Here is a 69,898-nt window from a genome sequence, read left to right as displayed (position 1 = left end):
GGCAGTAACGATACGGCCTGTTCTGTGTGGGAGGACTGACAAAACTGCCCCCCTCCTTCTCCCTCCAGCACTCCACCTCTCCCCATCACAAACGCAGTGTTTAGAAGGCAGAAACCAAGACTACACAAGTCTGACAAGTGACAGTAGTACTGCCTGTGTCACGCACTCAATGTATTCACAGATTAACACAGTAAGGCATATAACACAAACTTGGTCCTTTTGCAGAAGAATCAGTTTATCTCAGCACAGCAATTTTTAGTACTCACCTGTTTAGATTGTTGGGGCAGGGCAAACTGCTAGAAAACTTGACTTCTCCGGATAAGTCTTCTGAAACAACAATATCCAGCTCACTCTTCTGATGCACTTTTGTATGCCTAATGTAAGCGAGTACAATGGTGAAAAAATTGCCCGCCTTTCCCAGCCTGCATGCTAGTAGGCTCTTGAAAGCTACTCTTGACATATAATACAGATGCCACTTTGGTTTCTGTTACCTGCCCTGCGGGAGTCAGCCCTTATCACATAGAGCAAGGATCAGGAATGCTGAACTTGCTCAGGTGAGTCAAGCCCCCGTGAAAGGGGTCACTTTCCAAAAGGGCAAGAAACATGGGGATATTATCCTCAGAATCAAGGGACCACACTTCTGCTTCCTGTAAACAGGAAAGTCACATCATGCCCACTTACCACCCAGCCACGGTTCACTCACCATTGCACTGGCTGCCAGTTGGGTAGGAATGGTCGGAAGCCTGTAATGCACTCAAAGGAAGCATGCCAAAGCTCCAGGAATCCACTGTCACCCTATACTTCTGCTGTTCCAGCAGCTCTGGGGCCTGATACAGTTTACACGCATGAGACAAAGCCAGATGGCTTTGGCCAGAAAGCTCTCAGCTTTCTCTGTCCCTTAACATCTCATTAACATTTGTACAAATAATTAAAGACATTACTGAACACTGCCTCTCACGTGCTTTAAGACCCTCCTGGAGTGAGTAGCATAGGTTACTGGCACTCCTGCTTATTTATAACAGATGCAGGTAGCACAAAAGCCAGTCTCAGCAAAACCCAGTGTCAGCAAAAAAGCAGTCACCTTTGCTAGCTTCAGCACCACAAATGCACCCCATACCGTGCAAGTACCTAATCCCAGCCCAAAGCTTGGTAACAGTTAATTCTATCCCACTAGAAAGCAGTAGCTGCTCTTCTAGCTGAATTCCTTTCTTACCAAGTACTGCAGAGTCCCAACAAAGGATGTGCACAGGCTCCCCTGATCCAACTCCTTAGCATAACCAAGGTCAATGATTTTGTGTATTAACTGAAACACACAACAGAGAATAAGAATGCCAGACTGAAGTCCTGTTAAAAGCACATCATACAGCAGAAAGAAAAGGTCTGGCTCTTCAAAGCTATGCAGGAAAGGTGCCAGTGAAGAGATAGAAGCAGAAATGGGAGGCTACTGTAGATTTCTAAAACCACAATGAATTTGAAGGTGTTGTAGCACACTTAGCAGTTACGCCTCTAGCTCCTTCCGATCTTTGGTCAATCAGGACAGTCTGCTTCTTTCCTTAATAGTTGAAAGTCAAAATGTCAGGTGTTAACAGACGTCTAATACAACGTCTCACCTCAGCTGCACACAGAATACTATGTGACAGTGACCTGAGACGGGTGTTATCCTGGGCTGAGCGCTCTTGCAGAGGGACCATGTAACTGCATGAAGCACATGCAGGTTCCTTGTAAGTTTACTTGTCTGTGCAGGTAGAGACGACGGCTTCCTGCTTACCCTTTGCTCTCCTTGCTGCAGCACAATGTTCTCTGGCTTCAAGTCTCTATGGATGATCCTGTTCTCATGAAGGTATCTGAGAGCAGAAGCTGAGACAGAAAAAGCCAGTTGTTAGAGCTAAGTAACAGTACCTAGCATGAGCTCAGTAAGGATTCATCTACTCTATCTAGTAATAAGCATGGCTTTCACATCAGACCTTGTACAATCAAACATACAACGAAACGCTGAGTGTAAGGGGTAAAGTCAGCACCATAGAACTCTGGACACAAATTGAGTTCTCTCTCTGGATGTTCCCTCACATCCTTCCTGTAAACTGTAGTAATGCTGGCTAGCTTCCAGTAGGCAAGAACCTCCCCAGACTCCCAACACTTTTGGGAGATGATCAAGATCATAAAAGGTCAATCTGAAATGGAGTCACTAAGGTCACTACTGTATATTTGGAGAGTGGACTCAGGACTAAAAGGGTTTCCATAGTTCAGACAACTGAAGGTACTGCCACCACTTACCAATGTCAGATAACAAGATAAGAATAGCTTCTTCCCGCAAGCCACAGCAATTCTCCAGCTGGTTCAGGTACTGCAAGTAAGGAACACAGAATGTAGTCTTTCCCTTCTCTATCCCGAATGAACTCCAGAGTTCCACAAATTCTCAGGGATGCAAGAAGTTTCAGCAACAGCAATTAAATTCTCCAGAAGCACAAAACTCTATGGACTGTGACCTGCAGTAGCAGCAATTACAGCTTTGTGCCTTGGTTTGATTGCATGGGAAAGAAGATGAAAGAAGTCACTGTCATCCCGTTTTCATCCTCCTATTTGTTCCATCCCTCTTTGCCTGACACTATCAACTCCAATCTGAGGCCTAAGGTCTGTGTTTTAGCTATGGGCAGATTATAGCAAAGGTCAGAAAAGCCTTAGGATTAGAACTACCATGTGTTATCTCTTCCTATGACAGACAAGAGTTCATCACTTTCAGGAAGGGTACAGCCTACAGATGCACCTACCCTACAATGGTCTTGGCCATACTCAAATACTGTTGCACGTCCCCTACACTTGCCCTCATTCTCTGTGTGCAAACTCCTCACAGTGTCACTTGCACCTAAAAAAATACAAAGCACTTAAGTCTTCAAAAGCTGAACATAATACCAAGGACCAAGCCACCAACACTTGTTGATGCCATGACTAGAAATAGGAAACATCAGGGTATGAAAGCAAAGGTTTGAAGGGAAAACTTCAGTAGAAAACCTAGGATCAGATCAGAAGGTGATCCATTCCTAGGTTACCATCCTAGGGACCCCACCTTGCGGAGGTCTCCACCTTGGCAGTACTCCATGGCCAACAATGGCAAGTCATTTGGTGCGAGCTTCTGCATCTCTTCAGGGACATCGTGGGCAGCCACCACATTGGGATGGTTCAGTCTGTAGAACAAAAATTAGGCAAGTATACATGATGTTCTGAAACTGCTATACACTTTCATGTGCTCGTGGTCACCACGCAAAGCCCAACATGGTCACAAATGCTTTGAGAAATTGAGTTAGTGAATTCTAAAGGTTTCCATCTTTCACGGATCTAGACTCATTTTAACTCCTGGCACTTCATACGGAAGACAGTGTGTTTCTTCAACATGTATGCATTACAGATCTGTCTAGAAGGTACAGCAACGAGCCCTGCACAGGAGTGCAAGGGAGTCTGTTGCTACCGTCCAGAAAAGACCCAAACTGCAATGAGACTGCTGCAGCCGAAAATGTTAATCCAACACCCCAAGGGACTGCCGCAGCACAGACGTTAAGTCAGGCAAAGCGGCGGCTCTAGGTAGCAGCGTTGTTGTAGCGCTGAGGGCACGGCAGACGAGCCAAAGACGGCAGTGTGAGACCCAAGAGTAATAGGAATAGGAATAGAAAATAGAAACTTTTAGAGCCCCAAAATCCCCCACAATTCACCCAAAATGCCCCAAAAATGACCCCAAAAAATTCCCACTAAAAATCGAGATTTCAGAGCCCCAAAATCCCAAAAAATGACCCCAAAATCCCAACTGAAAACTGATATTTTTTAAGCCCCAAAATCCCTCAAAATCACCCCAAAATTCCCACCCAAAATTCCCACTAAAATTGAGATTTTTTAGAGCCCAAAAATCCCCAAAATTCACCCCAAAATTTCCTGCTGAAAGTGGAAATTTTTAAAGCCCCAAAATCCCCAAAATTCCCCCCAAAATTCCCACCTAAAATCCCTCAAAAAACCCCAAAATTCCCACTAAAAATTGGGATTTTTAGAGCCCCCAAAATCCCAAAAATTCACCCAAAAATTGGAATTTTTAAAGTCCCAAAATCCCCTAAATTCACCCCAAAATTTCCACCCAAAATCCCCTAAATTCACCCCAAAATTCCCACTAAAAATTGGAACTTTTAGAGCCCCAAAATCCCCCAAAATTCACCCAAAATGCCCCAAAAATGACCCCAAAAATTCCCATTAAAAATCGGGATTTCAGAGCCCCAAAATCCCAAAAATTGACCTAAAAATTCGCCCCAAAAATCAGGATTTCAGAGCCCCAAAATCCCCAAAAATGACCCCAAAGTTCTGATTGAAAAATGGGATTTTTGAAGCCCCAAAATTACCCAAATTCACCCCAAAATTCCCACCCAAAATCCCCCAAAATTCTCACTAAAATTGAGATTTTTGGAGGCCCCAAATCCCCAAAAATGACCCCAAAATTCCCACTAAAAATTGGAATTTTTAGGAGCCCCAAAATCCCCAAAATTCACCCAAAAATTGGAATTTTTGAAGTCCCAAAACCCCCAAAATTCACCCCAAAATTCCCACTAAAAATTTGGATTTTTAAAGCCCCCAAATCCCCCAAATTCACCCAAAATTCCGACTGAAAATTGGGATTTTTGATGCCCCAAAATCCCCAAAATTCTCCCCAAAAATCCCAAAAAACCCCCAAACCCCCTCCCAGTACAAACCAGTAAAGAAAAACCCCAAACCAGTATAAACCAGTACAAACCAGTCACCTCAAATCCCTTCCCAGTTCATCCCACTTCATCCCAGTGACCCCTAAACCCTGTCCCAGTACAAACCAGTAAGGAAAACCCCCAAACCAGTAGAAACCAGTATAACCCAGTACAAACCAGTAGAAACCAGTATAAACCAGTAACTCCCAGTATCCCCCAGCGCCGGGCCCTGGCCCTGAGCTGCTCCCTGGAGGCCACCGAGCATCGAGAGATCCCAGTTCAAACCAGTACGGACAGGTGAGGGCACTGGGACTGGGACTGGGGGTCACTGGTTTATACTGGGATGGACTGGGACTGGGTTTGGGGTCACTGGTTTATACTGGGATGGACTGGGAGTGGGTTTGGGGTCACTGGTTTATACTGGGATGGACTGGGAGTGGGTTTGGGGGTTACTGGTTTATTCTGGTTTAAACTGGTTTTAGGGTTTCTGGGCGTGGTGTAACCTTTGCCCCTCCCCCCACAGGTGAACGACCACGCCCTTTGTCAGGCCACGCCCCCTTCCCTTATATGGAGCGACAAGGGCGGGACAAACTGGGCGGGGCCTGGGGGTTACTGGGTTGTACTGGGAGGGAGTGGGAGGGGCCAACGCGGCTCTGACCCCGCCCACCGCGCCGAGATGCAAATTTATGTAAATGAGAGCACAAATAAACGCGAATGACATCACTTACCACAGGGACTGGGAGTTGCTGGTTTGTACTGGGAGGGGCCTGGGCGTGGCTCTGACCCCACCCACCTCACTGATGCGCCAGCCTTATGTAAATTTATGCAAATGAGAGGCGAAATAAATGCGGGTGACGTCAATTGTACACCGAGGAGCAAAGCGGCGCCGGGGGAATGATGGGATAAACCGAGGCACAGAGCGGCGCAGGGCATGACGGGATACACCGAGGCGCAAAGCGGCGCGGGGCATGACGGGATACACCGAGGCGCAAAGCGGCGCCGTGGGGAATGACGGGATACACCGAGGCCCAAAGCGCCGCCACAGGGCATGACGGGATACACCGAGGTGTAATTCGGCGCGGGGCATGACGGGATACACCGAGGCGCAAAGTGGCACCGCAGGGCATGACGGGATACACCGAGGCGCAAAGCGGCACCGCGGGGCACGATGGGATACACCGAGGCGCAAAGTGGCGCCGCAGGGCATGACGGGATACACCGAGGCGCAAAGGGGCACCACGGGGAATGACGGGATACACCGAGGCGCAAAGCGGCGTGGGGCATGAAGGGATACACCGAGGCCCCAAATGACCCCAAAATTGTCCCGAATTTCCCCCCCAAAAAATCCGCCCCAAATTTCCCCAAAAATCCCCAAAATTCCCCTCAAATTTCCCCAAAATGTAAAAAAATTCCCAAAATTTCCTCAAAAGTCACAAAATATTCCCAAAATTTCTTCAAAAATCCCCCAAAATTCTTCAAAATTCCACAAATATCTCCCCCAAAATTGTCCCCAAATCCCCCCAAAATCGACCAAAATTCTCCCGAAATTCCCCCCAAAAACAGCCCACAAAAATTCCGAAAATTTCCTCAAAAATTCCCCAAATTTTACCAAAATCCAAAAAAAATTCCCAAAATTTTGTCAAAAATCCCCCCAAATTCCCCAAAATTATCAAAATTTTTTTCAAAAATCCTCCAAATTCTCCCAAATTTCAACAAAATCTAAAAAAAATCCCAAAATTTCTGCAAAAATCCCCCCAAATTCCCAAAATTTCCCTCCCAAATCACCCAAAATTTCCCCCGATATGACCCAAAATGGTCCAAAAATTCCCAGGATTTCACCATTCCTTCTTTGAATTCCTCCGAATCCCCCGGATTTCCCCCTAAAATTCCCAAATTTTCCCAAAGTTCCCCCAAATAACCCCCAAATTTCCAGAAAAAAAAAACAAATTTCCCCCCAAAAGTCCCAAATTTTTTCCCAAATTCCTCCCAAAATCCCCCAAAATTTCCCCCCAAATCCCCTGAATTTTCCCAAAATCCCCAAAATTCCCCCAATTTTTTCCAAATTACCCAAATTTTCCCCCAAATTCTACCAAATTTCCCAAAAAATTCCCCCAAATTTGCCCCAAAATGACCCCAAATCATCAAAATTCTCCCAAAATTCCTTCAAAACTCTCCAAAATTCCCCCAAATTTTCCCAAAATCCGCCAAATTCTCTCCCTGCAGAGCGCCCACTGGTGGCCCTCGAGGTTGGAAAGTTTTGGGGGAAAAAACCCGAAATTTGGGGTGAAAATTCGAGAATTTGGGGGAAATTTGGGATTTTTGGGGTCGTTTTTAGGGGAATTCTGGGGGGAAAATGGAGGATTTGGAAAATCTGGGAGAATTTTGGGGAAATTTTGGGAGATTTGGGGTGAAAATTGGGAATTTGGGGATTTTGGGGGGAATTTTTAGGTGATTTTGGGGGAAAATCGGGAAAATTTTGGGATTTTTTGATGGTTTGGGGTCGTTTTTAAGGGGATTTTTGGGGAAAATTTGGGGGAAAGCCCCCAAAATTTGGGAAAATTGGGAAAAAAAATGGGAACATTTGGGGGGATTTGAAAGATTTGGGAATTTTTGCGGAAAATTTTGGCGAATTTTGGGGGAATTTTTTGAGGATTCTGTGGGAAACTTTCGGAATATTATAAAAAATTGGGAAAAATTGAGAAAAATGGGGAAAAATTGGGAAAAAATTGGGAAAAATGGGGAAAAATTGGGAAAAAATTGGGAAAAATGGGGAAAAATTGGGAAAAAATTGGGAAAAATAAGGGAAAATTTTGGGAATTTTTTCGAGGAAAAAAATTGGAATTTTTTGGGGGGCAAATTTGGAGTTTTTGGGAAATTTGGGGATTTTTGTGGGAATTTTGAGGGATCCCCGCTCTGCCCCATAGATCCCGAATCCCAAACCCCGCCCCACAGATCCCATCCCCGCCCCACAGATGGCTCCTGCCCCACAGATTGTCCCGCCCCCGTCTCTGCCCCACAGGAGCCGCTGGAGCCGCCCCACAGGATCCGGCGCCCCCGAGTGACCTCCTGAGCAACCCCTGCCACGGTGAGCCCCACGGCTGAGCCCTGACCCACAGATCCCGGACCCACAGATCCCTGCCCCACAGATCCCTGCCTTGCCAGGGGCCGGGGCTCAGGCCTTGGCCTTTTGGATTCATGGAACACATCCAGGTTTGCTCAGCACCAGAGACACCTTTGCCTTGTCTGTCCCCACCTGTCATCAGTGCCTGCAGTGATGGAACCTGGGGACACTTTCTCCATTGGGTCTCTCTGTGTGTCCCATTAAAACTGCAAAAAACTTCAGTGTTTTAATTTACCTTTGAGTTCTTGAGAAGTTTTTGGAACACTCTTTCAGGGACAGAGTTGAATGGAAACACCAAATCCACGGGAGGGTCGTTCAAGTCCTTGTGCTGTTTCTGTGCTGCTGAGCTGGGCCGGGCTCCTGGCACAGAGGCAGCTCCTGGCAACAAAGGAAACTTTTAGAAAGACATTTCCCCTGAGGAGAAATCCTCCTTCAGATGGGTCACCTGTATTATTTGAAATGTAGACTCAGAGTGAAAGTTTACAGTGGCATAACAACCTTTTCTGTTCCTTTCTCATTAATTGTTAACCCTCTCCTTTTTGTTTGCTTTGGTTAATTTTGCTTTTAACAGTAGAGAACATCATTCTTACATGGAATATTAGGTTTTGCACTTAGGCTAATTGATATCTACGCCTATAGAACCCATACCTATGGAATATTAAGTTTTAAATACAATACGTACGTTTCATGAGAAAAAAACCACGTTGAACTAAACAAGTGTCCCCCAGCTCCTCCAGGATCCCTAACTGTTCCCTCAGCGCCCATTCGCCCGCCCCCAAAGCGTCCCCGGATCCCTTGAACGCTCCGACCCCACAGATTCCCCTTAGAGCGACTTCAGGGAATTCATCTCCAATCATCCCCCCTGGCCTCGGAGCCCCTCGGAACACGGTTCTGCGCCTAAAAACTCCTGCCCCGCCCCGCGCCCTAGAGAGCTCGGTGACAGCTCCCCAAGCTCCCCGCAAGTGCTCCCGAGCCGTACACGTTCCCCCCGAGGACCTCAAACCGCGGCTCGGACACAAAAGTGTCCCCAAAGCGCCTTCCCGGAGCCCCAGACGCCGCGTTCGAGCCACTTCCGGGACTACAGCTCCCAGCATGCTCCGCGGCGCACTTGGAGCGCTACTCCAGCCGTGACTCCATCTCCCATCATGCCCCGCGCCCCGCCGACAGCCATTGGAGCTGCGCCTCCACCTCCCGTGATGCTCCGCGGCGCCGTTCAACCCTGTTCTACCCGCGCCTACAACTCCCATCATCCCCCGCGCCCCAGAGAGTCCCCTCAGAGCCCCCCAGGTGCCCGCCCGGACCCCGAAGGGCCCCGGATTCCCCTCCCTGACCTCCAAGTGCCCCCCTGGACCCCGAATTGTCCGACAGAATCCCTAAGTGCCCCTCCAAGTGTCCACCCGCTTCCCAAATGTGTCCTCCAGACCCTCAAGTTCTCTCCAAATTCCCTGCCCCAAATGTGCCCCAGAAATGTCTCCATGAACCCCAAAGTTGCCCCTTTTACCCTGTCTGAGAAAATGCTAAAGAAGATGACAAAAGGACTAAAAATAGAGCAAATCAGCATGAAGAAGAAGAAATCAATAGCCAGTAGTGGTCAATCAATTCATGAAGAGAAGTGTGTTACTTAGAACCAATGACCAATAACTTTCTTCGTTGCTAAAAATATATTGATTTTTTAATGTCAATATAAAAATTAGGTAATAAAATATAGAAAAATGTTACTATAAAACTGAAAAATAAATTTCTAATTTTATTATTTACATAAGTTTGTTTTTATAAAAAAATGCAGAATTTTCTTTTATGTTTTGGGAGCGCAGTCCACGGTGGGTGATGTCACACGTGGTGAGGCTGGGTGAGAAGCAGGTTGTCCAAACAGGGTCAGCCTGCAAGGGGCTCATTCTTCGCTGTGCTCAGAACTCCTAAGGAGACATTCAGCACCAAGATCACCTAAAGAACGCTTCAGTCAACTCTTCAATGAAATGAAAAATAAAAAAAATACTCCTGCAATTAAAAAACCAAAAATCACGAGGTGCGCTTTGATATCTTCCTCCTTAAGAGAATTCCGAACTGATTCCAAGCAGCTGCACAAGCCGTGGAGACTTGAAGACAACTGAAGGAAGACCAAGAGCTCCGCAGGGATTTCGGTGGTTTTTTATCCGGTGGATTTGGGGCTGAGTCCAGGAGCCCCGAGGAACAGACCCCTGAGGAACACCACTGGTGACCGGCTGCCAGCTGGATGCGGCGCCATTCCCCACCACCCTCTGCCTTTGCCTCCCCAGCAAAGAGTGCTCCTGTCCAAGCCGTGGGCCGCCAGCTTTTCCAGGAGTGTGCTGTGGGAGACAGTGTCAAAGGCCTTGCTGAAGTCCAAACAGACAACATCCAAAGCCTGTCCCACATCCACCACGCAGGTCACCTGTTCATAGAAGAGGCAGGTTGGTCAAACAACACCTGCCCCTCCTAAACCCGTGCTGGCTGGCTCTGATCCCCGGGCCGTCCTGTAGGTGCTGCATGATGACACTCAATATAAACTGCTCCGTGACCTTACCGGGTACTGAGGTCAGGCTAACTGGCCTCTAATTACCAGTTCCTCCTTCCCACCCTTTGTGTGAATGGCTGTCACATTGGCCAGTTTCCGGTCCTCCGGATCCTCACCAGTGAGCCAGGACTGTTGGTAAATGATGGAGAGCGGCTTCACAAGCTCATCTGCCAGCTCCCTCATCACCCTGTGGTGGATCCCACTTGGGCCCACAGATCTATGAACATCCATTTGGCTCAGCAGTTCTCTGGCTGCCTCCTCCTGGATAACAGGGGCACCATTCTATTCCCTGACACCATCTACCAGCCCAGGAGGGCAGCTGTCCTGAGGACAAGCCATATTCCCACTAAAGACTGAGGCAAAGAAGGCGTTAAGCACTTCTGCCATCTCCTCATCTGCAGTTCCTAAGTTCCCTCCCACATCCAGCAGAGAACAAAGGTCGGTTTTTAGCCTTCCTTTTGCCGTAATATATTTGTAAAACCATTTTTTATTTTCCTTCACAAACTTGCTGCCGTTGGTAGGACATTTAGTGACAGAAGCTGCAGCTCGTTCTCCAGGAAGGGTTCTTGGAAAGAGCAGACAGGACTGTGGAGAAGATTCTGGGAAAGCTGAAACAGCTTTTAAAAAATGAAACAAAAATGGAAAGAACCAATCCAAGATGGTTTTCTCTATTTATTTCTATGCTCCCCTTTTCCATTTTGCACTACTTCTCCATCCCATTAACTACAAATGGATCTCACCTCTAAGATCCATGACTTGGCAAGTTTTAGACGCTGTAAAACACCATGAGCTACACACAATTTGCCTACCCCCGTTTCTCTTGGAAAGCAATGCTGGAGACGCAAGTGCAGTGCTTGGGCCAGGTACGAATTCTGCATTCAAGGAATGTTCTCTGACAGTGTGTGACCCTCAGCAGGGACAATGCATAGCAGCAGCCAAGGGGATTGCTCTGCCACAGTGCAGGAGTCAAGGCTCTGGGTCTTGGCTCAACGGGGCAAAGTTCCCGTGTTTGGAAGGCTCAGGGGCTGCCCCCGGGGCGCGCGGGGCTCGGCGTGGCGCTGAGCGGGCAACGGACAAACGGCCCCGGGGAAAAACGGCCCCGGGGCTTCAGTTGCAGCGGCAGCAGCGGCAGCAGCGGCAGCAGCGGCAGCAGCGGCAGCAGCGGCAGCAGCAGCAGCAGCAGCAGCAGCAAAAAAAAAAAGCTCCTCTTGCGACTCCCTCCTGCTTCTCCTCTCCCTCTCCTGCAGTCCCACACCCGCTCCCAGTCTCCCTGTCCCGGTGCCCCCCTCCTCTCCCAGTGTCCCTCTCCCCTGCAGGGCCGGGCCATGCCCCCGGCCCGCCCCCGGCCCCGGGCGGGGCTGCCCCGTCCCCGCCCCCGGGCCTCCCACCGCGCTCTCGCCTCCGCCCGCCTCTGGCTGTCCTGGCGATGGCGGTGCTGGGCGGGGATCGGTGCCTGGGCCAGGGACAGTATCGCCGCGCTTTGCCTCCGCCTGTTCCGAGCCCGGCCCCGGCCCCTCCCGGGCCCCGCGGACACACGCGGCGCGGCCGCTCCCGCCGCCTGCGCTGCGCCTTCCCCGGCCCGAGCTCCGCCGCTGGCCAGCGCGGCCGCCGGCCCCGAGCCGCCAGTGTCGCCTTCCCAGGAGCGAACGCCTGGGGATGCCCGGCCTGGGGTGGTTGAGGGGCGCTCAGGGGCCGTTCCTGGCCCCAGGCCGAGCGCTGACAGCCGCGTCTCTCCGGCAGGGAAGGCGCAGCGGGGCCTCCAGGAGCAGTACCGGCTGGGTTCGCTGCTGGGGCGCGGCGACTTCGGAACTGTCTTCGCGGCGACGCGGCTTTCGGATGGCGCCCCGGTGAGCGGCGGGCGCAGGAGGAGGGGGTGCAGGAGGAGGAGGAGAAGGGCGGAGGAGGAGGAAGAGGATGGGGCTGGGCAGGGCGGGCGGTGAGCTCAGCCCGCTGCTCCCCTTGCCTTGCAGGTGGCCATCAAAAGGGTGCCACGGAACCGCGTCCGGCACTGGGGAGAGCTGGTGAGTGAGCGGGGGCCAGCGGGAGAAGCCGGGGCGTGCCGGGCGGGGACGAGCCGAGGCCCGGCAGGGTGGAATCCGCCAGGACGCCTCAAGGGAGAGCGGGCGTGCGGCCACTGGAGGGTGCAGAACATCCCGGGCAGGGTGAGCGCTTCCCCACCCCTGGCACGGCCTCAGCCCCACTGACGGCATCGTGGTCCTCCCACAGCCCAACGGCACCAGCGCACCGCTGGAGATCGTGCTGCTGGACAGGGTCTCCACTGGCTTCCCTGGTGTGGTCCAGCTGCTGGAGTGGGTGGAGCTCTCCAACGACATCGTGATGGTGCTGGAGCGCCCGGAGCGGTGTCAGGACCTCCAGCATTTCATTCGGGCACGGAGGTTCCTGTCCGAGGAGGTGGCGCGGGAGCTGTTCCGCCAGGTCCTGGAAGCTGTGCGGCACTGCACCAGCTGCGGGGTCCTGCACAGGGACATCAAACCCCAGAACATCTTGGTTGACCTGGCTACCGGGCAGGCCAAATTGATTGACTTTGGCTGTGGCACCTACCTGCAAAAGACAGCATACACTCAATTTGCAGGTGAGCCCACGCAGGGGTGTGCTCCCGGTCCCAGCATCTCATGGCCCAGCCTGGGTGTGGCAGCAGGGACTCTCCCTTTTGCTGCCAGACACGGCACTGAGTCTTCAGCCAGGTGGCTTTTGAGCAGGGGTGTGTGGGGGGCCAGCTTCCAGCCCTGCTGGCAGCCTTTGCCAGCCACTCTGCCCAGGACTGGTGCTGGGGTTGGGGCAGGCAGCTCGACAAAAACACCTGTGGGTGAGAGTAGCAGAGAAGCGGGGGCTAGAAGCAGTGCAGCAGCCAGTTTGGTGTGCAGGCAAGAATGGGCTTGGGCTGCTCTGCCTGCCTTATTTGCCCTGGCTTCATAATGTTTTTTGGGGCAATGCAGGCAGGGAGGATGAGGGCATGGTTTTTCCCCGGCGCCGAGTGGGTTTTTCCTTTGGATGTCATGGCCAGGCCTTGCCACGGCTTCCGCTGCCCCCTTCCGACACTAGTAGCTTTTTTTCCAACCCTGAGTTTGTAAACAAGTCACTGGTGCTGGTGAGAGAGCAGCAGGTCACCCCACGTGCCACTGGTGCAGCCCCCGCATGCCCAGGGATGCTGGGGCCAGGCTCTGGAAGCAGCAGCATCCCCCTGATGAACTCCATCTGTATTCCATAGGAACACCATCCTACAGCCCCCCGGAATGGACCCACTGTGGCTGGTACTATGGCGAGCCAGCTACCATCTGGTCCCTGGGCATCCTGCTGCACCAGATGGTCTGTGGAAGACACCCTTTCAGGAGGGGTCAGAAGATCAGCTGGGGCCATCAGCTCTCCCTGCCACAACGGCTCTCTCAAGGTGGATGCTCATCTCTGGGCACGGGGGGAATACCGGTGCTGGGAAACAGCAGTTGGCTTGTGAGCATCCTGCTTTGGCAGCTGCTGAGGAGGTGGCACATGTCCTGCTCTCCTGATCTCCTCCAAAACAGGGAATTGGTGGGAAAGTTTAGGCCCAGCTCTGAGCACATGCAGCATGGCCTGGGCATGGGAATAGTGGGACAGGAGCTTTCTCCAACTGACTGGCGGCTTCTGGTTTCTCTCCCCAGATTGCCAAGATCTGATCAGGTGGTGTTTATCAGTGCACTCCTTGGACAGGCCCTCATTAGAAGACCTGTTCTGTGATCCTTGGATGCAGGATACTCATCTGCCCTAGAAGAAGGGAGAGAGCCACAGGCACACTTTGATGCAGGGCCCTGGTAAGTTCCAGCTGCACACATGCCTTGGTGATCAGAAGCAGAGCAAGCCAGACTTTTTGTCCTGCCTGTGTCACTGCGCAGGGCTCATGGGATTGGCACAGGCAGCCCTCGTGCTGGAGCCGAGCTGCTCTGCCCAGCACTGGTGGCTGCCATCCAGGCTGGTTTTGCTTGTCCTGGTTCACTGACAGCTGGGGCCCTGGGCAGAGCCCTGAGAGCCTGGTCTCACCCCCAGGGAACGAGAAGGAGCCCCTGGAGAAGCTGGACAAGGTGGGGCTGCTGCTGCTGGAGACAGCGAGGACAACATCAAGGATGAAAACCTCTTCTGGGACCTGGCCACCACAAAGGTGAAGATGACTGACTTCGATTCTGGCACCTCCTTCAAAGCCAGGCTCCACAGCCAATTTGCAGATGAGTCCACGCACAGGGGGATGCTCCCAGATTTGGGCATTGCACGGCCTGTCCAGGAACCACAGGTTCCTCCCTTTGCTGGGGCAGGTCCAACTGATTGTTCAGTGGGCTGCCAAGCTGCTTTTTGGCAGGGCTGGGGGCACAGGCTGGGGTGGTTACGAAATGGGAGTTGGCTCCTGGCCCTGCCAACAGCCCCCACCACCCACCGTGCCCTGGGCTGGGGCTGGGGCAGCCAGCCCGACACAAACAAACCCCCCAGGTGGGAGCAGAGGTGGGACTCCAGAGCCTGTCCATGGGCTGCTTTGCTTTGCAGGCAAGGAAGGGCTTGGGCTGCTCCACTGCCCTTGTTTGCTTTGGGATCACCATTATTTTGGGGGGCAGTGCAGGGGGGAAGAGTGAAAGCATGGGCTTCCCTCACTGGTGGGTGGGTTTTTCCCAAGCATGTCGGAATTGGCCCTTCCTCAAGTCCCTGACAGAGATCACATCTTTTACCTTTTCCCTTGTATCCCCTTTTTGTCTGTTAATTTGTTGTTTGTTTTTCTAAAGGAAGTGTTCTAGGTGGTGTCCAGTCTGGATTGGGAAGTGCTTGGGACCAGCTGTGGCGTGGATGGGCCGCGCCCTAGGAGAAGGCTGAGGACGTGGTTTGGGAGCAGCTTTTCTTCCAGCGGCGGATGGCGTGAGGTGGGTCCCCGTCTTCTTGGCACGGGTGGGGTAAGAGCTTTTGGGAGATGGCAGCCAGCACAGGAGCATCTTGCTCTGGGCAGCTGCTGAGGGCTGGATGCGCCGTGGCTGGCTGCAGGCTGGGCACACGTCCTGCCAGCAATGATGGGCAGCTTTGGGCCCAGCCCTGAGCACGGCCAGCGTGGCCTGGGCACCGCGGGCGGCTGGGACAAGGGCACAGGAGCCTTCAGCTGACGGGCGGTTTCTGGTTTCTGTCCTTGCAGCCGGGCTCTGCGGGTGCTGAGGCTGCTCTGGGCTCTGCCAGGGCTCTGCTGGAGCTCAGCACCGGGCCGGAATCAGCCAAAGAAGAAACGATGTGCCCTGCAGCAGAGACTTGCCTTGAGCATTTTGGCAATGCAGCTCAAGTTTGCAGTGTACATCTCCAAGAGAAAACATGATACCGCCCAAAAAATAAACTTCTTCAATACCTTCTGAAATGAAATCAATCTGGGATGGCCCCAAATGACATTTTTAAGCTTGCTCAAGCTGTAGCTCAGCTCTTCTCTGAACAGTTCTGTCCTCCACCTGCCTTTTCCTTCACAATGCTCTCTATTTTTCCCCAGTGAGTTCCCAGCCCATGCCAGTCTCCATCACACTGTTGCCTTCCTTGGTGCCCCTCAGCATGAGGAAGACTGAGTCCCAGGCTTAGGGACTGGCACTGGCTGAAGAGTAGCAATGTCTCAGTGGCCCAGAGACATTTTAGTGTCATTCAGAGCTGCTCTCCAGCCCTCAGCTCTCCTCACTGCTGAGTTCCCACTCCCTTTTTGTCGTCCTTCCAGCAGGATGACCAAGGGGCTCTTGGATGTCTCTGTATCCATGCACAGAAGGCTCTGTCTGCGCCAGGGTTTCCATAATGTCTTTGTACCCATGGGTATGGAATGAACACAGAGAGGGAAAGTGTCAGGCATGGTGCTTGTGCACTCCTTCCTTTCTATACAAGACACATCCATGCACACCTCACATACAGATGTATTAAAAGGATAGGGATGGATAGAGATTTTCCACAGAGCTCTAACTTTGGCTCACTTGTGAGCCAGAAGCCAGGGGATTTTTTCCCAGCTTTGTGTGAGTAGGTGTCTAAGAGCTGAGGAGAGCAGCATTTAGAAGCAGTTTCAGGATTTCTAGGCAGGAAATGGAGCTGACAACCATCAGTGTAACTCGCTGTATTCATTGGGATGGGCTGCTGGTTCTTTAGGAATATGGCACAATGGAGAGACAAGACTTGGAACAATCCCAGCTCTCTGTGGATTTGTGCAAAGGGAGAGCAGCAGGAAAACTTTGTGTCTGCTTTGGGGGACACAAGGTCCACGGAGCTGGGGTGGCAGAGGGAAACGCGGGCTGGTGGCAGGTGAAGTCCTGTTTCATGACATCCCAGAGTGGCACAGGACAAAGCTAAAAGCACCCACCACCCCACTGATGAAATCCTTGGGCTGCTACACACAGTATAGGAAAAACTGCTGTCACACAATCCACTGGGATTTAAAACTTTCATTTGCAACACTTTTGCTCCAAGTTTCAAACTGCCAAATTTTTACACTCAAGATGCAGTCGTGCACAATCCGTCTTTCAATTTCCTATTGCTTTAAGTTTAAATTTACTTCATATTAGGAAATAATTCCAACATCTGCAAAAGAATGCAGCTGATGAATCCTTGCCACGAGCACATTTACAAAGCAACTGAGTTCTCATTTCAAAACATCACTTACATCTTTTTAATCCACACTTATGGAAGACTTTTAACTACACGGTTTTGGGGCAGTTTTTATCTTTTGTATTTTTTCCGGTTTTCTCTTTTCTCTTTTTTTTTTTTCTTTTTTTTTTTTTTTAACAGAAAACACATCCTAAAGAATGTGTTTCCTTTGTTTCCTGTTCCTGTATGGAGCAGCTCCCTTCCCGCTGGCCCTGCAGGGCTGAGGCTTTTCCCCGTTGCTGGGCACAGACTGATGGAGCAGCACTGCTGAACACGGGGACACACAGAGGGAGCAGAAGCAGCTGCCTGTGTCCACCTGCAGCTCCAAGGCCCAAATTGGTTCCCCCCTGTCCCAGCTGTTGGGGGGTCACACTTTTATTGGGGTCCCTCATCTATTCAGTCCCCACCCTCCCCGGGCTGCTGGGAGTCCCAGGAACCCAAAAAGCTCCCCCCTCTTCTGTCTCCCCACTTACGGGTACTGGGACTGACTGGGCTCATACTGGGACTGACCGGTGTTATAAATGCATATTATAAACTTGGCTTTTTGCAAGATGTGTTCTATATGGTTAAGAATATTGTGTAATGATATAAGTTTTTTTAGTTCTGCTATTAGTAAAGAAAATTAGGCATAGAGGTACTAGATGATATAGTATGCTTAAACTGTCTGTTTGGTCGGGATAACATCTAGTGAACATGTAAAGGAGACTCTGCTATTGAGATACCAACTATCAGCATCTACCATCTGAAGAAAGTATGGACCAAGGCCCAAGCTGGAGGTGATAATGAAGACACAGCCAAGAAACACGCATGCCCTAAAACGGCGGACCCAAGGAGGGACCATGCAAAACAGTTCCCGGAATATGGAAACTAGTTTATGGAAAAATATGAACATTCAACAGGTTGATACAATGGAAATGGTATTTAAAGAATGACTCTGATACAGCAGAGTGTGGACTTGGCTAAATGCCAAGTCAACCGGCCAAAAGTACTTAGCTTTTTTTTAATCTCCTAACTGACTCATTTTCTATTAAACCTGTTTCTGAAAATTTACATAGAAAGTGAACCTTGTTTTTCACAGACTGGGCTCATACTGGGACTGACCGGGCTCATACTGGGAGCAGCCACTGCCGGCACCGGGACCCCCCAAAAATACCTCCCGGGGAGCGCCCGATGTCCCCCCGAGGGGCATCTGCTGCTCGGCTTTGGAGCCCTGCGAGCTCCAAACATCCCCCCAACAAACCCCAAACCCAGGGACCCCCCGGGATATTTGGGGCGAGCTCCCCCTCCCCGGCCACCTGCGGGATGGGGGCGATGATCCCGGCGGTGCCGCCAGTTCAGGCAGCGCTGGAGCCGCCGCTCCCTCCGCTCGTCTTCTCCTCCCGCTCCTGCCGCCGCTGCGCCTCTTCCTCCCTCCCTCCTCCTCCTCCCCCGGGCCCGGGCCCGGCCTGGGAGGGCGGGGCCAAGGAAAGGGCGGGAACTGGGACAGAAAAGGGGCGGGGTCAAGGGAACGCGCGGTCCTAAAACCGCCCGGTTTCGCCTAAAATCGCCAATTGTGCCGAAAATCCACCGTAAATTCACCAGGTTTAGCTTCAAATCATCCAAATGGGCCAAAAATCTCCGGGAATGGGACCAAGACCGAGACAAGATCAGCACCGGAACCCGCAGCAACACCAAGGCTGAGACCGTCACCGCAACTGAGACCGGCCCCGCACAGGCACCGGCACTGGGACCGACATCGAGACCGACACCAAAACCGGCACCAGAACTGGTACCGGGACCAAGACTGAGACCACGACCGACACTGCGACCGGCACCGGGAGCGCTTCGGAACCGGCCCCGGGAAGGCTCCAGGACTGCGGCCAGAACCGAGACCGGCAGCGCTCCGGGACAGACCGAGACCGGCACCGGAACCAGCACCGACACTGGCGCTGATCCGAGACCGAGACTGAGACCGAGCCCGAAACCGGGACGGGGATCGGACCCGGAATCGCCGCGATCGCTCCGGGGAGTTTTGGCCGCGCCTCCGGGCGGGACTGGGCGGGACCGAGCTGGGAGACTCGGAGCTTCCCAAGGCTGAAAATGACTCCTTTAGATTTTCGAATGTGTCTCCCTTAGTATTTTACACAGACCAATCTGATTGGTGACAAAAAGACAAACCTCATCAATCACACTGGGCAGACCAGAGGGACATCAAGAAGAAGTCTCTCCTAGGAAAAGGAATGAAAAACAATGCTACAGTTTTTAGAAAAACACTCCTCTTGTTTACAGAAAATTCCCTGAGAAAAGAATTTCACAAAACCAAAAGATCTCAGGCACGAAAGCAGGGCTACAATCTCTCTTGGCTTTTGCAGTACAAAGAGAGGGAGAAGAGAAAATAACTAAGGTCTAATCAAAAGGATAATCGGCAAGGTGACTTCCCAACACGGAACACAGGGAATGTGGGTCACCGGGGCTCTGCCCAATGTGGCTCCTCCAGTGGGGGCTGGAGCTGGAGCAGAGCTCGAAGCTCTTTCTGCACCGGGGGCACTGGCAGGGCTTTCCTGATGCTGCCTTGGTTGGTGTTGGGTCAAGGCTGAGCTCTGTGATAAGCTCTTCCCACACTGGGGACACTCTTGGGGCCTCTCCCCAGTGTGGATGCGCCGGTGGATGATGAGGTTGGGGTTGTGCCTGAAGCCCTTCCCGCAGTCAGGGCAGCGGAAGGGCCTCTCCTCTGTGTGTGTCTGCTGGTGTTCAAGGAGCTTGCTGCTGACCCGAAACCCCTTTCCACACTGGCAACACTTGTAGGGCCTCTCCCCAGTGTGGATTTTTAGGTGCAAGCTCAGGCTGGCTCTGTGGCTGAAGCCCTTCCCACATTCCCCACACTTGTACGGCCTTTCCCCAGTGTGGATGTTCTGGTGCTGGATCAGGTTGATTTTCTGGCTGAAGCTCTTCCCACATTCCCCACACTCGTAGGGCCGTTCCCCGGTGTGGGTCCTTTGGTGGAGGATCAGGTGGGAGCTCCGCCTGAAGCTCATCCCACATTCCCCACACTTGTAGGGCCTTTTCCCAGTGTGGATTCTATGGTGAAAGATCAGCCTGGACCTCAGACTGAAGCTCTTCCCACATTCCCCACACTCATAGGGTCTCTCTCCGGTGTGGATGCTTTGGTGGCTGATCAGACTTGAACTCTGGATGAAACTCTTCCCACATTCCCTACACTCATAGGGCCTCTCCCCAGTGTGGATCTTTTGGTGTAGCCTCAGGTTGGCTCTCTGCCTGAAGCCCTTCCCACATTCCCCACACGTGTACGGCCTTTCCCCAGTGTGGATGTTCTGATGTTCAGTCAGGGTGGCTCTCTCTGTGAAGCTCTTCCCACATTCCCCACACTCGTAGGGTCGTTCCCCTGTGTGGAACATCTGGTGGCGGAGTAGGCTGGACCTCTGGCTGAAGCTCATCCCACATTCCCCACACTCGTAGGGCTTCTCCCCAGTGTGGATCCTTTGGTGGAAGTTCAGGTTGGCTCTGTACCTGAAGCCCTTCCCACACTCCCCACACTTGTACGGCCTTTCCCCAGTGTGGATGTTCTGGTGCTGGATCAGGTTGATTCTCTGTCTGAAGCTCTTCCCACATTCCCCGCACTCGTAGGGCCGTTCACCTGTGTGAATGCTTTGGTGGCAGATCAGGCTGTTGGCCTGGCTGAAGCTCTTCCCACACTCGGAGCACTTGTGGGGCTTCTCCCCATCACGAAGCTGCTCATGGACCACCAGCTCTGAGCTCTGGCTCCATCTCCGGCCGCCTTCCCGGCCCGGCCTGGCTCTTTCCTCCTCACATCCTCGCCAGCTGCGTTTGCAGCCCCTCCTCCTCAGGGACCTCCGGCCCTTTTCCTCTCCGTTGCATTCCTGCCCCGTGGAGCCGCTCAAAACGGCCTCTGCCACGAGCTTCTGCCGCGGGGATTTGTTCTCCCTGCTCTCCATGCTCGGCTCCTTGTCTGGGGGAGGAAGGACAAGGACAGGATGGGATTTGCCTCCGTGTCACAGGGAAGGGGAAGGAGATCCCCCGTCTGCTCGGTGCCTGCCCTCCCCGGGCTGCGGCGAGTCCCAGGAACCCTTAAAGCTCCCCCCTCTTCTGTCTCCCCACCTACGGATACTGGGAGTGACTGGGCTTACACCGGGAGCAGCCACTTCCAGCACCGCGACTCCCGAACCCTCTTCCCGGCCATCCCGCCCCTCCAGCCCCTAACGGGGTCCCGGCAATCCCAGGGGTCCCCCCCCTCTCAGGGTCCCCGCTTTGCGGTTCTGGGCTCTCCTCTCTCTGGGCTCCCGCTCAGGGAAGCGGCGGCTCTCCCGGGCTCCCCAAACCCCGTGTCCCCCCGCCACCGCCGGGGCCCTGCCGGCACCGGGACACCCCAAAAACACCTCCCGGGGAGCGCCCGATGTCCCCCCGAGGGGCATCTGCTGCTCGGCTTTGGATCCCCGCGAGCTCCAAACATCCCCCCAACAAACCCCAAACCCAGGGACCCCCCGGGATATTTGGGGCGAGCTCCCCCTCCCCGGCCACCTGCGGGATGGGGGGCGATGATCCCGGCGGTGCCGCCAGTTCAGGGAGCGCTGGAGCCGCCGCTCCCTCCGCTCGTCTTCTCCTCCCGCTCCTGCCGCCGCTGCGCCTCTTCCTCCCTCCCTCCTCCTCCTCCCCCGGGCCCGGGCCCGGCCTGGGAGGGCGGGGCCAAGGAAAGGGCGGGAACTGGGACGGGAAAGGGGCGGGGTCAGGGACAGGGCGGGAATCGTGAGGGGAAAGAGTCGGGGCGAAGGCGACGCGCGGTCCTAAAACCACCCGGGTTCGCTTAAAATCACCAAAAAGCGCCTAAATGTCTCCAAAAGGGCCTAAAATCCACCCTAACACGGATCAGGTTTGGCCTCAAATCACCCTGAGAGGCCTGCAATCCCCACAAAGTGGCCTAAAATCACCCAAAGGGCACTAAAAGCCACCCTATAGCCACAGGGTTCGGTCTAAAATCAGCCCGTTGGGGATAAAATCATCTAAAGGGGTCTAAAACCAACCAATATCGTCTAAAATTGCCCCGACTGGTTTAAATCCACACAAAATGGCAAAAAATCCCCTTAAAACTCCTAAAAAGGGCGTCAAATCAACCCTGAAAAGACCTGGTTTGGCTTAAAATCAATGAAATGTACCTAAAGCCCACCCGAAAACCCACCAGATTTGGCCTAAAATCATCCAAAGGGGCCGAAAATCCACCCTAAACCTGCCCAGTTTGGCCTAAAATTACCCAAACCCGCCTAAAATCTCCGGGACTGGGACCGAGACCGGGACCGAGAGCGGCAGCGGAACCAGCCCCGAGACTGGCACCGCCCAGGGACGGGGACTGAGAACGAGATTGGCGCCGGGAGCGCTCCGGGACCAAGACCGGCACCGGGACCGGCACCGGGACCGGCACCGCCCGGAGACCGGGACTGAGACCGGCAAAAAATGGCTCGAACCGCACCAAAAACGCCCCTGAAGAGACCAAAAATGCCCGAAAAGTGACAGAACATGGCCACAAAATGGCCCCCAAATGACCCCAAACTGACTAGAAATGCCACTGAAATTACAAAACATGGCTGAAAATGACCCAAAGCGTGACCAAAAATGACCCAAGAGTGACAGAAAATTGCCCAAAATGCCGCAGGATGGGGGAGCGCCCGGAGACACAGAATTCCCAAAAAATTTTAAAAAAAAATCCCCCCAAAATTGCATACAAAAGGAAAACTATAGAAAAAAAACAAACTGAAAAAAGCCTCAAAATAGCTCAAAAAAGAAAAAAACCCAGAAAATGCCTCCAAAACTTCCAGTAATATTCCCAAAATTTCCCAGACTACCCAGAATTTCCCAAATTCCAAAAAATGTCCAAAAATTTCCCTAAACACCAATAAAAATCACCCAGAAAATAAAATAAATAATAAAAAACCCCAAACCCTAAAAATGTCCAGAAATATTTAAAAAACCCCCCAAACTCCCCAAAAAATCTCCAAAATTATCTAAAAATCCCCCAACTCCTCAGATTTCTCAAAATTCCCAACATATTCCCCAAAGCCCGCAAACAGCAACAGAAAACACTCTAAAAATGCAAAAACACCACCCCAAAAGTCCTAAAAATACCTCAAAAATCCCCTCAAAATACACAAGACGTCCCCCAAAATGAAAAAAAATCCCTCCAAAATTCCCAAAAATCCCACGACCCCCTAGAACTGCCAAAATCCTTGAAAATTCACAGAAATTCCTACACTTGCTCTCAATGAAGTTGTGCAGCAGGCAGGACTTGCCCGTGCCGTGCTGCCACTCACCGACAACTTGAAGAGGATATCTAGGAAAAAGAATTCCCCAAATTCCCAAGTTAGGACCCAAAATTACCCAAAATTCCCACCCTTTGACCCGAAATTCCACAAGTTCCTGCGTTTGGACCCAAAATTCCTCCAAAATTCCTCCAAAATTACTAACAGAGGCCCCAAAATTCAAAAAAAAAAAATCCCAACAGAGCGCCCAAAATTGCCCAATTTGGACCCCAAATTTCCAAGAATTAGCTGTACAGAGCCAAAAATTCACAAAAATTTCCTTTATGGGCCCCAAAACTCCACTATGGAGATGCCAAGACTCCCCCAGACCCCCTCACATCCCATGCAGAGAACCCCAGATCCCCTATAGGGGCCCCCAGGCGCCCCCGGACCCTCTATCGAGCCCCTACATATCCCCTCAGACCCCCCTGGGGACCTCCAGACCCCCCCAGACCCCCCAAATCCCCCACAGGGACCCACAGACACCCCCAGACCTCTCCGGACCCGCTACAGGCTCCCGCTGACCCCTAGAGATCCCCTACAGACCCCCCAACCCTCCAAAACGCCACAGAGACCCCCCAAATCCCCCACAGACCCCCAGACCCCATTTAGGGACGCCCGGAGCCCCTTTACGGACCCCGCTGGACCCTCTACAGAGCCCCAGACCCCGATAGAGCCCCGAGACCCGCCCAGCCCCCTTTAGGGATCCCCAGACCGCCCTAAAGCCCCTACAGACCGCCCCAAATCTCCTGCAGATCCCCCACCAAATCCTCTAAGGAGACTTCCAGGTCCTCTCAGACCCCTATAGATCCCCTATGGATCCCCTATAGATCCCCTATAGATCCCCTATAGACCCCCATTCCCCCACCGCAGGTCTCGGACACGCCGGAGCCGACTCGGGGGACCGGGAACAACGATGGCGGCGCCCGGGAGAGCCACCTCTGGGTCGTCTGCGCATGCGCTGGACGGAACGCGCCAGCAGATGGGCGGGGCCCAAGGGAAAAGAGGCGTGGCCAATGAAAGGGCGGGGAACGAATGGAACGAGGCGGGGTCAGAGACAGGGCGGGAACTGGGCGGGGAAAGGGGCGGGGTCCAGGAAACGGCGGGAATTCTGAGGGGGAATGGGCGGGGTCAAGGGAACGCGCGGTCCTAAAAGGGCCCGGTTTGGCTTAAAATCACCCCAAAGACCCTAAAATCTCCGGCACCGAGACCGAGACCAGCACCAGAAACGGCACCAGCACCAAGACCGAGACCGAATCCGGAACCGAGACCGGCACGGCTCCGGGACCGGCACTGTGGGACCGACACCGAAACCGGCACCAGAACTGGTACCGGAACCAAGACTGAGACCGACACCGACACTGGGACCGGCGCCGGGAGCGCTTCGGAACCGGCACCGGCACCAGGACTGCTCCAGGACTGCGGCCAGAACCCAGACCGGGAGCGCTCCGGGATCGAGACCGAGACAGGCACCGGAACCAGCAACGAGACTGGCACCGCTCCGGGACCAAGACTGGGATTGGCACTGGGAGCACTCCGGGACCAAAAACGGCACCGGCACCGCTCCGACACCGAGACTGAGACCAGGACTGAAAGTGGAACCGGCACTGGCACCGAGACTGGCACCGCTCCGGGATCGAGATCGGCACCGCGACCGGAATCAGCACCGGGAGCGCTCCGGGACCGAGACTGAGACCGAGGCTGAAACAGGGACCGGGATCGGACCCGGAATCGCTCCGGGATCGGCTCCAGGATCGCTCCGGGACCGCCGCGTTCGTTCTGGGGAGTTTTGGCCGCGCCGCCGGGCGGGACTGGGAGGGACGGGGAGGTTGCCCTGGGCCGGGCGGGACCGCCTCGGTTCGCATCGTTCCGAGGCGGCCACCCCGGTCCAGATGATCCCAGTCTCTATGGTTCTGATCCAGATGATCCAGCCTGTGAAATCCCAGTCCATGTGATCCCAGTCCATGTGATCAAGAACTCTCCAAGTTTGATTTACTATCAAACCACATCCCACCCACCCAGCCCCACACAATCCCGATCCCAACATCCGCCCACAAAAATATCCCCAAACCAACTGTACCATTTAGGGTTGTAACCCGTTCATTCTTATCCCATCCCCACTCACGTGGACCACCATGATACCCTGAGGTTGCCAGGTTCAGGTGGCGACTTCTGGGATGTGATTCTTGAGTACTGGTATATCTAACAGTGGCTTCAGACCACGGCCACTCAGCTGGCTCCTGGCCATGGGAGTGTGGCAGGATACAGAGAAGTATTAATAATGTTAACATGGTTATTTTGTTTTCATGTCACTTGAAGTGTCCCCTCGGAGTTCTCCTGCAATAGCAAAACACAGAAAAATCTGCCACCTAAGGGCAGAACATTAAAATGATGGAATTATCCAGCGGGTATTTATCCGATGTTCTTTTCCTAAGGCATCAGATGCTATCCACGCAACTTTATTCAGAGAAGTTTTCAACACAAGTGGTACTTCTCCCACCGTAGGGAGGTCTACCAAAACAGGGTGTCCCGGGTCATGAACTGGATTTTCGGGATCATTTGGTCCTCTTTGTGAGGAGATTAAGCTCAGAGGATTTGGGCAAAAAGCAGTAATTTTGGGGCACCCATTTACCCCCCATCTTTCATTTTCACTTTGCACAGCTTTATGCCACCGGCCATCCCAGCCTCCCTCTTGTGGTTTCAGAAGTCGTTTTAAAAGACCGTTAGTCCTTTCTACAATTCCGTTAGCTTGAGGGTAATAGGGAGTGTGAAAAGTCCATTTTATCCCTTCACCTTTTGCCCATTCCTGTACTACTTTAGCAGTAAAGTGTGACCCATTATCAGATTGAATTTCCTGTGGTTTTGGGAAAGTCCCGAACCATATCTGCAATGCTTTAACAGTGTTTTCCCCTGTAGCCCTTTTAAATGCCTCGGCTTGAACTAATCCAGATGTAATCTCAACCCCCACTAACACAAAATGTTTACCTCCTGATTGCTTAAAGGGACCCATGTAATCTACCTGCCATGCATCCCATAAGCCTTTACCTGTCCTCAAGTGTAGTGGGTCATCCTGTAAAGGATGTCTTTCTAGCCGTTTGCGACGCTGCTCACAGGCTGAAATGCAGGTGTTACACATTTCTCTGGTAACGGGCCAAGCCCGGGCATGAGCTTCCTTGTATAAATCTTTTGTACCTGTGTGTTGTCGTTTTACATGCAGCCATTCTAATAAGTGCTCCCAATCTTCAGTGATTTCATCCTTTTTCAGAGGACTTAATTTTGCTAATTCATCAGCTCTGTTATTCCATTCTCCTGCTGGATTATCATCTGTCTGGTGAGAGGCTACCCACCCTACAGCAAAATTCCCTTGACTTGCAATTTGTAAAATTTCTTGCCACTTTTCTTTCTGCCACACTGGAATTCTGTTAACTTCCCGATCATTCTGTTGCCAGAAAGGCAGCCATTCAGTGCAGCCCTTATATACAGCATAGGAGTCAGTGTAAATACAGACAAGAGAGGTGTTTTGTGCCTCCCTCTGGAAAACACTCCAAACAGCTCTAAGTTCTCCAATTCGGGCACTGCCTTCCCCTTCTGTAATGATCCGCTCTGCAGAAGAAGTGTGCAAAGCTACAGCTCTGTATTTCCACACTTTTCCTTCACGCTTAGCTGAGGCCTCAGTAAACCATGAATGTGCTGTTTGCTCAGGGGAGAAGGGAGGGGCTATTTTAAGAACTGAGGCAGGTTTGTCTTGGCTGCTATTCAGATTCTCTGTGTCTTGTATTGGTAAATTTTTCACAGCGCCTTCAGTAATTGAAAAGATGTTATTAGAATGCTCTATTTGTGCATACCATTTCCTTACTGAGGCTCGTTGTGCTACCCCTTCAGGAGGTGGAGTCCCTGTGATCACTATTTTAATGACTTTAAAGGGACCTCTCAACACAATTGGTTGTTTTCTTGTGATTTTTTTACTTCTATGAGAGCTTGGGTAACAACAAATAAGCCTTTCTCCCAAGTTGTATATCTTTTTTCAGCATCTTTAAAGCCACGGGAGTAGAAGCTAACGGGTCTGATTGGGCCTTCAGGACCCCTTTGCCATATATGTACTGACAATCCTGAGGTAGCAAATCCCCATTCTACCTGAAAAGGATCTGCTGGGTGGATAGGGCCTAGGGCCTGATGAGCTGTGGCTTCAAAAATCAACAATTGTAATGCTTCTTCCTGAGAAGGGCTCCAGTCCCATTTTACTCCCTTTCTCAACAAATCATCAAGAGGTCTGGCAATAATTGAAAAATCTGGAATGTGTTTTCTCCAAAATACCAATAGTCCTAGAGCTTGTTGGAGTTCTTTTCTAGATTCGGGCATCTTGATTTGATCTGAAGAAGTTAGGGTGTCTGGTGGGATGCATGTCATACCTCCTTTCCACCAGATGCCTCAAAATTTCACTTCTTGAGAAGGTTTTTGTATTTTTTCTGAGGGGATCTGCAAACCAAGGCTTTCTAAGTGGGAAATTATTTTCTGTTGAACATCCTCCACTACTTTTTCTTCCCCTCCCACTAAAATATCATCTATGGATTGGTAAACAGCTACAGTGTCAGGTTTAGATAGTTCTTCTAATTCTTGGGCTAAAGCATGGTGGGCTAAAGTGGGGGAGTGTCGCTACCCTTGGGGTAGACGTGTGAAGGTATATTGCTGTCCCTCCCATGTAAAGGCAAAACGGTCCATATCTTCTTGTTGTATGGGTATCATCAAAAACATGTCTTTAACATCTATTGTTGCCATAATAGAGTGAGCTTTTTCCTGAATTGATATTATTAATTCAGCTGTATTTGGGACCGCTGCTGTAAGAGGGTCTGTGTTGGCATTAAGCCGTCTGTAATCAACTGTCAGTCTCCATTTTCCATTGGGTTTTTTAACTGGCCAGATTGGTGAGTTAAAAGCGCTGTGAGTGTTAACAATTACTCCTTGATCTTTCAATTCCTGAATGACTGGCTTGATGCCATCTTTAGCACCAGAGGGTAAAGGATATTGTTTCACAGAAGTGATTTTGCTGAACGGTAGGGAAGGAGCTGTTTGTAGCAGCCTGATGTTAAGGCTGGGAGCTCCGAAAGACCAGAGAAAGCCTTCTGAGTCTTCCCATTGTCTCCCAGCAAGTATATCCATCCCTAACAAACTGTCAGGAATGTTTCCAATGACCATTTGGACAGCTATTGGGTTGTCTTCTCCGGGCAGTGTGAGTTTTACTAGAGCCATACTCATAGACTCTGTAGTTCCCAGGGCATTTAAAACACAACATCGTTTTTTGCTGGGAACAAGCCCACACTTTTGGGCGTGTGTGATTTTCAATGCACTGATTTGGGCCCCTGTGTCCACAACAAAAGTTATTAATATTTGTTTGGGGCCAACTATTGCTGTAATCAATATGTCCCCTGTTCTCGGGTCCTTTGTGAGCTTCCTCAAAAACATCCAGTCTCCGTTTCTTCGCTCACTATCAAGAAACGGAGTTTCTAGTTTAAAGGAGGTTGGTGTGTTTCACTTCCCTGAAGCGGGGAGAGAGCATGCTGTGTCTCATTGCTTAAAACCTGTGTTGGGGAATGTTGTGGCTGGTTGCCCAAGGCTTGTGGAAGAGGAGGTGCACTGGGTTGTTGGTTGGATGATTCCAACACAATAGGTTTGGGACAGGGCCAATTGGAAATTATTTTAGCCAATTTATCATACGGCAATTTATCCATTACTTCTCGTGGCACTCCCCTTTTCAGCCCTAGCAACCACAGCTGCTGCCGGTTGGAAATTTGTTTTCCCTTTTCTCATTTTTCATTAGGAGAAGCAATGTGCCTGACTCCTCTGGGTTTTTCTGGTTTGTCCTCTGAGTACTTCACTGGTCCATATTTTCTACTGTAACTTATTAACTCCTCTGCTACCTCACTCCATGTCCAAAGTTTATGACTGCTGATAGATTGTGTGCTAAGAGCTGTAAAAGGTGAGGAGTCAGTGGAGTCAGTGGAACCAGTTTGATCTCTTGTGTGTCCGAGAAATCTGTCAAGTCTATCTACCGAGGAGATAGATGCTATTGTTTTGGAAGAAGAATTGCTGTTGGTTTAAGAGACTCTGGCAGACCTCGAATTAAAGGGGTCATAATCTCAGGTTTGACAGGCTGTTGCATTGGCGACTCACAGCCAGAGATTCATTTTCTTTCCTGTATCATTTGCAAGCATGCAGCTTTGTGTATGTTTTCTAGGAGTTGGTCTGAGGTGCCGACTCTTGCCAGAGGGTCGCCCGTCTCTAGGGGGTCAAAAAATGACCCAAAAATTCGCTCCAAAAATCAGGATTTCGGAGCCCCAAAATTCCAAAAAATGACCCCAAAATTCTGATTGAAAAATGGGATTTTTGAAGCCCCAAATATACCCAAATTCACCCCAAAATTCCCACCCAAAATCCCCCAAAATTCCCACTAAAATTGAGATTTTTGGAGCCCCCAAATTCCCAAAAATGACCCCAAAATTCCCACTAAAAATTGGAATTTTTAGGAGCCCCAAAATCCCCAACATTCACCCAAAAATTGGAATTTTTGAAGTCCCAAAACCACCAAAATTCACCCCAATATTCCCACAAAAAATTTGGATTTTTAAAGCCCCAAAATCCCCGAAATTCACCCAAAATTCCGACTGAAAATTGGGATTTTTGAAGCCCAAAAATCCCCAAAATTCTCCCCAAAACCCCCCAAAAAACCCCAAACCCCCTCCCAGTACAAACCAGTACAAACCAGTAAAGAAAAACCTCAAACCAGTATAAACCAGTACAAACCAGTACAAACCAGTACAACCAAGTCACCCCAAATCCCTTCCCAGTTTATCTCACTTCATCCCAGTGACCCCTAAACCCCCTCCCAGTACAAACCAGTAAGGAAAACCCCCAAACCAGTACAAACCAGTATAACCCAGTGCAAACCAGTACAAACCAGTAACTCCCAGTATCCCCCAGCGCCAGGCCCTGGCCCTGAGCCGCTCCCTGGAGGCCGCCGAGCGTCGAGAGATCCCAGTTCAAACCAGTACGGACAGGTGAGGGCACTGGGACGGGGACTGGGGGTCACTGGTTTATACTGGGATGGTCTGGGAGTGGGTTTGGGGTCACTGGTTTATACTGGGATGGACTGGGAGTGGGTTTGGGGTCACTGGTTTATACTGGGATGGACTGGGAGTGGGTTTGGGGTCACTGGTTTATACTGGGATGGACTGGGAGTGGGTTTGGGGTCACTGGTTTATACTGGGATGGACTGGGAGTGGGTTTGGGGTCACTGGTTTATACTGGTTTAAACTGGTTTTGGGGTTTCTGGGCGTGGTTTAACCTTTGCCCCTCCCCCCACAGGTAAACGGACCACGCCCCTCATCAGGCCACGCCCCCTTCCCTTATATAGATCGACAACAAGGGCGGGGCAAACTGGGCGGGGCCTGGGGGTTACTGGGTTGTACTGGGAGTGGGAGGGGCCAACGCGGCTCTGACCGCGCCCACTGCGCCGATATGCAAATTTATGTAAATGAGATCAGAAATAAACGCGAATGACGTCACTGACCACGGGGACTGGGAGTTACTGGTTTGTACTGGGAGGGGCCTGGGCGTGGCTCTGACCCCGCCCACCTCACTGACGCGCCAGCCTTATGTAAATTAATGCAAATGAGAGGCGAAATAAACGCGGGTGACGTCATTTGTACGCCGAGGAGCAAAGCGGCGCCGCGGGGCATGACGGGATACACCGAGGCGCAAAGCGGCGCCGCGGGGCATGACGGGATACACCGAGGCGCAAAACGCCGCAGGGCATGACGGGATACACCGAGGCGCAAAGCGGCGCGGGGCATGACGGGATACACCGAGGCGCAAAGCGGCGCGGAGAATGACGGGATACACCGAGGCGCAAAGCGGCGCGGGGCATGACGGGATACACCGAGGCACAAAGCGGCACCGCGGGGCATGACGGGATACACCGAGGCGCAAAGCGACGCGGGGCATGACGGGATACACCGAGGCGCAAAGCGGCGCCGCGGGGAATGACGGGATACACCGAGGCGCAAAGCGGCACCGCGGGGCATGACCGGACACACCGAGGCGCAAAGCGGCGCGGGGCATGACGGGATACCTGCAGTTCCTCTCCTAGAGGAAGGCTCAGCCTGGGACTCATTCCTCTCTCTTCCAAGACACCACTTTAGAAAACTGCAGGATTCCAACCTAACCCTTCCTCCAACACAGAGGCCGGAAGAAAAGATTCAGAATTTCTATCCACCCCCATAGGTTCAGCCATACAGCTGTGGCAAAATGCATCTCTTCTCTGCAGTCTTCTCACGTAAGATTTGTTTCTTTAATAAACCTTTCCTCGCAGGAGCAGTCTTACATCAGTAGGAGATTTGTAATGTTTTAAGTAAATTTATAAACCAAGGGTTTGTAGTTGCACATACAGCAGAGATTCCAGAGGACAGCAGAGCAGACCAAATGCGGCCAGACTGGTGTTTTAAAACTGAGGTCATTGACTGATCCCTGTGATCCACAATCCCAACACCAGGCCACACCTGGTGTTCTTGCCTCTAGAGAAAAGCACACAACCTATTATCTCTGCTGAGCTCATTTGATACCATTTAATACGTATTTATCACACACTCACAAAATGGCAAGTGTGGTTGCATCACTACCACAAAATGTTCTTGGGGATTTACTCAATCATTGATGATTACAGAAATGGTAAGAAGAGAGGCCAAACAATAGGGGGAAAAGGTGGATTTGCCCTACACAGCATCCAAATTCTTAACAACAGGATGGACTTTGCCACTTATTGCTAATGCTAACTCACATAGAAGGAGTTAGAAGTTTGATCTGCAAGACAGTTCACACAAGGCCACAAAAGAAAACAAGCACTTTACATGTTGAATTTCACCCCTGTTTATGAGGTTTTCTCATGATATTTAACTTCAAGTATCAAACACAAATTTTCAAACATACTGGTGAACATCCCTCAGTCCAGAGTCTGTGCCTATTTCTTGCTCTAAGTTAGATGAGCAAACAGATAAAATTGTATCAGCTCCTTTGAACCGACCAATTTCAATTCAATTGTGGTTACAGCATTTCAACGGCGAACAAAAAGCATGCACAGCTGAGTTTCAGAAAATATAAACACTCCACAAAGCAACATTTTCAACTCCAAGAGTGTTTAGTATGACACACTTAACTACCTCCAGTACCTAAGAGATCTGTATTGAAAAATCTGAGACGTGTTACTAATTTTAAGTGGACACTAAAAAACCAAACCCAAACATTAACATGCCACATGTCCTGGCTCTGTTAGCACTGCATTGGCCATAAACACACAATAATTTTGATTCCAAAGATTTCTCAAGGTTTCCTGGGTTTTTGTTGTTCCTACAAGTATCCCAGCTTGTTTTTACTCACTGTACCAGTCTCAGGTTGTAAACACAAGTGGGCTGTGACTCTCCCATGAGCAAGTTTTTTCATGTATTTGCAAAACTGACCGCACGAACGTGGTTACAGCTGCTCACATGCTCTACTGCCTACACACACTGAAATGCCAAACAATTAAGGAAGGCTCCAATGAATTCTCAAGATTTGGGATGTTTTTTAAGAGCTATTTCAAAAAATAACTAAAACCAATATTTGTTGATGCATTTACTACCACGTAATTGTACTAGAGCCCGTTGAAGAGACAAATTTGAGGGGTTTTTTTTAATGCCTTAACTTCATACTTGTACAGCAATCTAAACTGAAAAGCATCAAAATATACCATGTGGAATCACTAGTGCGACAACCAAGCCAAAAACAATCTCTGCTATCAATCTTCAGCAGCCAGCTCCCACTTTTTTACCCTGTTTTAGAAACCATTTCTTCTTACAGAGTCACTGCCAGGCCCTCACTTTGAGTCTACTGTGTTTGACAGATCAGCTACAACATTTTTCTTCTGTAAAACAACAGAACTTAGACCAGATTTTACTCAGCCACAGACTCTGCAAGCTCAGGTGTCGTTGCTTTACACTCACTGTGTCAGGTTCTCCTACCACCAAGCCCGAAGGTGCCACAGTGAAGGAGCTCTGGAACTTGCTGCTCTGATGAAGGCACTTGGTCCAACTGCAGAGTTTCCACTCTGTCTAACTGAAACCTTGACTGATGCCAGCTGCGCCTCATTTGTTCCATCACCAGGTTTTCCTGAAGAGCAGCACTCACCCTCCAAATTTTAGCCCTGTAGGGGACAAAATTAAATTATATAAAAATATACAATGAACATCTATATTATTTATAAACTGAAGCATTTATGATTTATTTAGTGAAACTGTAAAGTTTAGCCCTCTAGGGGCTAAAATTAAGGGGACAACAAGTAGAAAGACAAGAGAAGCACAGTCTGTCCAAGAAATAAAAATAACTCAAGGCCCATCAGGAGTTTGAAAGTTTCCCTCAAATAGTAAAGATCACACAAGCAAAACAGAAGTCTCCAAAGTATCTAACAGAATCATTTTGTAGAGATTACATCAGTACATCCACCATTTAATTAATTCATTAACAGGTGCTAAAACCCCTCCTTTATCTGTCCAAAGACCAATCGTGCACAGAAAAGAGGAACATATGGAAATGAAATAGAGTCTTGCAACAGGCAGGCATGTGGGAGACAGACCTTTTGGGGATCCCGAAGGTGGCAGCACAATTACTAAATTACCTAAGCAAGAGTCAGCCGCCAAAAACTCCTGGGGAAGGACCACGGCCCAGAGCTGCCCCTGCCAGTGTCACATGGGACAGCTGCAGCTTGTTTGGAGGAATACCCAAAGGTGATCCACCCAGAAGGAAAGGGATCCTGCTTTAAGAGAAGTCTCTAGTTCTTAAAGGATTGCTGAAAGTAAGAGTACATTTATTTGTATGTTTTACGCTTAATACTTGCTTGAATACCCCTCCAAAAATGTTGTTAATCTGATAACTAAGAACGTGCCATTAAAAAAAATGGCATGTTTTTGTCTCTTTCTTTCAAAAGTAAAATATTCCTTGTTGTTTAATGGAAAAGCAGGCTCCTCTCCAAACACATCCTGTGAGGCCTTTTCCAGTGAAGCAGTGTGCATAATGATAAATGAAAAAGGGAAAGGTTCTTGCAAGTATTTTTATCTGTAGTATGCAGGGGTTGATCTGTTACACCCAAAAATTATTTTCAACTTAAACAATTCACCTTTGCCAAATCCCTAACTCACTCTAAAACTCTAATAGGTACACACAACATTTCTTGTGAATAAGTTTGCAACAAATCCTACAAGTTCACCCTCAGGAAAGGTGGCAAACACCCCAAGGGAGTATACAACACACAATATACACTCCTTGGAAGCGGAGGGAGTGAGATTTGTCCTTCCTCCTTGTCTTGGTTTGGGAAGACAGGTATCTGCCAGGTAAAATTACAATCAGAGGCTCTTTGGCAAAGATTTGGGAAATAGGAATAGCAGTTCTCTACTAGTATGTAATACAAAGCAAACAAACACAAAATACTCCCCCCCCACCAAACAACTACAGCGTTAATGACAAACGACAACAGTACCAAGAACCTCGAGGGCTTTGTTTCACAAAACCCAGGGCAGTTTGGTTTCGCTGTCCCTGCAGGATCCTCAGAGCACCAAGCTGGAACAGTGGAAAAGTCCCGGGCTGGTCGCTGGGATGGCAGGGTGTCCCGGCAGGCAGGGGCAGGATGTCCCGGCAGCGCAGGGGGTGCAGGGTCACGCTGCAGCAAGAGGAGCAGCGCCGAAGGAGCCGAAGGCGAGGCAGGGCCTGGACCAGCTCCCGCAGGTGGCAGGGAACACTCAGGATTCAGGCTGAACTGGTGATAGTAGATTTCCCAGGACTGGATCCCTTTGGCCACAGTGAAACTCCTCCAGCCAGCAACAGCCGTTCTCTGCTCGGCGTGCTCTGCGGCGGCTGAGATCCTCGAGGAGCGGCAGACACACGTCTCCCCGAACGCCGGAGAAAGAAAAGCACGCAGCTGCCTCAAGCTTTGTCTTTTACCGGCGTTATCTCCCCCTTCCACCTTTGTCCACCTCTTTGTTTCGGTTAAGTAAACCTTTGTTTCCCGATGTTGTCCTGCCACACGTACAGATGTTACCCCAGCACCACGGGGATCAGCTGGATGAAGGGGGATGAAATCCGGGATCATTCCCAACAGTGACGGCGCCTTCCCCCCCCGGGCCAGGATCGAGGCGCTGCCGGAGGAGCGGGAGCAGCACCGGTGCCGGGTGGAGCATCCCGGAATGCCGGAGCCCGGCATCTTCTCCTGGGCCGAGGCAGGGAATGTGGAATGTGGTTAACTGGGAGTTTGGGAATGTGGCGCAGTGGGATGGAGGTTCCCCTGCCCCTCCTCACCATTCCGTGCTGCCCAGAGCCGGAATCCAGCAGGAATCTCACCCTGGTGGTCGCTGTGTCCGTCATCGCTGCCATCGTGGTCATTCTCCTCATCGGATTCAGCGTCTGGAAGCTCCAATCCGGTTCTGCCCAAACCCATCCTGGGGGCTCACCCTGTTCTTCCCCCCCTCCCAAGACTCCTGGAAATCCCCCCATGACCCCACCAGTCCGCCCCCAAATCCTCCTGGGTCCCCCCTAAGCCCCTCACGGGGATTCCTGGGATTGTCCCCATGTCCCCTCCTCCAGGACTCTGGGGTTCCACCCTGACCTGTCTGTGCCCCCCTGGTTTCTTCCACAGCCCCCCCATGATAGTGGGGGCAGGGGCCGAGTGCTGGTGTGCCCCTGCCTGCAGCAGATCCAGGGGTGAGGGAGTTCAGGGGAGCCCTTAGTATTTTGGGTCCCCTGGGAATTGGGGTGACCCTCGGGGTCCCCCAGGATCTCCCTGAACACGCTGACGCTGCCCAGTGAGAAGGTTCAGACCCGGCACGGGGTCCCAGCTCTGTCACCTGCCCTGCCCAGGTACCCCCCAGCTCCTCCCTGGGAACCGCCAATCTCCCCGTGACACCCCAACCTCCCCAGGAACCCCAAAAACATCCCTGGGACCCTCCAAAAACTCCCCAAGATTGCAAACGCCCCGTACGAACCCCCTAAACCCTCTCAGGACATCAAAATTCCCATGGGACCTCCCAACACGCCCCCAAGCCCCCTTGAGAAGGTTTATACTTGGCACGGGGTCCTCATCACCACCATCGGCATCACCCAGGTAGCCCCAGACCCCCCCGGGACCCCCAAACCCTCCCGGGACCCCCAACCCCCCCATGGGGGCTCCACTACCGGAATCAACGGGAGTGGTGTCGCCCTGTCAAGGGGAGTTAAAGCGGCGCCTGACTGTCGGGGGTTCTTAAAGCCGTGATGGTGGGGAGACCCCCAAAAATCCACCCTGGGGGGCACTCTCCCATTTGCTGCACTCGAGGGAGCCCCAGACAATGACGGCTCCTGGGCTGAGCCCCCCACTCAGCCGGGGCTGTGGAGGGAACTGTGGGCGCTGGGACAGGGCTTGGGAGTCCTGGGGTTTACTGGGGGACCCCTACTGGGAACTCCCTTCCCGCTGTCCCACCTCCCCCTATCCCCCCCCTCACCCCTTTCCCATTGTTCCCCCAAACCTCCGCTGCCCCCGGCTCGGTTTGGGGGTGACCCACCCCTTTCCCACCGTGTCCCGGCCCGGCCCCGCTCACCCGAGAGCTCCCGGCCCGCGGCCGCACGGACGGAGGAGGAGGAGGAGGAGGAGGAGGGACAGAGAAGGAGGAAGAGGAGGGATGGAGGAGCTGGAGCCGGCAGAGGAGGCACTGCGTGACTTCAGTGCTCTCTGGATCTGCAGCTCCTTCGCCCCGGGACCATCGCCCCCGTATCCTGCGGGTGACCGGGGAGGGGGAGCGCGCCCCAAATATCCTGGGCGGTTTTTTTGAAGTGGGGAGGGATGTTTGGAGCTCACAGAAAATATATTTATGGCTCCCGGGGCTTTTTTCTGTCGGGGCCGGGCAGCTTGATGTTTGGATCTGGCAGGGCTCCAGAGCTGAGGCGCAGATGCCCCTCAAGGGGACATGGGGGGTCCCCGGGAGGTGTTTTTGGGGGGTCCCGGTGGCGGTGCCGGCAGAGCCCCGGCGGGAGGCGGGTCCCCCCGCGGTGGGGTTGGGCTTCCTTAAGTTGGTGCGTGTCTCTTTGGTGCTGACCCTGCCCGCCAGCTAAACCCTGCGGGCCCCATAGAACCAAAGGTGCCCTGGGAGCCTGCAGGGCCTTGTGGAGCCAGGGGACCGCAGTGACACTGTGGATCTCCTCTCTGCACAACTGTTTTTCAAACTGCAATATCAGTAATTGCTGCCACGCCATAGGCTTAAATAATCCACTCTGTTCACTATTGTTTCAAAGGATGACTTTGATTTCTCCTTGACAATCTGCATCAATTCCTTCTCCCATGACATCAACGCTTTTCAAGGCCAAGCTCCAGTGAGCAGTTCTCAAACCTCCAGTGTCCTGGAGAAATCTGAGTTCCTATTCCTGTATTGATAACTCTCATTTGCTTCTGATTTGTCCTAATTAATTCTAATGCATGAAGGTCCAGCCCTGCAGCCTCTGGGGTGGCCCTGTCAGGGGCCATCACACCCAGAACAATTTCCCCAGAAGTCAAAGTCTCACTGTGCACGGTTGTATTCGCAAATTGGGCGCAGCTGTGCACATCCAAGGGTTTCCATTTCCCCACTGGGTCCATTGTTAAGGGTATGGAGAACATCTGTGGGATGGGTTCTCCATCAGGACAGGTTCCCATCTCCTCATTTTTTCACCTGCTCCTTCAACTGCCCCTTTGTCTGTTTGATGATCCTGCAGCTTGTGAATAGTCTGGTACATGAAAACACCAGCAGTCCAAATCACTGTATTTTCACAGTAACAGACAAAGCATTCCACACCACAGTATCAGCAAACCGCATAAAAATCGCCAATTTCATCCCTTCCTCCTTTATTCCTTGCAAGCAGTCTCACAAAGTTTAGCACTGACATTTGAGTCGTGGCCAATGCTTTTCTGTAGGGTATTTAGTGTCACATCCCTGAGCAGCCAAAGGTGGCAAATCAGTATTGTCAGCATTACTGCACATTATTATTATTGTTTCACATATAAAGATAGAGATATAGATAGAAACATAGATTTAGACATAGTGTAACACGAGGCTGGTGGGTTGGAGACAGACACACCACACAGTATCTTGTTGAGTTCTGACCAACAGCCACAATTTATTGTTCCAAGCTCCCTTTTATGGTGAGTTTGCATTTCCCGGGCTTGGAAAGCCAGCTGGTTGGGAATCTCTGCACTGCCCACATCTCTGGCCAGGGGTGTGTCTGCAGCCAGGGCTTGGCTGGGCTTGGCTGAGCTCTTTGTTCCCCCGGGGACTTCTAGAACAAGCCAGGTCAGCCCAGTTGGGTCTGTTATGATCAGACTCATTGTGCCCAGCTGTGAACCAGCTGGACCCTGCTACATCTCCTGCCTTTGCTTTTATTAAAATGCAGATTGTTTTCCGTTATCCCATTTGCAAGGGCCCTTTTGCAGACAGGGTAACACAAGACAGCATGGGTTTAATTTGAAGGAGGTTTTGACAAACTTAATTCTGCTCAGCCAGTGATGTGTCCCATGTACCACTGGAGCTGCAGCACTCACTCCCAGGAGCTGTCAGGCGAGATCACAATCTTCCGGGCTGGCATGTTACAGGTTAACTGCTTATGGTTCCAAACTACAACTTAACACTAAAACAAGAAAACGTTCAACTTTTAAAACCCTGAGAAAAACCAATTAACAGAATTAACAAGATTAACAATTAACAGAAAAACAATTTGTAAACAGAAAAAACCACTCTGTAAACAGAAAACCAGTTTGTAAACAAACAGAATCCTTAAATGCACCGTCACTCTAAGAGTCCCAGCTCTCCACGAGGTCGGTGAACAAGCTGTTTCCAGCACTGTTCCACACACGGCTCCACACCGTCTGTGGAGGGGCCACCAGGAGAATGCTGCTGGTGGTCTTGGACAGGACGTAAGGTAGGACAGACACGTCGGGCAGGTGCCCAAAGCGTTCCAGTGTCCTTGCAAAGCACTTTGCAAGGCTGTACTGTTAGCAAAACACCATTAGAATTGCTCTTGTGTCACGGAGACAAGACAACTTTTGAAGCATCCGTAGCATTCAACTGTAAACACCTGCGACAACATTTGATAATTAACTGTGCAGTTAGTTCAAAGACAGTGGGTGCCGTCTTTTTTGCTTGATGAGGTGGAAGCATTCATTCTGGAATGTGCAAAGGATCAGGCCAGCGTGGATTCCACTGCCCAATAACACCAGTAGGATGAAAACTAACAATGAGAATAAACACAGTGATCCACACCTCTGGGCATATCCGGTGGACTTGTCTGTTGGTGATAGCTTGCTCTGCTGTTTCAACAGCAGCTTTTGCCTCTAGGATTAATTTTCTGGGGGAAGTTAATTCAGAGTCACCCTTTAGGAGGTCAAATAAAGGTGCTAGTTGAGAGTCAGTCAGTCCTAGGTAAGGTCTGACCCAGTTGATGGTACCCAAGAGTTTTTGTGCATCGTTTAGAGTTAGAATTTTGGTTGGAAATGGAATTGTTTGTGGCTGTATGGTCTGGTTCATTATTTTGAGTCCCCAATATTTCCAGGGTGGTTGCTGCTGCACTTTCTCTGGTGCTACTTGCAGCCCAAGTGGTCTGAACGCTTGCAACAGGCTTGGCTGAATCAGTGAGAGTTCTTTTCTGGTTTGGGTTGCAATCAAAATGTCATCCAGGCCATGGTAACAGTATGCCCCTGGCAACTGTTCTCTCACTGATCAGAGTACCTGAGCAACACCCCACTGACACACTGTGGGGCTGTTTCCCACGCCTTGGGAAAGTTCTTTCCATTGGTAACGTTGCACTGGTGCAGTGTTATTAATAGAAGGCACGGTCAAGGCAAACTTTGGGGTATCATCTGGGGGTAATGGAAGAGTGAAAAAACAGCCCTTTAAGTCCACAATCAGGATGTCCCAGGAGGCAGGCAGCATTGTGGGACATCGATGGCACACCAGGCTGCAATGTGCCCATTCTCTCCATCATGGAATTGGTTTTTCTCAGGTCATGGAGTAACCTCCACTTAGCAGATTTCTTTTTTATAACAAATACTGGGGTGTTCCAAGGGCTCATAGATGGCTCTATGTGTCCTTGAGCCAGTTGTTCCTGTACCAGGGTTTTTAGGGCATCTAAGTCTCTCCTTTTCAAGAGACCACTGTGGTACCCACTCAGGCTGAGTAGTGAGCCATTTCAGAGCCAGTGTGGGGTACTTTACACCCTCTAATACAGTGGCCCCTGTCAAAAATCTGTTCCCACCTCAGCCCACTCCAGAGCCAGAGAACTCTAGGGAAGGGCTTCCCATCCGGGAATTTCGGATAGGACTGATTCCTCACCTTTAGATTTAAAAAGTGTCATTTTGTGCTGATCCGGCCAAGCTATGCCAATTTTGTTTTCGCAGTGGGCAGGCTCAGCACCAAGGACACAGACACCACCTGAAGGAATCAGTGAAATTTACTACAGTTCAAAGCAGCAAAGGAGCACAGAAGGAGCAGCTCAGCAATGCAGCCAGCCGTCACTACCACGGATTGCCCGCAGTGATTGAGAAAGATCCATCACCAGTTACCCTCAGCCTTTCCCATCACCCACACCCACACAGCAGCTGGGGAAGCTGTCACAGCCAAGGACTGCAGAGCCTCTCCCGGACACTGGGAATTCCTGCAGCTGCCTCCAGCCACAGCTGAGGCTCCAGCCTGGCTGGGAGAGGGCCCAGCTCTGACAGTGCTGAATAAACACACTGACAGCACTTCTGGAGTGGGAACTTCTGGATTCATCCTCCTCTTGGGTTCCTCCCAAAGCCTGGCCAAGGCCAAGGAGGAACCAAGGGAGGTGACTTTGACCATCCAGCCCCAAACGAGGCCAGATGTCAGATTTCATGGCCTTGTCTGGCTTCTAAATACAGAAAAGTCAATACATGTTTTACTAATGAGTGGATACATTAAACACAACGCTAATGATCATGCATATTTCCATAATGAGCAGATACAAAGATAACCTTTGGCTGGAAGGTCCATCCAGAGGCCACCTTTGGCTCAGGGCCGCTTGTTCAGGCCTCACTCAGGCCTCCTGTCCCGGCCTTGACGCTTCAGGGACATGGTTGAGTGCTGGGCTTGGCACTGCTGGGTGACTGGCTGGACTGGATGAGCTCAGAGGTCTTTTCCAACAGAAACGATTCTCTAATTCCAGGATTCTATCAGCTGGATTCAGCTAGATCCATGTTAGCAGCATTCATTTGCTCAGAAAGTTTTCTCTTGCTCAGCTCCTGTGGTCTAAGGCTTCAGTTCCTTCAGCTCCCGGTGCTAAGCTGCTCATGCTGAGACAACTCAGAGAGAAGAATACAGTTCATCTAATTCCTTCTGGAACACAGACAGGGTAGGGTGTGCAAACAGGAGCATTGTTTGGTGTCCCCTCCTCTCTGCCCTTCACGCCTTTCAGCGCTTAGAAACAGCCGAGAGCTTTCTCCAAGAGTGCAATGAAGCAGCTGTTCCTGCTCCCAGGTCCGGCTCTCTCCAGTCTCTGACCTTGCCTGCTTTTGCCCCTCTTGCTGTGCCCTCTGTTCCCCCGGGGCTCGGTGGCTGCTGCCCAGGACTGTGGAAGTGGCACAGATCCAGGGGTCGAGACCCTCCTCTCTCTGCCCTTGCAGCTGCCTGCTCACAGCAGCCTTTTCCATCTGGAAGCTCCACGTGGAGAGGGAGTCCTCACCTCTGTTCCTTGCACAACCCCCAGGAGCCCAGGGCTGCCATCTCAAGTCCCTGCGGGCCCTGAGGGCACCCGGGTGCCTCAGGCTGCTGTGACACCACTGCCCACGGGAGGGAACAGTGGCGGGGGCTGTGCTCAAAGTCAGCTCCATGTGCTGCTGCTGCTGCTGCTGCTGCTGCTGTGGGGGTCGTTTGTCCAGCCCTGCCCCAGACTGAGGGATCGGATCCAGGCCCTGCTGCTGCTCCCTGGGGATCAGGCACAGTTTGGTTGTCGCCGTCAGGGCCAGCAGAAGCCGTGGCCGGAGCAGCGGGTGCTGACAGTGCCCCAGGGCCCGGGGCCGGAGGTGTTCCTGTGCTGGGGGCTGGCCGGAGCTGCCCCTTGTTCTCCCTCTGCCTCCCGCAGAGCTGGGCCGGGCACAAGTGGGGCAGCACAGCAAACAGGGAGCCTGCCAGTCTCTTCCAGCCCTGTCTGCTCAGAGTTTGGGCCTTGGAGCTGCAGGTGGACACAGGCAGCTGCTCCTGCTCCCTCTGTGTGTCCCCGTGTTCAGCAGTGCTGCTCCATCAGTCTGTGCCCAGCAACGGGGAAAAGCCTCAGCCCTGCAGGGCCAGTGGGAAGGGAGCTGCTCCATAAAGGAACAGGGAGCAAAGGAAACACATTCTTTAGGATGTGTTTTCTGTTTAAAAAAAAAAAAAGGAAGAAAAAAAAGAGAAAAGAGAAAACCGGAAAAAATACAAAAGATGAAAACTGCCCCAAAACCGTGTAGTTAAAAGTCTTCCATAAGTGTGGATTAAAAAGATGTAAGTGATGTTTTGAAATGAGAAGTCAGTTACTTTGTAAATGTGCTCATGGCAAGGATTCAACAGCTGCATTCTTTTGCAGATTTTGGAATTATTTTCTAATATGAAGTAAATTTAAACTTAAAGCAATAGGAAATTGAAAGATGGATTGTGCACGACTGCATCTTGAGTGTAAAACTTTGGCAGTTTGAAACTTGGAGCAAAAGTGTTGCAAATGAAAGTTTTAAATCCCAATGGATTGTGTGACAGCAGTTTTTCCTATACTATGTGTAGCAGCCCAAGGATTTCATCAGTGGGGTGGTGGGTGCTTTTAGCTTTGTCCTGTGCCACTCTGGGATGTCATGAAACAGGACTTCACCTGCCACCAGCCCGCGTTTCCCTCTGCCACCCCAGCTCCGTGGACCTTGTGTCCCCCAAAGCAGACACAAAGTTTTCCTGCTGCTCTCCCTTTGCACAAATCCACAGAGAGCTGGGATTGTTCCAAGTCTTGTCTCTCCATTGTGCCATATTCCTAAAGAACCAGCATCCCATCGCGATGAATACAGCGAGTTACACTGATGGTTGTCAGCTCCATTTCCTGCCTAGAAATCCTGAAACTGCTTCTAAATGCTGCTCTCCTCAGCTCTTAGACACCTACTCACACAAAGCTGGGAAAAAAATCCCCTGGCTTCCAGCTTACAAGTGAGCCAAAGTTAGAGCTCTGTGGAAAATCTCTATCCATCCCTATCCTTTTAATACATCTGTATGTGGGGTGTGCATGGATGTGTCTTGTATAGAAAGGAAGGAGTGCACAAGGACCGTGCCTGACACTTTCCCTCTCTGTGTTCATTCCATACCCATGGGTACAAAGACATTATGGAAACCCTGGCGCAGACAGAGCCTTCTGTGCATGGATACAGAGACATCCAAGAGCCCCTTGGTCATCCTGCTGGAAGGACGACAAAAAGGGAGTGGGAACTCAGCAGTGAGGAGAGCTGAGGGCTGGAGAGCAGCTCTGAATGACACTAAAATGTCTCTGGGCCTCTGAGACATTGCTACTCTTCAGCCAGTGAAAGTCACTAAGCCTGGGACTCAGTCTTCCTCATGCTGAGGGGCACCAAGGAAGGCAACAGTGTGATGGAGACTGGCATGGGCTGGGAACTCACTGGGGAAAAATAGAGAGCATTGTGAAGGAAAAGGCAGGTGGAGTACAGAACTGTTCAGAGAAGAGCTGAGCTACAGCTTGAGCAAGCTTAAAAATGTCATTTGGGGCCATCCCAGATTGATTTCATTTCAGAAGGTATTGAAGAAGTTTATTTTTTGGGCGGTATCATGTTTTCTCTTGGAGATGTACACTCTGCAAACTTGAGCCGCATTGCCAAAATGCTCAAGGCAAGTCTCTGCTGCAGGGCACACCGTTTCTTCTTTGGCTGATTCCGGCCCGGTGCTGAGCCCAGCAGAGCCCTGGCAGAGCCCAGAGCAGCCTCAGCACCCGCAGAGCCCGGCTGCAAGGACAGAAACCAGAAACCGCCCGTCAGCTGAAGGCTCCTGTGCCCTTGTCCCAGCCGCCCGCGGTGCCCAGGCCACGCTGGCCGTGCTCAGGGCTGGGCCCAAAGCTGCCCATCACTGCTGGCAGGACGTGTGCCCAGCCTGCAGCCAGCCACGGCGCATCCAGCCCTCAGCAGCTGCCCAGAGCAAGATGCTCCTGTGCTGGCTGCCATCTCCCAAAAGCTCTTACCCCACCCGTGCCAAGAAGACGGGGACCCACCTCACGCCATCCGCCGCGGGAAGAAAAGCTGCTCCCAAACCACGTCCTCAGCCTTCTCCAAGGGCGCGGCCCATCCACGCCACAGATGGTCCCAAGCACTTCCCAATCCAGACTGGACACCACCTAGAACACTTCCTTTAGAAAAACAAACAACAAATTAACAGACAAAAAGGGGAAACAAGGGAAAAGTTAAAAGATGTGATCTCTGTCAGGGACTTGAGGAAGGGCCAATTCTGACATGCTTGGGAAAAACCCACCCACCAGTGAGGGAAGCCCATGCTTTCACTCTTCCCCCCTGCACTGCCCCCCAAAATAATGGTGATCCCAAAGCAAACAAGGGCAGTGGAGCAGCCCAAGCCCTTCCTTGCCTGCAAAGCAAAGCAGCCCATGGACAGGCTCTGGAGTCCCACCTCTGCTCCCACCTGGGGGGTTTGTTTGTGTCGGGCTGGCTGCCCCAGCCCCAGCCCAGGGCACGGTGGGTGGTGGGGGCTGTTGGCAGGGCCAGGAGCCAACTCCCATTTCGTAACCACCCCAGCCTGTGCCCCCAGCCCTGCCAAAAAGCAGCTTGGCAGCCCACTGAACAATCAGTTGGACCTGCCCCAGCAAAGGGAGGAACCTGTGGTTCCTGGACAGGCCGTGCAATGCCCAAATCTGGGAGCATCCCCCTGTGCGTGGACTCATCTGCAAATTGGCTGTGGAGCCTGGCTTTGAAGAAGGTGCCAGAATCGAAGTCAGTCATCTTCAGCTTTGTGGTGGCCAGGTCCCAGAAGAGGTTTTCATCCTGGATGTTGTCCTTGCTGTCTCCAGCAGCAGCAGCCCCACCTTGTCCAGCTTCTCCAGGGGCTCCTTCTTGTTCCCTGGGGGTGAGACCAGGCTCTCAGGGCTCTGCCCAGGGCCCCAGCTGTCAGTGAACCAGGACAAGCAAAACCAGCCTGGATGGCAGCCACCAGTGCTGGGCAGAGCAGCTCGGCTCCAGCATGAGGGCTGCCTGTGCCCATCCCATGAGCCCTGCGCAGTGACACAGGCAGGACAAAAAGTCTGGGTTGCTCTGCTTCTGATCGCCGAGGCATGTGTGCAGCTGGAACTCACCAGGGCCCTGCATCAAAGTGTGCCTGTGGCTCTCTCCCTTCTTCTACGGCAGATGAGTATCCTGCATCCAAGGATCACAGAACAGGTCTTCTAATGAGGGCCTGTCCAAGGAGTGCACTGATAAACACCACCTGATCAGATCTTGGCAATCTGGGGAGAGAAACCAGAAGCCACCAGTCAGTTGGAGAAAGCTCCTGTCCCACTATTCCCATGCCCAGGCCATGCTGCATGTGCTCAGAGCGGGGCCCAAACTTTCCCACCAATTCCCTGTTTTGGAGGAGATCAGGAGAGCAGGACATGTGCCACCTCCTCAGCAGCTGCCAAAGCAGGATGCTCACAAGCCAACTGCTGTTTCCCAGCACTGGTATTCCCCCCGTGCCCAGAGATGAGCATCCACCTTGAGAGAGCTGTTGTGGCAGGGAGAGCTGATGGTCCCAGCTGATCTTCTGACCCCTCCTGAAAGGGTGTTCTCCACAGACCATCTGGTGCAGCAGGATGCCCAGGGACCAGATGGTAGCTGGCTCGCCATAGTACCAGCCACAGTGGGTCCATTCCGGGGGGCTGTAGGACGGTGTTCCTATGGAATACAGATGGAGTTCATCAGGGGGATGCTGCTGCTCCCAGAGCCTGGCCCCAGCATCCCTGGGCATGTGGGGGCCGCACCAGTGGCACGGGGGGTGACCTGCTGCTCTCTCACCAGCACCAGTGACTTGTTTACAAACTCAGGGTTGGAAAAAAAGCTACTAGTGTCAGAAGGGGGCAGCGGAAGCCGTGGCAAGGCCTGGCCATGACATCCAAAGGAAAAACCCACTCAGCGCCGGGGAAAAACCATGCCCTCATCCTCCCTGACTGCATTGCCCCAAAAAACATTATGAAGCCAGGGCAAATAAGGCAGGCAGAGCGGCCCAAGCCCATTCTTGCCTGCACACCAAACTGGCTGCTGCACTGCTTCTAGCCCCCGCTTCTCTGCTACTCTCACCCACAGGTGTTTTTGTCGAGCTGCCTGCCCCAACCCCAGCACCAGTCCTGGGCAGAGTGGCTGGCAAAGGCTGCCAGCAGGGCTGGAAGCTGGCCCCCCACACACCCCTGCTCAAAAGCCACTTGGCTGAAGACTCAGTGCTGTGTCTGGCAGCAAAAGGGAGAGTCCCTGCTGCCACACCCAGGCTGGGCCATGAGATGCTGGGACCGGGAGCACCCCCCTGCGTGGGCTCACCTGCAAATTGAGTGTATGCTGTCTTTTGCAGGTAGGTGCCACAGCCAAAGTCAATCAATTTGGCCTGCCCGGTAGCCAGGTCAACCAAGATGTTCTGGGGTTTGATGTCCCTGTGCAGGACCCCGCAGCTGGTGCAGTGCCGCACAGCTTCCAGGACCTGGCGGAACAGCTCCCGCGCCACCTCCTCGGACAGGAACCTCCGTGCCCGAATGAAATGCTGGAGGTCCTGACACCGCTCCGGGCGCTCCAGCACCATCACGATGTCGTTGGAGAGCTCCACCCACTCCAGCAGCTGGACCACACCAGGGAAGCCAGTGGAGACCCTGTCCAGCAGCACGATCTCCAGCGGTGCGCTGGTGCCGTTGGGCTGTGGGAGGACCACGATGCCGTCAGTGGGGCTGAGGCCCTGCCAGGGGTGGGGAAGCGCTCACCCTGCCCGGGATGTTCTGCACCCTCCGCTGGCCCCACGCCCGCTCTCCCTCGAGGCGTCCTGGCGGATTCCACCCTGCCGGGCCTCGGCTCGTCCCCGCCCGGCACGCCCCGGCTTCTCCCGCTGGCCCCCGCTCACTCACCAGCTCTCCCCAGTGCCGGACGCGGTTCCGTGGCACCCTTTTGATGGCCACCTGCAAGGCAAGGGGAGCAGCGGGCTGAGCTCACCGCCCGCCCTGCCCAGCCCCATCCTCTTCCTCCTCCTCCGCCCTTCTCCTCCTCCTCCTGCACCCCCTCCTCCTGCGCCCGCCGCTCACCGGGGCGCCATCCGAAAGCCGCGTCGCCGCGAAGACAGTTCCGAAGCCGCCGCGCCCCAGCAGCGAACCCAGCCGGTACAGCTCCTGGAGGCCCCGCTGCGCCTTCCCTGCCGGTGAGACGCGGCTGTCAGCGCTCGGCCTGGGGCCAGGAACGGCCCCTGAGCGCCCCTCAACCACCCCAGGCCGGGCATCCCCAGGCGTTCGCTCCTGGGAAGGCGACACTGGCGGCTCGGGGCCGGCGGCCGCGCTGGCCAGCGGCGGAGCTCGGGCCGGGGAAGGCGCAGCGCAGGCGGCGGGAGCGGCCGCGCCGCGTGTGTCCGCGGGGCCCGGGAGGGGCCGGGGCCGGGCTCGGAACAGGCGGAGGCAAAGCGCGGCGATACTGTCCCTGGCCCAGGCACCGATCCCCGCCCAGCACCGCCATCGCCAGGACAGCCAGAGGCGGGCGGAGGCGAGAGCGCGGTGGGAGGCCCGGGGGCGGGGACGGGGCAGCCCCGCCCGGGGCCGGGGGCGGGCCGGGGGCATGGCCCGGCCCTGCAGGGGAGAGGGACACTGGGAGAGGAGGGGGACACCGGGACAGGGGGACTGGGAGCGGGTGTGGGACTGCAGGAGAGGGAGTGGAGAAGCAGGAGGGAGTCGCAAGAGGAGGTTTTTTTGCTGCTGCTGCTGCTGCTGCTGCTGCTGCTGCTGCTGCCGCTGCTGCCACTGCAACTGAAGCTCCGGGGCCGTTTTTCCCCGGGGCCGTTTGTCCGTCGCCCGCTCAGCGCCACGCCGAGCCCCGCGCGCCCTGGGGGCAGCCCCTGAGCCTTCCAAACACGGGAACTTTGCCCCGTTGAGCCAAGACCCAGAGCCTTGACTCCTGCACTGTGGCAGAGCAATCCCCTTGGCCGCTGCTGTGCATTGTCCCTGCTGAGGGTCACACACTGTCAGAGAACATTCCTTGAATGCAGAATTCGTACCTGGCCCAAGCACTGCACTTGCGTCTCCAGCATTGCTTTCCAAGAAAAACGGGGGTAGGCAAATTGTGTGTAGCTCATGGTATTTTACAGCGTCTAAAACTTGCCAAATCATGGATCTTAGAGGTGAGATCCGTTTGTAGTTAATGGGATGGAGAAGTAGTGCAAAATGGAAAAGGGGAGCATAGAAATAAATAGAGAAAACCATCTTGGATTGGTTCTTTCCATTTTTGTTTCATTTTTTAAAAGCTGTTTCAGCTTTCCCAGAATCTTCTCCACAGTCCTGTCTGCTCTTTCCAAGAACCCTTCCTGGAGAACGAGCTGCAGCTTCTGTCACTAAATGTCCTACCAACGGCAGCAAGTTTGTGAAGGAAAATAAAAAATGGTTTTACAAATATATTAACGGCAAAAGGAAGGCTGAAAACCGACCTTTGTTCTCTGCTGGATGTGGGAGGGAACTTAGGAACTGCAGATGAGGAGATGGCAGAAGTGCTTAACGCCTTCTTTGCCTCAGTCTTTAGTGGGAATATGGCTTGTCCTCAGGACAGCTGCCCTCCTGGGCTGGTAGATGGTGTCAGGGAATAGAATGGTGCCCCTGTTATCCTGGAGGAGGCAGCCAGAGAACTGCTGAGCCAAATGGATGTTCACAGATCTGTGGGCCCAAGTGGGATCCACCACAGGGTGATGAGGGAGCTGGCAGATGAGCTTGTGAAGCCGCTCTCCATCATCTACCAACAGTCCTGGCTCACTGGTGAGGTTCCGGAGGACCGGAAACTGGCCAATGTGACAGCCATTCACAAAAAGGGTGGGAAGGAGGAACTGGTAATTAGAGGCCAGTTAGCCTGACCTCAGTACCCGGTAAGGTCACGGAGCAGTTTATATTGAGTGTCATCATGCAGCACCTACAGGACGGCCCGGGGATCAGAGCCAGCCAGCACGGGTTTAGGAGGGGCAGGTGTTGTTTGACCAACCTGCCTCTTCTATGAACAGGTGACCTGCGTGGTGGATGTGGGACAGGCTTTGGATGTTGTCTGTTTGGACTTCAGCAAGGCCTTTGACACTGTCTCCCACAGCACACTCCTGGGAAAGCTGGTGGCCCACGGCTTGGACAGGAGCACTCTTTGCTGGGGAGGCAAAGGCAGAGGGTGGTGGGGAATGGCGTCGCATCCAGCTGGCAGCCGGTCACCAGTGGTGTTCCTCAGGGGTCTGTTCCTCGGGGCTCCTGGACTCAGCCCCAAATCCACCGGATAAAAAACCACCGAAATCCCTGCGGAGCTCTTTGTCTTCCTTCAGTTGTCTTCAAGTCTCCATGGCTTGTGCAGCTGCTTGGAATCAGTTCGGAATTCTCTTAAGGAGGAAGATATCAAAGCGCACCTCGTGATTTTTGGTTTTTTAATTGCAGGAGTATTTTTTTTATTTTTCATTTCATTGAAGAGTTGACTGAAGCGTTCTTTAGGTGATCTTGGTGCGGAATGTCTCCTTAGGAGTTCTGAGCACAGCGAAGAATGAGCCCCTTGCAGGCTGACCCTGTTTGGACAACCTGCTTCTCACCCAGCCTCACCACGTGTGACATCACCCACCGTGGACTGCGCTCCCAAAACATAAAAGAAAATTCTGCATTTTTTAATAAAAACAAACTTATGTAAATAATAAAATTAGAAATTTATTTTTCAGTTTTATGATAACATTTTTCTATATTTTATTACCTAATTTTTATATTGACATTAAAAAATCAATATATTTTTTGCCACGAAAAAAGTTATTGGTCATTGGTTCTAAGTAACACACTTCCCTTCATGAATTGATTGACCACTACTGGCTATTGATTTCTTCTTCTTCATGCTGATTTGCTCTATTTTTAGTCCTTTTGTCATCTTCTTTAGCATTTTCTCCGACAGGGTAAAAGGGGCAACTTTGGGGTTCATGGAGACTTTTCTGGGGCACATTTGGGGCAGGGAATTTGGAGAGAACTTGAGGGTCTGGAGGACACATTTGGGAAGCGGGTGGACACTTGGAGGGGCACTTAGGGATTCTGTCGGACAATTCGGGGTCCAGGGGGGCACTTGGAGGTCAGGGAGGGGAATCCGGGGCCCTTCGGGGTCCGGGCGGGCACCTGGGGGGCTCTGAGGGGACTCTCTGGGGCGCGGGGGATGATGGGAGTTGTAGGCGCGGGTAGAACAGGGTTGAACGGCGCCGCGAAGCATCACGGGAGGTGGAGGCGCAGCTCCAATGGCTGTCGGCGGGGCGCGGGGCATGATGGGAGATGGAGTCACGGCTGGAGTAGCGCTCCAAGTGCGCCGCGGAGCATGCTGGGAGCTGTAGTCCCGGAAGTGGCTCGAACGCGGCGTCTGGGGCTCCGGGAAGGCGCTTTGGGGACACTTTTGTGTCCGAGCCGCGGTTTGAGGTCCTCGGGGGGAACGTGTACGGCTCGGGAGCACTTGCGGGGAGCTTGGGGAGCTGTCACCGAGCTCTCTAGGGCGCGGGGCGGGGCAGGAGTTTTTAGGCGCAGAACCGTGTTCCGAGGGGCTCCGAGGCCGGGGGGGATGATTGGAGATGAATCCCTGAAGTCGCTCTAAGGGGAATCTGTGGGGTCGGAGCGTTCAAGGGATCCGGGGACGCTTTGGGGGCGGGCGAATGGGCGCTGAGGGAACAGTTGGGGATCCTGGAGGGGCTGGGGGACACTTGTTTAGTTCAACGTGGTTTTTTGCTCATGAAACGTACGTATTGTATTTAAAACTTAATATTCCATAGGTGTGGGTTCTACAGGCGTAGATATCAATTAGCCTAAGTGCAAAACCTAATATTCCATGTAAGAATGATGTTCTCTGCTGTTAAAAGCAAAATTAACCAAAACAAACAAAAAGGAGAGGGTTAACAATTAATGAGAAAGGAACAGAAAAGGTTGTTATGCCACTGTAAACTTTCACTCTGAGTCTACATTTCAAATAATACAGGTGACCCATCTGAAGGAGGATTTCTCCTCAGGAGAAATGTCTTTCTAAAAGTTTCCTTTGTTGCAAGGAGCTGCCTCTGTGCCAGGAGCCCGGCCCAGCTCAGCAGCACAGAAACAGCACAAGGACTTGAACGACCCTCCCGTGGATTTGGTGTTTCCATTCAACTCTGTCCCTGAAAGAGTGTTCCAAAAACTTCTCAAGAGCTCAAAGGTAAATTAAAACACTGAAGTTTTTTGCAGTTTTAATGGGACACACAGAGAGACCCAATGGAGAAAGTGTCCCCAGGTTCCATCACTGCAGGCACTGATGACAGGTGGGGACAGACAAGGCAAAGGTGTCTCTGGTGCTGAGCAAACCTGGATGTGTTCCATGAATCCAAAAGGCCAAGGCCTGAGCCCCGGCCCCTGGCAGGGCAGGGATCTGTGGGGCAGGGATCTGTGGGTCACAGGTCTATGGGTCAGGGATCTGTTGGTCCGGGATCTGTGGGTCACAGATCTGTGGGTCAGGGCTCTGTGGGGCAGGGATCTGTGGGTCAGGGCTCTGTGGGGCAGGGATCTGTGGGGCAGGGATCTGTGGGGCAGGGATCTGTGGGTCAGGGCTCAGCCGTGGGTCACAGATCCGTGGGTCAGGGCTCTGTGGGTCAGGGCTCAGCCGTGGGTCTCAGATCCGTGGGTCACAGATCCGTGGGTCAGGGCTCTGTGGGTCAGGGCTCAGCCGTGGGTCGCAGATCCGTGGGTCAGGGCTCTGTGGGTCAGGGCTCTGTGGGTCAGGGCTCAGCCGTGCGTCACAGATCCGTGGGTCAGGGCTCAGCCGTGGGGCTCACCGTGGCAGGGCTTGCTCAGGAGGTCACTCGGGGGGCGCCGGATCCTGTGGGGCGGCTCCAGCGGCTCCTGTGGGGCAGAGACGGGGGCGGGACAATCTGTGGGGCAGGAGCCATCTGGGGGGCGGGGATGGGATCTGTGGGGCGGGGTTTGGGATTTGGGATCTATGGGGCAGAGGGGGGATCCCTCAAAATTCCCACAAAAATCCCCAAATTTCCCAAAAACTCCAAATTTCCCCCCCCAAAAATTCCAATTTTTTTCCTCGAAAAAATTCCCAAAATTTTCCCCCAGAATTCCCAAAATTTCCCAATTTTCCCCCATTTTTCCCAATTTTTTTCCCAATTTTTCCCCATTTTTCCCAATTTTTTCCCAATTTTCCCCCATTTTTCTCAATTTTTCCCAATTTTTTTTAATATTCCGAACGTTTCCCACAGAATCCTGAAGAAATTCCCCCAAAATTCCCCAAAATTTTCCACAAAAATTCCTAAATCTTTCAAATCCCCCCAAATGTTCCCAATTTTTTTCCCAATTTTCCCAAATTTTGGGGTTTTCCCCCCAAATTTTCCCCAAAAATCCCCCTAAAAACGACCCCAAACCATCAAAAAATCCCAAAATTTTCTCGATTTTCCCACAAAATCCCCTAAAAATTCCCCCCAAAATCCCCAAATTCCCAATTTTCACCCCAAATCTCCCAAAATTTCCCCAAAATTCTCCCAGATTTCCCAAATCCTCCATTTTCCCCCCAGAATTCCCCTAAAAACGAACCCAAAAATCCCAAATTTCCCCCAAATTCTCAAATTTTCACCCCAAATTTCGGGGTTTTCCCCCCAAAACTTTCCGACCTCGAGGGCCACCGGTGGGCGCTCTGCGGGGAGAGAATTTGCCAGATTTTGGGAAAATTTGGGGGAATTTTGGGGAGTTTTGAAGGAATTTTGGGAGAATTTTGAGGATTTGGGGTCATTTTGGGGCAAATTTGGGGGAATATTTTGGGAAATTTGAGAGAATTTGGGGGAAATTTCAGGTAATTTGGAAAAAATTGGGGGGAAATTTTGGGGGATTTTGGGAGGAATTTGGGAAAAAAATTGGGACTTTTTGGGGGAAATTTGGGGTTTTTTTTCTGGAAATTTCGGGGTTATTTGGGGGAATTTTGGGAAAATTTGGGAATTTTAGGGGGAAATTCGGGGGATTCAGAGGAATTCGGAGAAGGAATGGTGAAATCCTGGGAATTTTTGGACCATTTTGGGTCATATCGGGAGAAATTTTGGGTGATTTGGGAGGGAAATTTTGGGAATTTTGGGGGACTATTTGGGACTTTTGAGGAAATTTTGGGAATTTTTTTGGATTTTGGTAAAATTTGGGGAATTTTTGAGGAAATTTTGGGAATTTTTGTGGGCTGTTTTTGGGGGGAAATTCGGGAGAATTTTGGTCGATTTTGGGGGGATTTGGGGACAATTTTGGGGGAGATATTTGGGGAATTTTGAAGAATTTTGGGGGATTTTTGAAGAAATTTTGGGAATTTTTGTGAGGATTTTGGTAAAATTTGGGGATTATTTGGGACTTTTGAGGAAATTTTGGGAATTTTTTTAGATTTTGGGGAAATTTGAGGGAAATTTTGGGGATTTTTGGGGAACTTTGGGGCGGATTTTTTGGGGGGGAAATTCGGGACAATTTTGGGGTCATTTGGGGCCTCGATGTATCCCGTCATGCCCCGCGGCGCCGCTTTGCGCCTCGGTGTATCCCGTCATGCCCTGCGGCGCCGCTTTGCGCCTCGGTGTATCCCGTCATGCCCTGCGGCGCTCTGTGCCTCGGTTTATCCCATCATTCCCCCGGCGCCGCTTTGCTCCTTGGCGTACAAATGACGTCACCCGCGTTTATTTCGCCTCTCATTTGCATAAATTTACATAAGGCTGGCGCCTCAGTGAGGTGGGCGGGGTCAGAGCCACGCCCAGGCCCCTCCCAGTAGAAACCAGTAACTCCCAGTCCCCGTGGTCAGTGACGTCATCCGCGTTTATTTGTGCTCTCATTTACATAAATTTGCATATCGGCGCGGTGGGCGGGGTCAGAGCCGCGTTGGCCCCTCCCACTCCCTCCCAGTACAACCCAGTGACCCCCAGGCCCCGCCCAGTTTGTCCCGCCCCTGTCGCTCCATATAAGGGAAGGGGCGTGGCCTGACAAGGGGCGTGGTCGGTTCACCTGGGGGGGGCAAAGGTTAAACCACGCCTAGAAACCCCAAAACCAGTTTAAACCAGTATAAACCAGTGACCCCAAACCCACTCCTAGTCCATCCCAGTATAAACCAGTGACCCCAAACCCACTCCCAGTCCATCCCAGTATAAACCAGTGACCCCAAACCCAATCCCAGTCCATCCCAGTATAAACCAGTGACCCCAAACCCACTCCCAGTCCATCCCAGTATAAACCAGTGACCCTAGACCCACTCCCAGTTCATCCCAGTATAAACCAGTGACCCCAAACCCACTCCCAGTCCCTCCCAGTATAAACCAGTGACCCCAAACCCACTCCCAGTTCGTCCCAGTATAAACCAGTGACCCCAAACCCACTCCCACTCCATCCCAGTATAACCCAGTGACCCCCAAACCCACTCCCAGTTCATCCCAGTATAAACCAGTGACCCCAAACCCACCCCCAGTCCATCCCAGTATAAACCAGTGCCCCCCAGTCCCCATTCCAGTGCCCTCACCTGTCCGTACTGGTTTGAACTGGGTTCTCTCGACGCTCGGCGGCCTCCAGGGAGCGGCTCAGGGCCAGGGCCCGGCGCTGGAGGATACTGGGAGTTACTGGGTTATACTGGTTTGTACTGGTTTGTACTGGGTTATACTGGTTTGTACTGGTTTGGGGGTTTTCCTTACTGGTTTGTACTAGGAGGGGGTTTAGGGATCACTGGGATGAAGTGGGATGAACTGGGAAGGGATTTGGGGTGACTGGTTTGTACTGGTTTATACTGGTTTGGGGTTTTTCTTTACTGGTTTGTACTGGTTTGTACTGGGAGGGGGTTTGGGGGTTTTGGGGGATTTTTGGGGAGAATTTGGGGGATTTTGGGGCTCTGAAAATCCCAATTTTCAGTCAGAATTTTTGGGTCATTTTTTGGGATTTTTAATGGGAATTTTTGGGGTCATTTTTGGGGCATTTTGGGTGAATTTTGGGGGTTTTCCGGGCTCTAAAAGTTCCAATTTTTAGTGGGAATTTTGAGGTGATTTTTGGGGGATTCTGGGGCTTTAAAAATCTCAGTTTTGGGGGGGAATTTTGGAGTAAATTTTTGGGATTTTGGGTGGAAATTTTGGGGGTTTTGGGACTTCAAAAATGCCAATTTTTGGGTGAATTTTTGGGATTTTTGGGGCTCTAAAAATCCCAATTTTTAGTGGGAATTTTGGGGTTTTTTGAGGGATTTTAGGTGGGAATTTTGGGGTGAATTTGGGGGATTTTGGGGCTTTAAAAATCTCAGTTTTCAGTGGAAGTTTTGGGGTCATTTTTGGGGGTTTTGGGTGGAAATTTTGGGGTGAATTTTTGGGATTTTTGGGGCTCTAAAAATTCCAATTTTTGGGGGGAATTCTGGGGTGATTTTTGAGATTTTGGGTGGAAATTTTGGGGTGAATTTTGGGGGTTTTGGAACTTCAAAAATTCCAATTTTGGGGATTTTTGGGGCTCTAAAAATCCCAATTTTTACTGGGAATTTTGGGGTAAATTTGGGGGGTTTTGGGGTTTTTTGGGACTCACCACCAGCTCTTGGTTCTCTCGGAGCCGCCGGAGCTGCCCCCGCCAGGGGGGGGAGGGGCGCCCGTCTGGAGGGGGGGAGGGGAGAGACAAAAATCCCCAAATTTTTCCCCCCCAAAAATTCCCAAATTTCCCCCCCAGAGCATTCCTAAATCCTCCCCTCAAAATTCCCAAGTTTCCCTCTGAAAATTCCCCGATTTTCTTCCCCCAAAAATTTTCCCACGTTTCCCCTTCAAATTTCCCAAATTTTGCACTCCCAAAATTCCCCAAATTTCTCCCCAAAATCCCCGAACTTCCCCCCCCAATTCCCAAATTTTCCCCCCGAAAATTCCCACATTTTTATCCCCAAAATTCCCAAATTTTAATCCCCAAAATTCCCAAATTTTCCTTCCTAAAATTCCCAAATTTCCCCCCAGAATTCCCACATTTTTATCCCCAAAATTCCCAAATTTTCCTTCCTAGAATTCCCAACTTTTCCCCCAAAATTCCCACATTTTTATTCCCAAATTTTTATCCCCAAAATTCCCAAATTTTCCCTCCAGAATTCCCAAAATTTTCCGCCCAAAATTTCCTCCCCGATTTCCAGGTTTTTCCCTCCCAAAAATTCCCAAAATTTCCACCCCAAATTCCCAGAGTTTCCCCTCCACAAAAAATCCCAAATTTTTCTCACAAAATTCCCAAATTTCCTCTCCAAAATTCCCTATTTTTGCTCTCAAAATTCCCAGGTTTTCCTCCCCAAATTCCCAAATTTTCCAGCTCCAAATCACCAAATTTTTATCCCTAAAATTCCCAAATTCCTGCCAGAAATTCCATCCTCGAATTCCTGATTTTTGCCCTCCCCAAAATTTCTCCTCAAAATTCCCAATTTTCCCTCCAAAACTTCCCAAATTTTCCTGAAAATTTCTGAAATTTTCCCCCAAAAATCCACAAATTTCCCCCCCAAATTCCCGAAATTTTTATCCCAAAACTCCCAAATTTTCCCTCCCCAAAAATTCCCATTTTCCCCCCCCAAAATTCCAAAATTTTCTCCCCGAAACCGCCAAACTTTGTCCCCAAAATTCCCAATTTTCCCCCAAAATTCCCAAATTTCCCCCAAATCTCCCAAAATTCTCCAAAATTTCCCCAAAATTTCCGGTTTTTTACCCAAAAAGCTCCAGTCAGGAAGGTCCCGCAGGGCACCGGGCCCAGAGGAACTCGGGGAGAGCCCAAAGCTGAGGAAAAAACCCCAAAATTTGGGAATTTTACCCCAAAATTCCAGCAGAAATCCCCTGGAATCCCAAAGTTTGGGGAAGAAACCAAAAAAATTTGGGCAGAAAAAAATCAAAATTTGACGGAAAAAACGCCCAAAATTTGGGGAAAAAAATCCCAAAATTTGGGAATTTTAACCCAAAATTCCAGCGGGAATTCCCTCAGATCCATCCAGGATCCCAAAATTTGTTGGGGAAAAAAAAATCCCGAAAATTTGGGTAAAAATCACAGAATTTGGGGGAAAAATCCCAAATTTACCCCACAGTTTTCCGAAATTCCCCAATTTTTCCCCGATTCCACCCCAAATCCTGGGAAATTCCCAAAAAACTCCACGGAACACCCCAAAAATTTGGGAAAAACTCAGAAATTTTGGGACAAACCTCAAATTTGCAGGAAAAAATCCCCAAATTTTGGGGAAAACCTCCAAATCCAGGGAAAAACATCCCAAATCCCGGAAATTTCCCCAAAATTCGAGGGAAAAAACCTCCCCCAAACAATTTCCCGCCAAATCCCCTCACGACGAAACCACGCCCCCTCCCTTAAAACCACGCCTCGTTCCTGAGGCCACGCCCTTTCCCCCCCTCACCTCTCTCGCCATTCGCCAATCTGCTGCGGGGGGCGTGGCCAGGGCCGGGCAGCGCGCGCCTGCCGCTCCGCTGGGGGGGTGCCAAACGTCAATCACGCGCTAGCCACGCCCCTTCTTTCAAAACCCCGCCCAAATCGAGATTAAACCACGCTCAACCCCACTCAGACCACGCCCGCTCATTTGCATCTCATTAAATCAGCGCCTCCATCCCCCCGAGACCCTCCTGGAGCTTTGCCGGGACGAACCGAGCCGGAGGACTCTGCGCGCCGCCATCTTCGCCACGCCAGGAAGTGATGTCACCGCGCGCATGCGCACGTCACCGAAAGAGCCGCTCGCCGCCATGTTGTACGGAATGACCGCGAAGCGCGGCGCCATTTCGCACCGGAAGTGCCATGACCCAACTTCCGCTTCGTGCGCCGCCATCTTGTACGGAACGAGGCGGGAGCGGCGCCGGCGATTAAACGCCGGAAGCGAAATAAAATTAAAATTAAATTTCAATAAATTTTCAGATCGCCGCTTTTTGTTGTTGTTGTTTTGCTGTCGCCGCGGGTTTTTTTTTTTTGTTTGTGGGAGTTTGAGGCGGTTTTGGGGAAAATTTTTCCCCTCAGGTTTTGCCAATTTGGGGATTTTTTTTCTTTTTAAAGAGACTTTTTCCCCCCAAAAAATTCGTTTTTCCCTCTAAAATCCCCATTTTTCCACCTAAAATCACCATTTCCCCCCCTCTAAATCCTATTTTTCCCTTAAATCTTCTTTTTTTTCCCCCAAATCCCCATTTTTTCCCTAAATTTTCATTTTTCCCCTTAAATATCCATTTTTCCCCTGAATTCCAAGTTTTCCACCCGTAATCCGCTTTTTTTTCCCCTAAATTTCCATTTTCCCCCGTCAATCCCATTTTTCCCCCCTAAATCGCATTTCTTCCCCCTAAATTTCCAAATTTTCCCCCTAAAATCTCCCTTTTTTCCCCCAAATCCCTGGTTTTTTCCCCAAAATCTCCATTTCTCCCCCAAATTTCCGTCTTGTCCGGAAAAACCCCCCGCACTGTGCCGCCATTTTGTACGGCAACCCCGAGCGGCCAAACTGCCCCAAAACCTCAATTTTTCCGTTTTTACCCCAAATTCTAAATCCCCATTTTTCCCCCCAAATCTCCGTTTTCTCCATTTTTTACGGCAAAAACCTCGCGCCACCATTTTGTCGCCCTCACGTCCCCCCTCACACCGTGCCGCCATTTTTTACGGCAACCCCCAGCGGTCAAACCGCCCCAAAACTCCCTAAATTTTGCCCTTTTCCCCCCAAATTTAGAGTCGGAGATTTTCATTTTTATCTCTAAAATCCACTTTTCCCCCAAATCCCCTTTCCCCCCCCCAAATCTCTGTTTTCTCCATTTTGTACGGCACGATCCTCAAGGCGCCGCCATTCTGTCGCCCTCAGGTCACCCTCAAACAGCGCCGCCATTTTGTACGGCATCCCCCAGCGGTCAAACCGCCCCAAAACCTCCCGATTTTATCCATTTTTTCTCCAATTTTAGAATCGGAAAATCCAATTTTTATCTCTAAAATCCCCTTTTTCCCTGAAATCCCCTTTTTTCCTCCCAAATCTCTGTTTTCTCTATTCCGTACGGCGAAATCCCCGAGCCGCCATTTTGTCGCCCTCACACCGCGCCGCCATTTTGTACAGCAAGCCCCGGAGGCCAAACCGCCCCAAAGCCTCCTGATTTTATCCGTTTTTGCCCCAAAAAACGAGTCGGATATTTCCGGGTTTTAATTATTTTGAATTTTTCAGGATCCCCCCTCAGCCCAACGTGTCTTTCCAGGGTCTTTTCGGGGTGTCTGAGGGCGCGGCCGGAGCGGCCCCGGGGGAGCTCAGCGGGTTTTGAGCGAAGGTTTGCCGGAGAGGGCCTGATTAAACAAACAAAAAAAAAACCGAAATAAATAAAAATGTAAAAATATCATTCTGGGGAGGGATTCCCCCTCCCCCCAAATTTTTTGGGGTTTTTTTTGGGGGGGGTTTTTTGGTCACCTTTGGCCGCCAGCTGCAGGTGGTTCCGGAGGCGCCAGCGGCGCTGATCGGCCTCGTGCGTGGCCTTGGCAAATGAGGAGACAGGGGAAGGAGGCAGCTCTTAGGAACAGAATTATTCCTTTTATCCTCTCTATGCCTGTTGAAGTACTGCCTTCCCTTAGGGGCATAACTCAAGCAAACACCTGTTGGATGCCATTGTGTTTTCAGGGATGATTTAGGGATGGCTGCCCATTTCTAGTGATCCTGTTCAGAAGTGGTTTAAAATGTACAGTAGTGTGGGCAGAAAGTCAAGCTAGAGCTGCTGTGACAGTGCTTCCATCATCTGTCAGCATCCTGAGTGTTGTGAGCTAAACCTGAAATTTGATTTGAACTGCCTGATATCTGCCAAGGGGCAGGATATCATTGCTGGAGAGAAATCCTCTCATCTTCCGCGACTCCATCCCCAGTCAGATGGAAGAACAGGTTGGTATCCAGAGGTGAATGGCACTGGACCTTTACGGGGCACAGAAATCATCCATATCCCCATGCTTTTAAGGAAAAGGATTCTGAGCAGAGGGCCCTTTGGCTCTGCGGCAGAAACTGTTTGGAAAAACTTGCTTTAATAATAAGATTCTGACTGAAGAGTTTTGCAGACGATGGTTTGCTTATGGAAATGGTCCAGCGGTCGTTCTGGTATTTGGACACCAGGTTACAAAAAGAGGAAAACTACTGTATCGGTATACACGAAGTGAATGAAAAAGTAGATTAAAGGAAAAGTTCAGAAACCAAAGCTGGAGAGAGGTTCAGAGTAACCCAAAATTGCCATCCAAGATCTTGGGGAGGAGGGTTGTAACCTTTCTGAGGTATTACTGTGCGTGTACTCCCTAACGAATACATTGGGTGTGTTAGACCAAACCAGACAATTAATTTTTAACACAGAAGGACTTTGAGGACAACTCTGACACCCAGAGGAAAGAAAAGGCTTTATGGAAAGTTTCCATCTTTGAATTACTGCTCAAGTAGAAGTGCTGTTTTGTTAGTGGAAAATGTCAGTGAAATTTAAAATAATTGTGTCTTCCTGAGAGGTGTCACTACAGTAAATCCCCTTTGTGGAATAGTTAAGTCACAATTGAAATTTGGTGCTGTGCAGTAGTCCATTGTTCTGGTACTTAAACTCTTTGGGGAACAGTCCCCATAAGGGGTAATGATTTGCTGGTGGCCAAGAAATGTATTTTCTGTGTGATCCAGGTGGAGAAGTAAAGGAAGAAATGCTGTGAAATAGACACATTTTTTGTACACCTGAAAAGAGACTTGTATGTGATATGCAGGCAGATATCAGCTTTAAATCAGATGCAGTCAATGTTAGTGGTATTAACATACAGATCTTTATCAGCAGAGGTGTATTCAGGCTTCTTCTATTTTCCTGTCCATTTGCTTCAGTGTAGCAGTGTGAGATGAAAGCCCAAGGCTTTGCAGACTGGCTCCTCATTTGTGCCCGGGTGTGTGATCATTGTTTGAGGCAGGGAACAGGTAGACCTGAGAAACAGTGAGAATGCCAGCACAGGGGCTCCTGCTGCACGTGCTGATACATCCCTTGTGTGGGATGGAGAGTGCCCACTTGGTTTGAGGATTTGCTTCCAGGCACCTGATTTCTCTGAGATGGTGTCATTTTCTCTGTAAATGTGCCTCTGTGGCTATAGCTGCAAACAGTTTAGTCTGAACAGTATTCATCGGTTTGATTGTTTCCTGCTCCCTCTGACTTTGTGGTGCACAAGTCGACCTAAATGTCTCAATAATGAATTATTGCTGGGTAATTAATCAGCTTCCCCTGCTTTAGACAGTTGCCTCCTAGAACTTGCCATAATTCACCTCCATCAGCCAATACATACCGACATTAATTGCCTCATAATATTGTCAGGAAGATGTCAGGTAGTACTGCCAGGGTGTGAGTGCATCTCTTTGATCTAAGCAAATTTTGTTAGTGTTTTGCCCCTAATCTCATTCTACACATTTATCTTGCCAGTGCCGTGAGCTGGACTGAGGACACATCATCAGGGTGCAGTCAGGAGCAATCTGTCCAAATGAACAGTGATTTCAGATTTGCAATGGGAAGTGAGTAATTCCCCAGCAGGTAAGTCACAAAACCAGTTACTGACAGCTGGGACAGTGGAAATTCTCCTTGCAGTGGCCTTGTTTTAAACACCAAGATGAAAATATAATGCATGCTTAGAAGGTGCAAACAATGTCTACTCTCATTTCACTCAGTGAAATTTGCTCAGCTTCATCTTGGAGCACTGGAGATATTTTAGTATTTCAAAGTGTATCAAACTATTTGCCCAGTATTTGGAAAAGCTACTCAGATTTAGTGGAAATGTTTCTATTTCAGACCCAAACCACTTTGATATTTGTTAATTTTATTAGTGTATTGAAGTTCATTGACACTGGGAAAAGTGATCCTGTTTCTTCAATTGATAACACCACAGGAATTGCCTTTTTATTAATCTTTATTTGGATGCCTCCCTGTCCCTATGGAACAATGGGGTTGAAGATGCAGTGAGGTAGAACACTGGAAGGAAAAGGCCAGGCTAAATTTTCCTTGAAATAAATAGGTCTCTTTCCCTTGACTTCAAAGGAAAAAAAAAAAACCAACCTAATTAAATACAATTGAGGGGAAGAGGAAAAAAATGAGAACCTTTGATTTGAACACACTTTGGAGCAGAGCATGGAGAGATAGGAGAATGATCTCTGTGAGATGAATAAGTTGCCTCTCCTGCTGCATTTGTTTTGGGGTGGGTGAATCATTTCTTGAGGATTCTGTTTTTAAAAGTTGGATTTGACTTGGTTGATATTCCTTTCAGCATCTAGATTTTCTATTTTGGCTTGTATTTTTCATACAAGAACCATGTTGTTAGAGCAGATAGCTGGTCCTGCAGTACAGGCAGATCTCATAAGGGCAGGAGGATAAGGAAATACACCGGAAAGGACAATATTGAAGATTTTATCAAGTTTGACCTCCCGGCAGTTGAAGCAAGTTGTCCCTCAAGGTCTTGTGGGAGCTGTTTCAAGTGAAGAGAGCACGAGTCACAAACACAGTGAAGTTCTCTGACTGATTCTAAATAGGGTAAAGAATTAGCCCCTTCACCATCACGCCTGGATTTTTACCTGGGGAGAATCTCTATGGAAAAAGATGGTGGCTGTTGTGAAGGAATAATGTCCAAGGCAGCCGAAAATCTGCGTTGGCTGATGTGTTGTGTGTCCTCCCTCCTTCCATGATTTTCAGTCAGTGTTTCAGAGCCTTTCCTGGCATGTGAGACATTCCTTGAACTGTTGAAATGGTTCCTTGGGACTCCCTCACTCTTGGCAAAAAAAGTAGGAGGAGGAAGGACAAATCTCACTCCCTCCACTTCCAAGGAGTGTATATTGTGTGTTGTATACTCCCTTGGGCTGTTTGCCACCTTTACTGAGGGTAAACTTGTAGGATTTGTTGCAAACTTATTCACAAGAAATGTTGTGTGTACCTATTAGAGTTTTAGAGTGAGTTAGGGATTTGGCAAAGGTGAATTGTTTAAGTTGAAAATAATTTTTGGGTGTAACAAATCAACCTCTGCATAGTACAGATAAAAATACTTGCAAGAACCTTTCCCTTTTTCATTTATCATTATGCACACTGCTTCACTGGAAAAGGCCTCACAGGATGTGTTTGGAGAGGAGCCAGCTTTTCCATTAAACAACAAGGAATATTTTACTTTTGAAAGAAAGAGACAAAAACATGCCATTTTTTTTAATGGCACGTTCTTAGTTATCAGATTAACAACATTTTTGGAGGGGTATTCAAGCAAGTATTAAGTGTAAAACATACAAATAAATGTACTCTTACTTTCAGCAATCCTCTAAGAACTAGAGACTTCTCTTAAAGCAGGATCCCTTTCCTTCTGGGTGGATCACCTTTGGGTATTCCTCCAAACAAGCTGCAGCTGTCCCATGTGACACTGGCAGGGGCAGCTCTGGGCCGTGGTGCTTCCCCGGGAGTTTTTGGCCCCTGACTCTTGCTTAGGTAATTTAGTAATTGTGCTGCCACCTTCGGGATCCCCAAAAGGTCTGTCTCCCACATGCCTGCATGTTGCAAGACTCTATTTCATTTCCATATGTTCCTCTTTTCTGTGCACGATTGGTCTTTGTACAGATAAAGGAGGGGTTTTAGCACCTGTTGATGAATTAATTAAATGGTGGATGTACTGATGTAATCTCTACAAAATGATTCTGTTAGATACTTTGGAGACTTCTGTTTTGCTTGTGTGATCTTTACTATTTGAGGGAAACTTTGAAACTCCTGATGGGCCTTGAGTGATTTTTACTTCTTGGACAGACCGTGCTTCTCTTGTCTTTCTACTTGTTGTCCCCTTAATTTTAGCCCCTAGAGGGCTAAACTTTACAGTTTCACTAAATAAATCATAAATATTTCAGTTTATAAATAATATAGATGTTCATTGTATATTTTTATATAATTTAATTTTGTCCCCTACAGGGCTAAAATTTGGAGGGTGAGTGCTGCTCTTCAGGAAAACCTGGTGATGGAACAAATGAGGTGCAGCTGGCATCAGTCAAGGTTTCAGTTAGACAGAGTGGAAACTCTGCAGTTGGACCAAGTGCCTTCATCAGAGCAGCAAGTTCCAGAGCTCCTTCACTGTGGCACCTTCAGGCTTGGTGGTAGGAGAACCTGACACAGTGAGGGTAAAGCAATGACACCTGAGCTTGCAGAGTCTGTGGCTGAGTAAAATCTGGTCTAAGTTCTGTTGTTTTACAGAAGAAAAATGTTGTAGCTGATCTGTCAAACACAGTAGACTCAAAGTGAGGGCCTGGCAGTGACTCTGTAAGAAGAAATGGTTTATAAAAGAGGGTAAAAAAGTGTGAGCTGGCTGCTGAAGATTGATAGCAGAAATTTTTTTTGTCTTGGTTGTCACACTAGTGATTCCACGTGGTATATCTGGATGCTTTTCAGTTTAGATTGCTGTACAAGTATGAAGTTTGTCTTGCCCTCTCTTTGTTGGGCAGCTTTATGGCCATGATACTCAGTAAATGATGAGCTTTCTTTAGGTTGATTTATACTGTTGGCTGGGGATTATTTGTGGGGTTTTTCCTGCTTGAGGTCTCAACCATTAACAAACAAACGTGTGCTGGAGTTCTGCTTTGTGCATGAACCTCCAAAGTGGAAAAAGGCCTTTGATATTTCCTGTATTTCTGTTATAAAGTAGCTATAAGTGGTACAGTTTTGGGGGTGAGTGACTCACTTCTTGAGGATTTTAGTTTTAGAAGTTGGATTTGACTTGGTTGATATTCCTTTCAGCATCTAGATTTTCTATTTGGGCATGTATTTTCCACATTGACTTTAATGGTCATAGTGTCAAAAAGTCAATATGCTGTTGTAGAAGTGAGAAGTTTGCCTGAGTACTTGATTCCAGGGAGGAGAAATAGAAGAAAATAAGTAAATAATGTTGCAGTTTGTCTATTTAAAAGCTCTATTTAATATATTTTTTACCGTGTTGCTTGCTGAGTTTGATCAGAGTCCGAATAGATTTCAAACCTTCTCTCCAGTTTTAGGAAGCTTGGAGATGGCAATTTCAAGATTACCTCATCTTGTTGGCGTGGTTTCTTTCTAGGAAGGCTAAATGGTACATCAGAATCTACTTTGTTTTTCCAGAAGCATCAGTACTTCATGGTATTGTGGAAAAGTTCAAGTCATTACCGTGCCAACCCGTCACAGTTAATTTTTTGGCAGAATGAATCCATAACAACACATGGTTTCAATCGATTTCTTATGCAGATTCTGCAGTAGATGTGCAGATCTGTTGATTAGCTCAGCCTGTTGGAAGAGTGGGGTCTGCCCCATTTGTTGTTCTTGGGGACAATCATGGCTGGGTTATTTCTGTGGGCCTGTCAGCTCACAAGGAAATGCCCTTCAGCTCTTACCCTGACTCAGATCAGCATGAGGAACATCATGACATAATAGTTATTTTTTTTTAATGTTTTTAATGTATTTGTCAACATGTACTGGTGCTGCATAAATTGATTAGGAGTCTTTATGGAATGCTGAGCACGGTTGTGGAAAATGAGTTTTGCAGGTGTGGATTGGTGGAATTGCAGTTTGCCCTGCAGTGTGTTTTAGTCTCCTTTGTGAGGGTTTCCCCACCCCTCACCTGGCTGTAACATGTATAAGTGCCTAAGTGAGCAGTTATTTACCTGTGGCAAGTCTGTTGTACCTAAACTCAGGAAATTGTACACCTCCTGGCTCTATTGTACACCTCCTGGATCTTATTCCATAAAATCTTCATGCTGATAATCTGTGCAGCTCAGAGGCACGGAAAGATGATCTGCAAACAGAGAGAATACTTGCTCTGAACTCTATGGAGGCCCTCAGGAGTCACTCTGATTGATGTCTAGGGATTTCACAAGGATTTGACATGCTTGATCTTGAGCTTGTAATTAATTGTCAGAGCTGCTATCAGCTTTAGAAATCGGTTTCTACTAACTGGCCAAAAATAGCGATGTTGGGCTTTGAAACTGTTGCCGTTTATGTGTGAAATCAATTGCACCAAGAGCGTCTTCTTTTCCCCAGTAACAAAAAGGATCCTGTTCTGTAATGTCATCCCATCTGTTAGAAAATGTTAGCACCTCTCATTTCACAAGGCTTTTTTTTTTTGTACACGGCAAGGATGCATTAAATTTAGTCACATGCAGAAAGAAATCTGCAACTGGATACTCGTTGTAAAGGCACTAGATATGTGTGATTTCTCTGTATTTTAACACTTACTTGAATACAATAGATGAAGCTGGTCAGATGATGAAAGGGCTCTTTGGCTATTGAAAGTCCTCTTGCCACCTCATCTCTCCTACTGTCAGTGTATGCCTGACAGTTAATAATAGCTTGAAACTGGTATAGTTTCCAGCTATTTTTTGCCCATTTCCCTCTTGGTTGCAATAAAAAGAACAGGTTCTATTAGGGGAGCCTTTCTTCCTGCAAGTAAATCGATGTTTAGTGAAGAGAAAATGCATGGCAGTGGTGGAAACTTAGCAGAGCTTCCTGCTCCTGCTGCACTGCTCATCATCCCATTTATCCGTGGGGAAGGAGGGCAGTGTCTCTCTTTAGGATATCATGACCTGACTCGGGGAGATTTACCTGGTGGTCCCACCCCAGAATGGTCCATAGGAAGCCTGGCAGGCTGCCAATTTCTTGCTTAGACCGAGGAATCTAAGGGGCTAAAACCAGGAGAATATGTTCTGCCTGTGTTACATGATAGACACAAGCAATGTGTTATCACAGAGATGTGACATGGACCTTGTTAGGCTCAGCAGATGTTTTAGTCCTGGCTCTCCTACTCTGAATGTGAGAGCTGGAAACATGCTGGCAGTGTAGTGCACATCCTCAGAGGACAGAAGGTAATTTGACAGCTCACTGTAACCCTCTTCAATAATGTTGACTCTTCTGGCATCGGTTTGTTGAGAATGTGGCTTCTCATGTGGAAAACCGAGACTTCTTGTAGTAAAAAGAAGGATTTCTTTTCCTGATTTGGTTTTCTTTTTTTTCTGGCTTAGGTTAGAAGAGAGAAATATTTGAATGTAGCATTGACGTGTTTAATTTCTAAGCTTTATTTGGAGACTTTGAAATAGTGAAAATACGTAAGCATTATTGAAGGAATAAAGTGTTATTGTTTGATGCATTCGACTGTTCTTTTCTTTCTGAGAATCTGTGTTTTTAGAGATACCAGGCAGTACTTTTTCCTTTAGCAGTACCAGAGTCCTGCTGTCTGTCTCAAGAGAAGGCAAAAAAGGTCAGATAAGAACTGTTTAGATAAGATAGGTGGCATTTCTGTCAGTTCTCAATAGCCGGTGAAGCAGATGAGGAGCTGCACAAAACTGAAAAGAAACAAGTAATGTTGCTCTGTCCCTGTCCCCCAAGTCCAAAAAATCCTCTCAATGCCCTTAAGCGGCCGTCTTTGTGAAGGGAATCTTTTCTCTTGAGTGGAAGTTTAGAAAGAGTTTTGTTGTACTGGTTATGTTAATTAGGGCGATCTTTGTTTCACAAGACAGGAATTCAGAGGGCTGTCCTGCTCTGCATAATTACCTGTCACAGCAAAGAGAATATATTAAGATGGGAAACTGAGATTGGTGTAAAATTCTGTCTTATCTGCAAGGTATATCAGCAGTGTATTTCATAGAGCTTGATTGTATCCAAGATTCCAGGGGGCTCCTGGTGTCAGGTGAGAATCCTTCTTTATGGAAAGCACTTGCTCTTTTCCTATTGATATTGGTGAGCCAAAGAAACTGTTTTTTGCTGCTTCTTGTAGCAAACCAAGTGTGAAATGTGAGATGTAACAGTGCTGCCTAAGCCTCTCTGGCAGCCTCATGCAGTAGCCTGCTTTTAATATTGGTTGGTAAGATGACAGCACTTTGCTGCCAGTCTGTGAGGTATCCATGTAACGTGGGTTATCTTTGCTCAGGTGCCTGGAGACTTGTTCTTACAAGAGATACAAACAATGCATTCGAGAATTTGGCACGTCTGGGACATTTTATCTTGCTCTTGGAGAAAAAGGTCAAATGCTCCACAGCCTGTTTCTCTTAAATAGCAGAAAATCCCAGCCTGGATTGAAGATTTGACCCTCATTAAAATACATCATATCTAACATAGCTGTGTGGTTTTAGCTGTGTACATAAATACATAACTGCAGATGAATATTGAAGCACTCCTAGTGTAAATAGAAATACGCAGATGCACATGCTAGGCATACTCATGCATGCCTACAGCTGCAGAGAAAATGTACAGCAGGCAAAGGACTTTCGGATACAATGAAATGAATGGCTTTATTAAGATCTTAGTTCCTCATAAAAAATACTGAGAAGTAGAACTTGTATGAAAGACTAAAGCTGGGATTTCAAATTAATGTGTATGATAGTCAATATGAACTCAATTCTGAAACGTAAGAGTGTCTATGGAGATCTGTTGAACTGTGTTCGTATATATATCACTGTTTTTTCTTGTCCCAAGGTTTTTTTTTTTTTATTTGGCTTTGCCATTGCAGTTTTAGGAAGGTTAATATTTAGTGCTCTCTAGAAGTCCTAAAGAAAGCAATTGTTTTAATACAAGACATTTCTCCCATTGTTTTAAGAGGAAAAAATGATCTTGTGTCAATGGTATGGACTCTTATCCTCCTGCTTCAGTATTCAATTATTTTGATTCTTCTAAATTTTCAGCATCACGTGCATATGAAATTGGTCTCTTTAGTGATAGATATTTTTTGAAGGTTTGCTCAATTGTGCTTTCAGATTTTTCATTCACCTTCTGGTGGCTTGGCTGGGTCTGCATACACAAGTGCATGAACTGAACTATCATTAGCAAGTGGTGGTTCAGTTTTTCCTCTTCTACTCTTTGTGGCCTCTAAGTTTTTCTTGTCTGCTGTCTTTGCAAACCAGTTTTTCTGCAGGGTCACTTTAAATCACTCGGTGTAACAAACCTGAGTGTGACAAATGTGTGCATTAGGGAATGTGTCTTGCTGGTTGTGGCCATCAAAATAGGTTTCACGTGGTAGAAATTTGATAGTATATCTACAGTTCTCCAATCTTGCTTTTGCCAGTGTCCTTGAGTTCAGTTTTTTAACAGTCACAATGAGTTACTGACTAGCTGGCATTGGAAAAATTTGACTTTACCCTCAGGGGCCACTGTAGGCTTTGCTCTGATAAATACTTGTCCAAACATCCCCATTGTTTTTTCTTCAAGACATAAAATGTGACACAGGGTGCTGTGCCTGTTATCTCCCACCTAGACTTGTTTGGTTGTGGGGTTTTTGGGGGTTTTTTGCGGGTTTTTTTGGGGGGGGGTTGTTTGTTTGTTTGTTTTTTCTTTCCTTTGAGAGAAACTTCAACCTTTTTATTCATTGACCTGGTAAATACTTTATCAATGTATTA

The 69,898-nt window shown here is 50.1% G+C and overlaps 3 protein-coding genes and 1 long non-coding RNA gene across 8 annotated transcripts in view; 1 reads left to right on the top strand and 3 right to left on the bottom strand.

Annotated features, from left to right (window-relative positions):
• LOC136303910 (inhibitor of nuclear factor kappa-B kinase subunit beta-like) overlaps positions 1 to 3,390 on the bottom strand; it is a 10,478-nt gene extending 7,088 nt beyond the window's left edge. The window contains 8 exon segments of the mRNA XM_066207609.1: positions 267 to 374; positions 704 to 761; positions 764 to 827; positions 1,214 to 1,303; positions 1,769 to 1,857; positions 2,275 to 2,344; positions 3,065 to 3,182; positions 3,359 to 3,390. Coding sequence (XP_066063706.1) covers positions 267 to 374; positions 704 to 761; positions 764 to 827; positions 1,214 to 1,303; positions 1,769 to 1,857; positions 2,275 to 2,344; positions 3,065 to 3,182; positions 3,359 to 3,390 — 629 coding nt within the window.
• A 15,889-nt stretch (positions 3,391 to 19,279) lies between these two features.
• LOC136303924 (zinc finger protein 135-like) lies at positions 19,280 to 23,690 on the bottom strand. 2 transcript variants are annotated; one of them, XM_066207621.1, is made up of 2 exons: positions 21,527 to 23,690; positions 19,280 to 20,957 (listed from the first exon to the last, which is right to left on the bottom strand). In XM_066207621.1, the coding sequence occupies exon 2, from the start codon at positions 20,941 to 20,943 to the stop codon at positions 19,369 to 19,371; it is 1,575 nt and encodes a 524-aa protein (XP_066063718.1). In that variant the 5' UTR covers positions 20,944 to 20,957; positions 21,527 to 23,690; the 3' UTR covers positions 19,280 to 19,368. The 2 variants fall into 2 exon arrangements, with proteins under 2 accessions (XP_066063718.1, XP_066063719.1); XM_066207622.1 differs by having other exon boundaries at positions 23,375 to 23,690.
• Positions 23,691 to 45,701: 22,011 nt separating this feature from the next.
• Positions 45,702 to 47,730, bottom strand: LOC136303929 (serine/threonine-protein kinase pim-1-like; the record flags this gene model as incomplete). Its single annotated transcript, XM_066207631.1, has 5 exons — positions 45,702 to 45,843; positions 46,091 to 46,270; positions 46,907 to 47,273; positions 47,479 to 47,529; positions 47,653 to 47,730. Coding segments are annotated over 5 exons (783 nt in total), but the record flags the coding sequence as incomplete, so codon positions are not given.
• Positions 47,731 to 50,921: 3,191 nt separating this feature from the next.
• LOC136303930 (uncharacterized) lies at positions 50,922 to 58,464 on the top strand. 4 transcript variants are annotated; one of them, XR_010724310.1, is made up of 3 exons: positions 50,922 to 51,009; positions 51,627 to 51,769; positions 58,146 to 58,464. It is a non-coding gene; the product is annotated as an uncharacterized lncRNA (long non-coding RNA). The 4 variants fall into 4 exon arrangements; XR_010724309.1 differs by having other exon boundaries at positions 50,926 to 51,026; XR_010724308.1 differs by having other exon boundaries at positions 50,926 to 51,026; positions 51,611 to 51,769.
• Positions 58,465 to 69,898: the final 11,434 nt, after the last annotated feature.

This window comes from Chamaea fasciata, unplaced genomic scaffold, assembly GCF_029207755.1.
Source record: "Chamaea fasciata isolate MVZ Bird 193981 ecotype frontalis unplaced genomic scaffold, bChaFas1.0.hap1 SCAF_43, whole genome shotgun sequence".
NCBI lineage: Eukaryota > Metazoa > Chordata > Aves > Passeriformes > Sylviidae > Chamaea > Chamaea fasciata.
The sequence above is the reverse complement of the archived record's forward strand: the minus strand, read 5'-3'. Positions and strand labels throughout refer to the sequence as shown.

What these genes read in the sequence shown, in the direction of transcription:
- LOC136303924 (XM_066207621.1), bottom strand. Translation starts at nt 20,943, where the DNA reads ATGGAGAGCAGGGAGAACAAATCCCCGCGGCAGAAGCTCGTGGCAGAG.